At 31.5% G+C, this 71,425-nt stretch overlaps 8 protein-coding genes across 11 annotated transcripts; 5 read left to right on the top strand and 3 right to left on the bottom strand.

Annotated features, from left to right (window-relative positions):
• Nucleotides 1–3,103: 3,103 nt before the first annotated feature.
• LOC140177519 (uncharacterized) lies at nt 3,104–3,852 on the top strand. The gene is made up of 2 exons (XM_072210637.1): nt 3,104–3,297; nt 3,369–3,852. The coding sequence occupies exons 1-2, from the start codon at nt 3,104–3,106 to the stop codon at nt 3,850–3,852; spliced, it is 678 nt and encodes a 225-aa protein (XP_072066738.1).
• A 377-nt stretch (nt 3,853–4,229) lies between these two features.
• Nucleotides 4,230–4,748, top strand: LOC140177518 (uncharacterized). The gene has a single exon (XM_072210636.1). It carries the CDS (start codon nt 4,230–4,232, stop codon nt 4,746–4,748), a length of 519 nt encoding a protein of 172 aa, XP_072066737.1.
• An 8,529-nt stretch (nt 4,749–13,277) lies between these two features.
• Nucleotides 13,278–15,827, top strand: LOC112737852 (unknown seed protein USP). The gene is made up of 3 exons (XM_025787986.3): nt 13,278–13,491; nt 14,171–14,294; nt 14,990–15,827. The coding sequence occupies exons 1-3, from the start codon at nt 13,456–13,458 to the stop codon at nt 15,649–15,651; spliced, it is 822 nt and encodes a 273-aa protein (XP_025643771.1). The 5' UTR covers nt 13,278–13,455; the 3' UTR covers nt 15,652–15,827.
• Nucleotides 15,828–17,672: 1,845 nt separating this feature from the next.
• LOC112737851 (probable NAD(P)H dehydrogenase (quinone) FQR1-like 1) lies at nt 17,673–19,281 on the bottom strand. Its single transcript, XM_025787985.3, has 4 exons — nt 19,045–19,281; nt 18,722–18,815; nt 18,344–18,606; nt 17,673–18,073 (listed from the first exon to the last, which is right to left on the bottom strand). The coding sequence occupies exons 1-4, from the start codon at nt 19,065–19,067 to the stop codon at nt 17,842–17,844; spliced, it is 612 nt and encodes a 203-aa protein (XP_025643770.1). The 5' UTR covers nt 19,068–19,281; the 3' UTR covers nt 17,673–17,841.
• Nucleotides 19,282–22,568: 3,287 nt separating this feature from the next.
• Nucleotides 22,569–27,283, bottom strand: LOC112737850 (peptidyl-prolyl cis-trans isomerase FKBP65-like). Of its 2 annotated transcripts, none has more exons than XM_072213380.1 (6): nt 26,934–27,282; nt 26,199–26,449; nt 25,363–25,440; nt 24,998–25,174; nt 24,790–24,911; nt 22,569–22,939 (listed from the first exon to the last, which is right to left on the bottom strand). In XM_072213380.1, the coding sequence occupies exons 2-5, from the start codon at nt 26,274–26,276 to the stop codon at nt 24,891–24,893; spliced, it is 354 nt and encodes a 117-aa protein (XP_072069481.1). In that variant the 5' UTR covers nt 26,277–26,449; nt 26,934–27,282; the 3' UTR covers nt 22,569–22,939; nt 24,790–24,890. The 2 variants fall into 2 exon arrangements, with proteins under 2 accessions (XP_072069481.1, XP_072069482.1); XM_072213381.1 differs by lacking the exon at nt 22,569–22,939 and adding an exon at nt 24,558–24,673 and having other exon boundaries at nt 26,934–27,283.
• Nucleotides 27,284–41,517: 14,234 nt separating this feature from the next.
• Nucleotides 41,518–43,825, top strand: LOC112733208 (NAD(P)H dehydrogenase (quinone) FQR1-like). The gene is made up of 4 exons (XM_025782086.1): nt 41,518–41,603; nt 42,391–42,484; nt 43,245–43,510; nt 43,600–43,825. Exons 1-4 carry the CDS (start codon nt 41,518–41,520, stop codon nt 43,823–43,825), a joined length of 672 nt encoding a protein of 223 aa, XP_025637871.1.
• A 1,019-nt stretch (nt 43,826–44,844) lies between these two features.
• On the top strand, nt 44,845–46,894 carry LOC112737849 (NAD(P)H dehydrogenase (quinone) FQR1). Its single transcript, XM_025787984.3, has 4 exons — nt 44,845–45,034; nt 45,739–45,832; nt 45,965–46,227; nt 46,325–46,894. Exons 1-4 carry the CDS (start codon nt 45,012–45,014, stop codon nt 46,554–46,556), a joined length of 612 nt encoding a protein of 203 aa, XP_025643769.1. The 5' UTR covers nt 44,845–45,011; the 3' UTR covers nt 46,557–46,894.
• A 1,519-nt stretch (nt 46,895–48,413) lies between these two features.
• On the bottom strand, nt 48,414–53,677 carry LOC112737848 (transcription factor bHLH123). Of its 3 annotated transcripts, none has more exons than XM_025787983.3 (7): nt 53,134–53,677; nt 52,379–52,823; nt 51,102–51,215; nt 50,840–50,905; nt 50,179–50,244; nt 50,016–50,066; nt 48,414–49,733 (listed from the first exon to the last, which is right to left on the bottom strand). In XM_025787983.3, the coding sequence occupies exons 1-7, from the start codon at nt 53,469–53,471 to the stop codon at nt 49,584–49,586; spliced, it is 1,230 nt and encodes a 409-aa protein (XP_025643768.1). In that variant the 5' UTR covers nt 53,472–53,677; the 3' UTR covers nt 48,414–49,583. The 3 variants fall into 3 exon arrangements, with proteins under 3 accessions (XP_025643768.1, XP_025643766.1, XP_072067647.1); XM_025787981.3 differs by having other exon boundaries at nt 51,102–51,236; nt 53,134–53,654; XM_072211546.1 differs by having other exon boundaries at nt 51,102–51,233; nt 53,134–53,654.
• Between the last annotated feature and the right edge of the window lie 17,748 nt (nt 53,678–71,425).

Raw genomic sequence — 71,425 nt, 5'->3', positions numbered from 1 at the left:
GCATGGATGTGGTCTGAAGAAAGGCTTGCTGAATTCAAACAGTCGCCCCAACCAAAGTTTTCATTATGTTGTATGGAAGGAAAGATCGAGCTTCCTCTACTTTCTGTGCCTCCTGATGAGCTCATTCAACTTCATACTGGTGGAGATCAAAGAAGTATTCATTTCCTAAAAAGTATAAAGACATTCAATTTAATATTTTGTTTTACATCAATGGCCGGAAAAATTGACCGTGGGAGTGAACAATGGGACTGCTCCTCCAATTTTTAAGCTTAGGGGTCAAAACTACCATAGCATTGGTAGCTTACTTCCTCCGGATAGTCTGCGACCAACATTTGTCCAACTATATATCTATGACACAGAAAATGAGATTGATAATCGGATAGGCACACTTCGGTAATTTTCATGCAACCAGTCAAACATTTTAGTTATTTTTTATCTGTGAGAAAAAATAACATAAAATTTATTGTGTGTTTTTTTTTTTTTTGCAGTTCCAATAAAGCTATAAATGAGCAGGATAAGAAAATTGTGGCAATATTAAGAAAAATTCTAGAAAAATATAATAGTTTGGCAAAGAATTTTTGCTATGCAAGAGATAGGTACCAACAGAAAAATTTCACAAACATAAAACTTAAGTTGATTAGTAAAAGGACTACAGATGGCAGGACATACAACTTACCATCTGCATCTGAAGTGGCTGCATTGATTGTTGGCGATGTTAAACAACTAAGCAAAAATAGAGATATTATTATAGAGAGTCAAACTAAAAAACTCCAACAGATTGATATTTTTCACCCATCTTATTTAGCCTTGCAATATCCATTGTTGTTTCTATATGGGGAGAATGGATTTTGTTTGGGTATTGCAACATCAGATTCTATCTCCGCTAGGCCTACAAAGAAAAACAAAACAATCACTGTGTAACAATTCTTTGCTTTTCAACTACGTACAAAAAAGGACGGGTGAATCTCTGTTAATTATGATATCAAAGAGATTATTCCAACAGTTTCTGGTAGATGCCTACACAATGGTGAAATCAGAGAGGTTAAAATTCTTTAGGTATAAACAACCACAGTTGAAGGTTGATAAATACAAATGTCTACATGAAAGTCTTATAAACGGGGATGTAGATGCTGCAAGGCTTGGCAAAAGAATCATTCTTCCCAATAATTTTTTCCGGTGGACCTAGGTACATGATGAATAATTGTAAAGATACATTTGCAATTTGTAGATATACAGGATACCCGATCCTAACTATTTTATCACTATGACCTGTAACCCTGAATGGGATGAGATAAAAAGAGAAGTGACTCCCATTGGATTGAAGGTAGAAGACCGCCCTGATATATTGTGTCGAGTTTTCAAGATCAAACTTGATGGTTTGATTGATGACCTAAAAGAGGGAAAAATCTTTGGCAAAATTTTGGGATATAAGTCTGTGTTTATGCAACACCTTATTAAAATCTTATGTTGTAATGTTTTGCTCATTTGTCTTTTTCAATTTTCAGATGTTTACACTATAGAGTTTCAAAAGAGAGGGATTTCGCATGCACATATTCTTTTATTCATGAGTATCGAGTTCAAGGCACAAACACCAAATGACATAGACAAACATATAAGAGCTAAGATTCCTGATAAAAATGAAAGGCCAAATCTACATGGAGATGTTCAAAATTACATGGTACATGGTCTATGTGGTCCGTACAACAAGAATTCACCTTGCATGAAGAATGGATCCTGTTCAAAGTTTTATCCCAAAGAGTTTAGACATCGAACACTCATTGATGAAGCCGGATTTCCCAAATATAGGCGTACGGATAACGGCCGAACAGTGAAGAAAAGGGAATGTATACTAGACAATAAGTTCATTGTTGCTTATAATCCAGAATTGTTGCTCAAGTTTGGGTGTCATATAAATGTGGAATACACATGCCAAACAAGTTCTATTAAGTATCTGTTTAAGTATGTACATAAGGGCAATGACCACGTAAAAACTACCCTATACAACACTGGTGATCCGTCAGAAGCCACACAAGTGTTGACAAAATTAGGAATTACTATGATTGTAGGTACATTTCGGCATGTGAGGCAGTCTGGTTTATTTGGATACGAAATCCAAGAGAAAGAACCATTTGTGATTAGACTTCCATTCCATTTGGAAGATGAGCAACCTGTGGTTTATAGTAAAATTTCTAATGTGAATGATATCGTCGAAAGAGCAATATCTCAAGTCCATGTTTTTAGGATGGATGGCGGCGAACATGTCATATCCCTATGTTCGAAGTCTGACTTATGCTGAGTTTCCAACCAAGTTTGTTTGGAAGGACGATGCTTCAAAGTGGTTTCTTCGAAAGCAAGGCTTCACAATTGGAAGGTTGACTCATGTACCTGCAGGTAATGACGAGTTTATATTCAATTTCGATCTTATTTATTTGATGATTTAAATTTAAAATCTTAACAGCATGTACCCCATGTCCATTTTATTCGATTTATCTACACTAGAAAACAAATGTTCAAATAACTTTTAGCAGTTATAATCTGTAGATTACACAATTTTAGAATTGTTCTATATTTTTTAGAAAAATTAATCTTATGTGGATGTGTAGCTACATAATAATTGAAATCGCGTAGCCTAATCCATTTAGCAATTTAAAAGTTGGATTTTAACCAAGTTTTTTACAGCAAATACCGAAAAATATTACCAACGACTTCTCTTGAATACTCAAAGAGGATGTATGAATTTTTGAGATATAAGAACAGTAGGAAGAACAATTTATGCTACGTATAGAGATGCATGCTTCGTCCTTGGACTCTTGCAAGATGACAGAGAATTCATGGATGCAATTAAGGAAGCAAGCTCGTGGGCCTCAGGATCATATGTTAGAAGGTTATTTGTTATTCTATTAACATCCAACAATATCTCAGGACCAGAACATGTCTGAAATAGATGTTGGCATGAACTCTCAGATGATATTTTGTATCGACAGAGAACCGTGATGAACATAAGGGGTGAGTTTTTATAATTGCAATTATAAAAGTTCTTCATTATTGATCATTTTTAGTTTGATTGAATTTTTACAGTATCATATAATATGCAGAGTTAACCATGTCAGATGATGAGATTAATCAGTTGTGCTTAATGGATATAGACAAGATCTTACATTCTTATGGTAAAACCTTGAAAGACTATCCTCCTATGCCTTTAGCAATTGACGTTGATAGTTCATTGTTAACCGAAAGGGTTATCAGCGAAGAGCTAAACTTTAACAGGGATGATTTAAAGAAAAATGCCTCAAACATGTTAGCCATCACAATACCTGAGCAGAAATATGCATTCGATAAAATTGTTACAGTTGTGTATTGTGATGAAGGGATTTTTCCTTTGTGTATGGTTATGGGGGTACTGAAAAAATATTTCTCTGGAACCTTATGTCTGCTGAGATTCGCTCAAGGGGTGATATTGTGTTAAACATTGCTTCAAGTGGTATTGCATCTTTACTTCTTTCCAATGGAAGAATGGCACACTCAAGGTTCAAAATACCGCTGAATATAACTGAGGATTCTGTATGTAACATCAAACCTGGTTCCCCTCAAGCAATGCTGCTGTCGAAAGCCAAACTTATAATTTGGGATGAGGCTCCAATGGTTAGTAGGTACTACTATGAAGCGCTTGATAAATACTTAGGTGATATAATGAGATTTTCTCCAACATATAACAAAGATTTGCCCTTTGGAGGAAAAGTGGTTGTACTAGGTGGAGACTTTAGACACATTCTTCCTGTCATTTCACGAGAATCGAGACAAGATATCATTCATTCAACCGTGAATTCGTCTTACCTTTGGAAGTTCTGTTAGGTGCTCAAACTAACAAAAAACATGAGACTCTCTGTAGGGACGACTGCTTCAGATCAAGATGAGACAGAGCAATTTGGTGAGTGGTTATTGAAAATTTGTGATGGTCTAACATGTGACAATATGGATGGTGAATCTGAGATATGTCGTCAAGGAGATATTGTTATTCCTTTTTCGGACTAGGAATTTGATGAGTTGGTTCATTTTTCTTATCCAAATATTTTAGATAACATGTCCTCAAAGGATTTTTTCAAAGCAAGAACTATACTGGCTCCCACACTGGACATCATTGAAGAGGTCAACAACCATCTGATGACTATCATTCCTGGAGGGAAAAATTATATTTTAGTTCAGATTCGATTTGTATGGATAAAGGGAATATGGAGAGTCAACTAGATCTTTATGGTCCTAAATTACTGAATAGCATAAATTGCTCTGATTTGCCTCGACATAAATTAATACTCAAGGTTGGTGATCCGGTGATGTTACTGAGAAATATTGGTCTTTGTAATGGTACAAGGCTACAAGTTAGGAAGTTTGAAAATCATGTCATAGAATGTGAAGTCTTAACGGATAACAATGTTGGTCATATTGCTTTAACTCCAAGAATGAATATGGTACCGACAAATGAAACTGTCCCAGTTAGATTCCAACAAAGACAGTTTTCCATAATAGTATCATTTGCCATGACAATTAATAAGTCTCAGAGACAAACTTTATCTCATGTTAGATTGTACTTGCCCAAACCAGTTTTTACACATAGCCAACTATATGTGACACTTTCAAGAGTTAGGAGTAAGAGAAGTTTAAAAGTTTTACTTATGAATCACGTAGGAATGTCTGCAAATTCAACCATCAATGTTGTTTATAGAGAAGTATTTGAAAAAATAGAATTCTAATATAAATATTTTGATTTTATTTTAAATTCTGTATCAATGTATAATTATTTTACTTAAAAAAAGTGTAAAATAATTATTACTCACTATTTTTAAGTTAAACTTTGATTTTGATAATAATTTTATAAATTTCATAACAAAAATTATTTTGTGTTTTTTTTTTTTAAATATCCAAACATATAATATTTTTTTTACTTTTATAAATTTTTCCGTGTTGAGCACGGGTTCATACACTAGTAAGAAACAAAAATCGAAACATGTTTTAATTAAAATTGAAACTAAACAAGTTCAGAATTTTAGAAAATCCTAAATCCAAAACACGTTCAGTGTCCTAAGTTCAGAACTAAATAATCAACAATAAATTCAAACACCAATATAATTCTTATAACTAATAACACAAAATTAATTTCAACATTTAAAATTCGTTCCTAATATAACCCAAAACTAATTAAACTTACAAAGTTGATATAATTGGGTTCAAAAGAACCAACTTAATTAATCTTGTACTATTAAATAAATGCCTCGATCATTCAAAAATTCAAAAGTTTTAGTCAATTAAAAATAAATCAAATTCCAATATTAATGCATAACAATAATAATAATAATAATAATAATAATAATAATAATAATAATAATAATAATAATAATAATAATAATAACAACAAGCATTGATTTTTAAGAATTAGACGAAAAATTATATTAAAACCTTTGAGGTATATTGACGAACACTTGGCATGCACAAACATAAAATATGCAAAATCAAGATCAAATAGCAATTCACAGCTCTAATTTCAAATCAACAATCAACACCAACAACAAATAATTCAAAACCAATAACAACCAAGCATAATCCAAATAATCCGGCAATCAAATCTCAGTAAAACCAGTCGTAACATAGTGAATCAATATAATTCAGACAATTTCAAACAACTCTAGCAATAATATTCAGCAATTCAGTTCAATAATGCAAACACTTTTCAACAATTTAGAATCTAATAACCTAATCTAACCACCTAAAATCCACTAATAGAAAATTAATTCTAACTAACTAGAAATCAGATTAATGAAACTAAAATTAACTAAAATAGAAATTAAAAATAGAGTAGTAAGCTGGATTGCCAAAATAGAATGGAACGAAAAAGAAAAAATGAGTTGTAGCGGCATTATAATGTTGCCGATGCGAAAAGCGACAAACGAATGGTCGCCGGAGTTGGAAGCTAGTCGGAATAAGGAACAGAGGCTGTGTTGTTGCTCTGTTCTGTGAATGAGAATGAGAGACAGGGGCCGAGCTAGAGTGGGTTAGAGAGAGAAGGGAAGAAAGAGAAGATAGCTGCAACGACTTAGGGTGGCCGGCGGCGACAGGGAAGGAGGAGAAAGAGAGAATGGGTAGAGGGTTATAAAGAGAGACAAATTCGAATGAGGGGGGAAGAGAGTTCGTGCTTCAAATTTATGACACAGTTACTGTCGAAAAACTCCGACGGTAAACCATTGCGAGTCACCAAAACGCAGCGTTTCACTAAGTGGATTTGCTGTCAGATTTTTCTGATGATAAATCCAACCCTAAAAGACGCGCCAATTTATTTTTGTTTCTCTCTAATTATTACCAGTAAATTTACCGTCGGAAACATAAATTCGTCGGTAATTACTTAACCTTATGTATTCGACGCTGTTATCACCTATAAATCCACCGTTACTTTACGACGCTAATTAAATTCGAATACTCAACATTTTTCTTGTAGTAATCCCAACTATAGTAGTACATAGCCAACTAGTAGCCAAGTAATTTAAAAAGTGAAATTTAGGTTTTGTTCGGTTAAAGTATTTAAAAATTAGAAAAATTATTATAAAGGACCATTATGAAGATTTAATTATTAAAAAGAATTTTTAATATTAAAATTATTTAGCAGGACTAATTTTACAATATCTAAGAAAAGGACCAATTTTTTTTTTTATGAAGAGACAAATATATCTTTAGATTATTTTCTCATTTATTTCTTTTTTTTGTAAACATTTTTTTCTAATTATCTATCATACTCAAATCCTTATCCTTCATCTATAACTCATAGAGACATTTGTTGTTGCTCTTACTATTATCATATATAGAGTAGTCAACAATGAATTTCAAACAAATCATTCAAAACTTATGGAATTTGTCTCGAGAGATCTCTTTCTTCAATTATTCAAGGCTTAACCCTTGAATCAAATGCAATAATTGGTGCTGATCTAATTAGTCTCTGGCGTAAAATATTTGTATACTTTTGTGATAGACACCCAGCTCCTGGCAGGTAAGTTGATTTTCGAATGCTGCATTTGGTATACCTTGCAGAAACATTGCTATTGAGTAATATCAAAGAATTTGAATTCAATGTTTTTTTTATGCATGTTTAATTTTTTTATATGTTATTTATATAGTATATTTTTAGTATTCTTAGTACTCTTTTATAGTACGCCATAAATTTTTACTATTATTGTTGTTTATAGTTAATTTTTTTTGTTTAATTTATTTTACCTAATGGGATTAATAAATCATATTATAAAAAGATAATAATAAATATAATATACAAACAATTATAAAAATATATAATATCAAACAAAAAATTAATAAAAATATAAATAATAAATAATAAAAAAATTCATACAAAGAGAAATAATAAAAATTTCATAAATAATACAATAACATATATAAGGGATAAAGTTGGTAAAAGAAAAAATAAATGTTGAATATCAATGGCTAAAAAGCTGTTAGTGAAACGCAAAAGCTCAAAATGGTTGCTTCTTGTAAACGTGATTTTATATACAAAATCACTTCTGTGTTTATAAAGAGAAAAATTAGCCGAACAAAAAATTGAAACTTTCATGAAGTTAGAACATGCTTTTTCTCTTCTAATGTGTTTGCCAAACACACTTATACTTCTTAACACAGTTGGAGAAGGAAAAGTACGTTCCAACTTCTTGAAAGCTTCCATTTTTAGTTTGCCTAATTTTTTGCTTTATAAACGTAGAAATGATTTTGTACACATGTTATTGTATTATTTATAGAATTTTTATTATTTCTCTTTATATGAATTTTTTATTATTTATTATTTATATTTTTATTAATTTTTTGTTTAATATTATACATTTTTATAATTGTGATTTTTGTATATTATATTTATTATTATTTTTTTATAATATGATTTATTGATCTCATTATGTAAAGTAAATTAAACAAAAAAATTAACCATAAATAATAATACTAGTAAAAAATTATAGCATACTAAAAAAAATATCAAAAATACTAAAAATATGTTATATAAAGAACCTATAAAAAAAATATAAAAAAATTAAACATGCATTAAGAAATAACGTTGTCAGATTTTTTGTGATAGATGATACATTGTTTTTTATAAAGTGGTTATATATCATATAAATCATACTAGGGTGTTGAGATTATAGATTTGCACGTAAATCGTACTAGGGTGGTGAGAATTAGATAGTTACACATAAATCGTGCCAGAGATGTGAGTTTTAGGTGACAAATATGATGGGGTGCAGGGATGGTGGGCATGGTTTGGATTTTTATAAATCCAAACTGGATCCACTTCAGAACCAGTTTTATGGTTCATGAAACCAAACCAAAACTGGATTGAAATGAGAAATCGGTTCTAAACCGGTTTGAAAAATAAAAACCAATTTTAAACCGATTTTAGAATTTAAATTCGGTTTTATTTATAAACCGATTTTAAATTCGGTTTTACGTACAAACCGGTTTTAAATTCGGTTTTTTTAAAATCCAAATCTAAAATCCAGTTTTTTTTTTTAAATCCAAATTTAAAATTTAGTTTTTTTTTTTATAAAATCCAGTTTTAAAACCAGACTTTTTAACTAAAAATTTAATTTTAAAACCAATTTTTGAAAATCCAATTTTAAAACCAATTTCTTAAAAAAAATCTAATTTTAAAATTAGATATTTTAACAAAAAAATTATATTCTATTTTGTCCTTAATTAATTTAAAACAAAACACAAACGTATGTCCAAGTTCCTATAACATATATGTGACTGTATATAAGAGAGAAAGCTTTTGTTTGTAGTTCACTGTTTGGAAATTAAATAAATCTGCATAAAGTGGTGGGGATCTATGAATAATGAACATGATGCATTATGGGGGGCCGGCTAAGGTAGCAGAGTATGGTGAAAAAATAATATATAATTAATTTCATAGAGAGTTAAAACTACTAAAGGGGCTGTCCTACACATACATTATATTGTGTGATATTGTTCTTGGGAATCCACGGTGTGATAATATATAATGAGATAGATGAATTCTTATCCATGGATCCACATAAAATTTTTCAACCTACATTAACACTTTTAATCATGAAGCTGAGTAAAGAATCAAATATCCATAGCCGTCCACTCATCTTAATTTCTCTTTCGTTATTATGAGCCAGGTCCCACCGTAATAACTTTCAATTTTCAAATTCGGATCCTAATTTGGATTTGGATCCGGATCTAGATTTAAATCGGTTAATTGGTTTGGATTAAAAAACCAAACCATAAAATTGATGCAATGTAGTTTAGATTTTAAAAAAAAAAAAATTAATTTTTTTAAAATAGTTTGATTTGGATTGGGTTTAAAATCCAGAATTTGGATTTTTTTGCCCAGTCCTAATAAGATGTGCGATTTATGTATATGTTGTGAAGCACACGAACCTAGACGATTTATGTGTTTTTGTCCAATACATTTCAAGTATAAATCGTCTTAACGTAACATATTTCATGCATTATATAACACATATCACCTTGGGACGATTTATATATTATATGATTTAGGAGATTTACGTTTTTAAATTTCATTTAGGAGATTCAGGTAATTTCGACCTCCTATTATTTTATTTAAATAAAAAAACCTTAAAAACATATAAAGTTATACATCTAAAATGCCAAAAAATTGATTTTTTTTTTTTTCAAAAGACAAATTTTATTGGTGTAATAAAATAAAAGGCCCATTTTGGGCTTACAGCAACAGAGAAATGGGAATTCCCCAACTAAGTAAAAGTATTAGATGTTATCTCCTCATTAAGACATAGAACTTGAAAAAGGGTAAAGTGAAAAAGGAAGAGTTTTTGGAGAAGGAGTGTCGTTCTTGGAGTTTCATCAATGGAGGTGAGTCACTGCTTCCAAAGTTCCGGATCTTGCAATAGCTACTACTTCTTGAGGAGAAATGACTTTGGCTTCAAAAATTCTCAAGTTCCTCATCTTCCAAATCTGCCAGGTTAGTATTGCTGCCAAATGAGTTTCTTTTTGCATCTGCCTACGCTCTTTGAGTTGTTCTTGGAGCCATAACCACCATCTCCATGTTTCTGTTTCTTGGTTTGTCCAGGGAAGGTTTGCTATTTTCCAAGCATTCTCTGATTCCGGACACTGGGTGAGACAGTGGAGAATTGATTCTACTGTAGCATCACAACGATTACAGATTGGGTTCACCATTTGGATTCTAGAGTGCAATCTTTCTTTAACTGGTAAGCCTTCATGCATTACTTTCCATAGAAACATTTTAATTTTGGGCTGGCATTTTAACTTCCAAATTGAACTCCAGACTTCTCTTCTTCTACATTGTTCCGACAAAAATTCAACTGGTGCATGGTAGAACTGAAAGGCCAACGTATATCCAGAGGCAACCGAGTAGCATTCATTCTTCTCTTTACTCCAGGTAACGATATCTTCTGTTGTTCTGATGCCTGTGTTCATGATTGCCTGCGCTACTTTTTGTGTGAATGTTGAGGTGATTAGCTCTTGATTCCAATTTTGATCTGGTAGGAGTAGTTCAGAAACCCAAATCGGGTGATTGTGTGAATGGTTGATAATTTGAATTTCATTTGGTTGAATTTGCTTTATCCAGTTGTCCTCTAAGATTTTAACTGAATGTCCCCGTCCAATCTTCCAAAAAATGCCTTTCTCCAAAACTTTTCTACCTTCCAGAACACTTTTCCAGCCCCAAGATGGATTATTACCTGTTTCTGCACGTAGAAAGGTTGAAAATTTAAAATATCTGCTTTGATAGACCTTGTAAATTAGAGAGTGAGGTCGAGAGATCAGCCTCCATCCCTGTTTTCCTAACATTGTCAAGTTAAAAGCCCTGAGATCCTTAAAATTCAGACCACCTTGGTTCTTTGGTCTACAAGCAATCCGCCAATTAATCCACTGCATCTTCCTCTCTGCGTTCTTTTGGCCCCAGAAAAACTGCATTATTGACTTTTGGATGTCCTCTAATAGTGTCTCGGGGAGTTTAAAGCAGCTCAGTGTGTATAGAGGCACTGCAGTTGCCACTGCTTTTATTAAAACCTCTCTGCCACTAGCCGACAGCAAAGCTCGCTTCCAATGCTGTAGTTTTTGCAAAACCTTGTCTTTGACGAAGTTAAATGTCTCTTTTTTTGATCTATTGACTACTGCTGGAAGGCCTAAATACTTGTTCTGGCAGCCAACATGTGGTATAGACAACAGGGCAGCTAGCTGATCACGGACTGATAGGGGAGTGTTCTTGCTAAAGAAAACAGAAGACTTATCTAAATTTATCACCTGACCACTCACTTCTTCATAGTCTCTAAACAACTTTAGTAAACTTTCGCAATCTTTCATTGTCGCCTTACTGAACAAAATAGAATCATCTGCAAAGAATAAATGACTGACCTTAGGGCATCTGGGGTTCAGTCTCAAACCAGAAAATTCTAGCCTCCGTTCTCCTCTGTGGAGCAGACGGGAAAAACCCTCTGCACAGAACAAAAATAGATAGGGAGAGAGAGGATCACCCTGACGTAATCCTCTACATGGTTTAAAAAAACCATGAGGTTGACCTTCCACAGTAACAGAGTAAGAAACCGTTGTCACACACTCTTTGATCCAGTCCATCCACTTTTTGCAAAATCCCATCTTGCTCATAATCTCCCACACAAAAGTCCACTCAACCCTGTCATAAGCCTTGCTCATATCAAGTTTTAGAGCCAATTCATAGTCTCCATAACTCTTATTCTTCAGAAAATGCATAAACTCATGCGCAATTAAAATATTATCGCTAATCAATCTTCCTCTAATAAAAGCGCTCTGAGTATCACTTATCACCTGATTCAGTACCAAAATCTTAGAAATGATTTTATAGAAAACACTACTAAGGCTGATTGGTCTAATGTGCTTCATAGTGTTAGCATTTTTAATTTTCGGAATAAGGCAGATATTTGTATGATTGAAAGCTTTCAACAATTTACCTCCTGAAAAGAAACTCTTGACTGCACTAATTACATCCTTCTGAATTAGCTCCCAATAAAATTGAAAAAACTTTCCTGTAAACCCATCATCTCCCGGAGCTGAAAATGGATTAATAGAAAACACTGCTGCTTTAATTTCACTGTCTGTTACTGTTCTAGTGAGCATTCGGTTTGTGCGAGCATCTACCTTCGTAGGAATTTCTTCTAAAACTTCCGTAGGTTCCCTTGGGTTGTCAGAAGTAAATAGATTAACAAAATATTCCTGAACTACAGCCGCAATACCTTGTTGATCAGAGGCCACATTACCACTGTCATCTACGAGTTCTTGGATTTTATTCCTCCGGCACCTTGACTGAAATTTAGAGTGAAAGAACTTTGTGTTTTTGTCACCCCAATTTAGCCATTGCACCCGAGATTTTTCCTTCCAAAATCGTTCCTCCTGCTCCAAGTTCTCTGCTAACTCAGCCTCCAATATCCTTATTACTGTGCCATCTGCAGCTGCTCCTTTTTCTTTTTCTTCTTCCAATTTCCCCTGCACTCTTCGGATCTGCTGTTTTGAATTTGAATCTGCTGATTTTTGCCATTCAAACAGTTTATGCCTGCAATGTTTTAGTTTTGTAGCCAATTTGAACATGGGTGAGCCCACTACTTCCAAGTCCCAAGCATGTTTAACAATATTTGATACCTCTTCTTTATCGCACCAACGCTCTTGGAACCTGAATCTTCTTCTTGACCTTCTTTCTTCCTTTTCTGAATTAAGGAGCAAGGGGCAGTGATCAGATCCTGTACCATCCAAATGAGACACGAAACCGTTTAGATATTCTGCTCTCCATTCCGTCGACACAAGTGATTTTGGACGTGTGACTTTTAATTTTTGAATTATATAAAATTATAAATTCAAAATCTTAAATGTGTTGTTTTTGGATTTTGAATTTATAATTTTATATAATTTTTATACAATATAATTAACTTAGTCCTATGAAGCATAGATACTTCACCGAGTTATCATATTCATGTATCGGACACATTTTGAACACGACACTCATTGACATTCGTCTGATATGTGTATTTTTGGTGGCCAACCGTGTCTTAATAAAAATGACATTTTTGAACACATTTAAATATCATCATGTATCAGTGTGTCCAATTTTATTCTTAATCTGTATTTTTAAAATAAATTTAAAAATAATATATATTATTATTTATTAAAATAAAAAATTATTTTATATTATATATATATATATATATATATATATATATATATATATATATATATATATATATATATATATACTAGGTCTTATAAAAATTTAAAATTCATATGTCACTCCACGTCTTGTGTTAACCGTGTCCAAATATGTACTGTACACCTCTAATAATGAACTGGTATCACTATAAATAAGTGAGTTCATTGCAAGCATCGATCATTCCCACATCCATTCTCTTGCTTATTATATTATATATAAAAATGGAGTTCCGATGTGCTGTTGCTATGCTTTTCTGTGTAAGTTTTCGTATTCTTTTGCCTTTTAATTTGGCTTATATATTCGCCAAAAAGAGTATAATAGTCCTTCATTCACTCGTATTTTACCCTCACTGCGGGAAAGTATCTATATTTCACTTTCTATGATCTCTTACCACAACTTTAGACCAACTTTCTTCATCCAAAACATTTATTTAATTTGGCTTTCACTGTTAACAATATTATAGTCAAGATTAAATAAAATCAAGTAAAATATTAAGGCAGTGATGAGTTAACAAGAACTGTAGCAGGCTGATTCCTTAAATAAGGAGTATATATGTATGCGTATATATAAGTAATAATTGGCTTTTCCAAAAATACAGTTTAAGAGAGTTACGTTTATATGCACATGCTATCTTGCATGTAATGATGGTGATTACAGGAGCTATATAATTTTAGCAACATTTAAAAAGTGTTATTAAAATAAATAATATTTTTAACTAAAAGATAAAAATAAGAAAGTTATCAAAATGTAAACAATATAACTTTAATTTTAAAAATAATTTTTAAATATTACTTAAGTTGTTTAACCATCATAGGCATTATAGTTATAGCCACCGTATAATTATATATGGTTTGAGTTTCGTTGATTTACGTAAAGTAAAATAATTATATAATAGAATTATGATATCTTATGTTTGGAAGACATGGTACGGTGCAGCTTGCTTTTGCAATAGGAAGCCATGGGCGTGAATTGATACCTGACGAAGATTACTGGCAAGCAGTTTGGCCAAACACTCCGATTCCTAACACTCTCAAGGAGCTTTTAAAGCCTGGAGCCCAAGGTCCATATAACTCCTTAATTATACAGTCACATATTAGAGTTGGATATGGATTATGGTTATGAGAACCAATCTTAATCCACTGATTCAATTCGATTAATTAAAAATTGTTTGTCAAATTAGTCGGATTCAAGATAAAAGAATAAACTAATTGATGAAACAGGTATGATTTTTTAATTGTTAACCTACTAAAATAATACATTATAAATTATTTTATTATATTTAATTTAAATATAGTTAAATTTTAATTAAATCTTAAACCTTTAATTATATCGATTCGGTGATACCACAGGTGTGGTTTTTAGAACTTGGTATAGATCTAACAAATTTCCACCTATTCTGCTCCACATGGACATTCGGTAACCAAAGAAAATTAGCCAAAAACAGCCATAACTTTCCTTATTTAGCATTTATTAATTGTTACGACAATTAATGAATGCTAAATAAGACAAGTTTTGGCTGTATTTTTTGTCTCCATAGCATTACCCATATAATACACCCATCTGCAGAGCAATAATTGCAATTCTTTTATAAAAAACATTAAAAAAAATGTTATAATTATTATTATTATTATTATTATTATTATTATTATTATTATTATTGTAACCGCAAGCGTAATTTAAGAGTTTGATCTTATGAATGATTAATAGGGTAGAATTATCCTAAAATAAGAGTTTTTTGCTTGATACTGCGTGCAGATTCTGAAATAAATGATGTTCCGATGAAAGTGGACGACACACAGTACCCAAAAACCTTCTTCTTCGAACATGAGCTATTTCCTGGGAAAAAGATGAACATGCAGTTCAGCAAAATCCCCTTTGCTCAACCATACGGAGTATATACATGGGGCAATGTAATTAAAGACCTCGAAAAAGAGTCCTTCACCTTTGAGGATGCTTGCATAAGAGAAGCCGGCAAGGGCGAGGACAAGTACTGCGCAAAATCCTTATCAACTTTGATCGGTTTCGCCGTTTCCAAGTTGGGAAAGAACATTCAACCGTTTTCAAGTTCTTTCTTGGACAAGCAGAGTGACTACACCATAGAAGGAGTGCACAATCTTGGAGACAGGGCTGTTATGTGTCACAGGCTCAATTTTCAAAGCACCGTGTTTTATTGTCACGAAATCCATGGAACCACGGCATACATGGTTCCAATGGTGGCAGCCGACGGCACCAGAACTCGGGCGTTAGCGGTTTGCCACCACGACACTTCCGGCATGAATGCGGAGGTTCTTTATCAAATGCTCAAAATCAAGCCTGGAACAGAGACTGCTTGCCACTTCCTTGGAAACAAGGCAGTTATGTGGGTTCCCAACATGGCTGTCAATAGTGTCTACAATAATGCCAATGTGGCAAGTTAATTAACTATGCCTTTGTTGAAGCCTTTTGGGTTGTACTATAATTAAATAATAAACCCATGTAATGTTGAACTGTCTACTTGTACTGTTGAAGCTCTAAACTACATGTGCGCCAATGATTATGATGTAATGGAATTGTGCAGTATATATGATTATATGCTGCTCAATTTTAATGTCTATCTTCTTGTTTGATATGAACTTTCAATATCATATCTACATGGTAAGTAGTCGACATCCAGAAACAACTCTTTTTATTGATTTTTAACTTTTATTAAATGTTCACAATGGATAAAAACCTGGTTTAATAGTTTGATCTACAAGAAAAAAAAATATTCTATAAAAGTTATAAAAGTTAGAAGCAAAAATAGTGCACCAAGTTTAACAAGACCCTGGTTGTTAAAAATTCCTTTGTTATGGTTGGATTCTTTCACCAGATCTGATGGCTCAAGTCTTGTTGGTAATTTGTAAAAGAGAAAGTATAAGAATCAACTCTACTGTGAGTCAATTTGAACAATTTTTTTAAAAATTAAGATTTAAAAAAAAAATAGGATTAGAATATGGGGATGCTCCCATAAAAATTCACTTTGATGAACGGTTGCGGCGGAGGGTATAGCGGCAGTGTGATAAACGGTTGATGACGAAGTACCACGACATAATGAGAGAGGATAAGATGGAGCTTCACGTTAATGAAGTGGTTACAAATTAAAAATTCTATTTTTAAAAATTCAAAATTTTATTTTGAAAAGTTATTCAAATAAATTAGTTAGTATTCTAGTTGGTCATCTAAGGAAATTGTTTATAAAAAATAAATTTTGACTAATTATTAATTGTGAAAAAATTAAGAACAAAAATAGAATTGAATCTTATTTCAAATATTAAGTGTAAATTTAAATTAAAATAAATATTAAAAATAATTTTAAAAAATTTCAAAAATATCAAAAACGAAAAACATACTTAACTCATTAAAATAAAAAGGACTAGCATTAAAACGAGTTAACCACAAATCATATTAAGTACTATTGTTTAAAATGTATTACTACTCTACCTATGATAGCCTGAACGAAAATTCTTCAAAATTTGACGTAGATGATCATAAATGAAATTTATATTGATATTACGGGCAAGAGCTATGGAAGATGTTCAACAAAATAAGGATATTGCCTTGTATTTTTGAGACAGAAAAACGTGTCAGAAAGGAAGAGAAAATGACTAAACGAGAACTGGAGAGAAAGAAAAGAGTGCTATGTTACTATTACAAATGTTGGTCAGCACCAATCACACTAACCTAATTTCATATTCAACCGCTCGTTTTTGTGGTTAGCCCAACTTTTAAAAAACACCAGTTTCTTAGTCCAATTTCAATGCTTATGTTTTTTTTTATCTTCATGGGCTCTTGAAAAATTTTGTATCCTTTTAATATTTCACATTATCTATCGCATCTTGTTTCGATATACGAAGGCAGAGAGGGTTAATACCCAAAAAAAAGGCAGAGGTTAATGTATAGGACTGGAAACTGTTCAATTCAGTACATGAAACTGTTCAATTCATCTAAAAAAACGCCGAAAATTTTATTGCTCATTCAATCTGAGATTTTCTTATTTTATTTCACAATACACGTATAAATACTAGACTTGATTAACGTCTGAACAAAATTATACAAACATAAGGGATTAAGGGCTACAAATCAAAGCCCAAACATGTTTTTTATCAGTCTATTTTCCATTTGTTCCAATACATAAAGGCTTTTAGATATTCACCGTTCCTTCAACAAGGGACTTAAAAATTGAATTGTATTTAATAAATAAATTTTATTAATTTATGTGTATAAATTTTAAAAAATGTGATATAAATTATATTGATTCATATGTATCAATTTTAATAAATATAGGTATAAATTAATTTTTTTGTATAAATTTTTTGTAAATATAAGTGTAAATTATTGTTAATTAAGTATAAATAAAAAATAATAATATTTGTTGGTCATTTAATATTATTCCATTTACTTATTCAGCTAATCAAATCAATAAACAAAATATTGATTGTATAAATAGAAAAACACACGAGTGAGTACAAAGCGCTTTCTTTATAATAAGAAGCAATTATTTCTATGTAATAATACAAACTCAATACATTACATGACAAATAACTACTAGTGGACTCATCAGGATTCAATATCCTAATTTATGGATAGCTTCATTCTTTCTTAAGCTTCTTAGTGATGGTGGCAATATACTTACCTTGGTGAAATGCTTGCTCCAACTCAAGTTTAGTTGGTTGTCTTGATCCATCACCACCAGCATAAGTTCCGGCACCGTACGGATTGCCACCCTTCACTTCATTCATCTCGAACATGCCGCTGCCGAATGTATATCCGATTGGGACAAATAGCATTCCGTGGTGAACCAACTGAGTGATAGCAGTGAGCCTATCATTGATTCCACAATTATTATTATTGGTACTTCATTCATGAGTCCTATTAATTACGAATTGATTGATAATAATTTCAAAAATACTATGTGTACATCAAAATCATTTATCAAATTAGTCATTATATATTTGTATATAAATATATATATTTAATTTATTTTTGATATATATATATATATATATATATATATATATATATAGTAGATTTAGTAGCTGATTTTTGATACACAAGTAACATGGTTGTAATAGTTGAAAATAAAATTCTTACGCTGTTGTCTCCTGTCCGCCACCTTGAGAACCGGTGCTATAGAAGATTCCGGCTGGCCTGCCAGCGAGCTTTTGTGTCTGCCATAGGCTTCCAGTTGCATCTAGAAAAGATTTGAACTGAGCAGCCATCATTCCAAATCTTGTTGGGAAGCCGAAGACGAAACCGTCACCCTCCGGCAGTTCTTTCGGGTTAATGAGCGGTACATCACTCTTTGGTGGTGCTCCCATTTTGCCAAGCACCTCTTCCGGCAAAGTCTCCGGTACCTGTTCATTAAAACAAATGAATGTCAAACACTCTTCCATTACTAGTAATGAGGTAATGCTACTGAGAATGAATTAACTTGAATATATAATATAGAATACTTAATCAAGAACATGCCTGCCATAGAGTGGCCTCAACACCGTCTACAGAATCAGCACCTTTCTTTATTTCTTCCGCTAGTCTCTCTACATGTCCGTATAGCGAGTAATACCTGCCAATGAAATCATATGAAAAATTATTTATAATATAACAAAATGAATATTGTATTTCATCAAAGAAGATAATAATAACAATAATACAAAACTGATCCAGTAGAGAAGCTAATCTAGAAAGAGGGACATAGCCCAAACATGATTAGAATTTTACAAAGCAAGTGAATTATTATAACATATGGTAGATAAACTTTGGCAATGACATTATATGTATTGAAGAGTGCTTACACAATATAAACTTTTACAGCCATGAGGTCGTTGATCTTCAAAGGAAGTATCTGTGTCTCTGTCTCTCTCTGTTTTTCTATTTATGTATAGAAGAATGAGTTGTTGATGAATGAATGAAAGATGGGGAAGCGAAAGCCATATATATAGTTGCGTATGGGAGAGGATTATTTGATATTGATATGGTAGTTGACTAATGTATATAATTTTAAATTCCTCTAACTTCCTGATTGACGACCCTTTTTGTTTCCTTCCTTTATTTTATATTTCATGACTCCGAAAAACCACTGCTGCAAAATAAAATTGATGATGATAAGATGGTGTCACGCTTACATCGCACTATCTAGCCTTGAACTATTTCAAAATGCAGTAGAAGTTGACAATTTTATTAGAGAAAAAATTGAATGTTTTTAAATCTATCTATTTATTGTGCGAGTTTAAGAGCAATGTGTAATTACTAATTTTGATGCACTATCATTTACCGGTTATTCAATTATATTTATGTATTAAATAATTTTTTAGATAATAAGTAAAATAATAATTAGGTCTTTAAAGATTTTGTCTTTGAATTAATTAATTTTTTTAAAAAAAATATCAATCGCATTTTCCAGAATAATAGACATTGAACTCGTTACATTCTTTCGGTCGGCTTATGTAATGAAACGGAACGAAATTGTTTAGGTGTCCTGTCATATGTATTGACGTGGTCGTTGCTGCCACATCTGTTGGATACCATCGTTTTCAAATATTTTTTTCCTCATTTTGTTTTCAAAGCAATAACAGGTCTTTAAAAATTTTGCTTTTGAACTAATTAATTTTTTTAAGAAAAATATCAATTGCATTTTTTAGAATAATAGACATTGAACTCGTTACATCCTTCCGTCGGCTTATGTAATGAAACAGAACGAAGTTGTTTAGGTGTCCTGTCACGTATATTGACGTGGCCGTTGCTATCACATCTGTTGGATAACATCGTTTTCAAATATTTTCCCCCTCATTTTGTTTTCAAAGCAATGACGTTGTTTGATCCCAATACTACTAATTTAGAAGTTGGTTTGCACTTTATTTTTTGAGACTCAGAAATCAATGCTTTAAGGTAGTGTTTGAAAGTGAGACTGAGAAACAGAGATTGAAATAAATCTCAGTATTGTGTTTGGTGTAAAGTGGAAGACAAAGATTAAAATAAGAATGAAATTCTAATTTAATTTGCACAAAGGGTAAAGTTAGAATTAATTAATTGAAATAAGGGTATTTTAGGTATTAAATGTTATTTAAATTTCAGTCTCCGTCTCCAAAAATTTCAGTCTCCTATATCCCTACTTTTTGAAGGTACTGAAATACTAAAATTTGGGGATAAAGACTGAAATTTTAGTACCAGTCTCTAGATCAACAAACATAATATTTAGTCCTAGTCTTCTAGTCTCCATCTCAATACCTCAAAACAAATGCTATCTAAGAGATCATAAAATGAAAAATAAGAAATGTTTTTGAAGTTCTATATCTATTTTGAACATCTTATTTAAAAATTAAATATTTTTAAATATATTTATTTATTTATATGTGTTTAAAAATAGAATTTAATTTTAATATACTGTAATTAGTTTTATAGATCATTTAATCATATTTAGGTTTTAAATGACTTTTAGATAATCAGTTTAAAAATTAATTATATTTGTTGATAATGAGTTTAGGTAAAACTCTTTTAATATTACCGGTATATAAAAATTAAATTATTAAAACTAATTATAATCATTCACTTTGATCTTTTAATATATTTTTTATTTTTGTTATAAATCAAGTAGAATGATTTTAGTTACTATTAGACAATGCATTAAACGTATTTTAGAAATGTATAAAATTTGTTTGGTTCGTAGGTCTTTTTGATGTGTTTTTATTTGTAAACTAGAAAATTATCAAGTAACATTAGAAGGGTAGCTTTTCCTAAGATATATTTGCATATAAAGACAAAGATAAGGTGTTTTTATAATTGGTTCTCATTGTCTTGTATTATTTCGGCAAATGTGGAAAAACGTAACGAAGAGACGTGCTGCCAAACATGACTCTTGAATTGTTGACCAAGATACTCTGGCTAACAGCAATCTAAAATAAAGATGATGGGTTTGTTAATTTGTTGCGATTATTTTATATAGTAAAAAATTATGTCGCACAGATTCGGATACGACATGATCAGAAATATAGAGATACAAATTTTAAATTTTTATAACATACGAATATATATTATAAAATATTTTTTAGACATTTATAATAATATTTTAATATTTTATTAATATTAAAATATAAATTAGTTTTTTAAATTTTATTAATATTTTTTTAATTATATAAAATATTTAAAGTATTTTTTATTTTAATAAATAATAATATATACTATTTTTAAAATATATGTTAAAAATAAAACTGAACATACTGAGATAGTATTTAAATATGTCTAAACGTGTTCAAAAAATTTTTTTTTATTTTTTATTAAGATACAGTTAAATACAAAAAAATAAATGTATTAAACTCATGTTAATAAATATCGTATTAAAAATATGTCTAACAGTTAACCTCAAGCTTCATAAGTAAAAAAATTAAAAATTAATCTTCATCAAAACTTAGTGTATGCAATATATTGTGAAATTTTGGTTTAATCCCTAAGAATTATCTAAACTAGTATTGTTAAAAATTTTATATTTTAGTTTAGGTATCAACAAAGTATTACAATATGCATATTTCTTTATATCGCTATGTTAACCTTTCATATTTTGACAATAGAGTAAAGTATCGTTTCCAACGTTTGGGATAAATTTTATTTGTGTTCCTAACGTTTAAATCGTCTTATTTGTATCCTTAACGTTTGTAAAAGTGATTCAATGTTATCCTGCCATCAATTACACGTCATGAGCGTTTTAGTTTGAGTTTTAAAAATCTCTTCTTGAAGTTAGAATATAAATGTTTGGGATAAAATCGATTATCTACTCTGAAAAATAGCTCATCAAATGTTGAAACTAATTCCTACAACATTTACATAATTCACTTTTCTAGGGATATAATTGAATCTAAACACAAATAGTGTGTATAATATAAAATCAAACACATCCAAGTGAGACCTAATTGAGAATGAATACATACAAGTGAGAATAATTGAAAAATATAATCTGATTTGTTAGTATAATTGATAGTAGGATAACATTGAATTACTTTTATAAACGTTAAGGATACAAATAAGACGATTTAAACATTAGAGACATAAATAGAACTTATCCCAAATGTTGGAGACAAAAACGATACTTTACTCTTGACAATATTTCTTTCTATCCTTACGATAGCAATTTTAACTTCTTTAAATACTATGCATAATCATTTTTTGACAAAGAAAATGATTATTACTAAATCACTCAATATTTTATATTTATTTTTTTTAAAGTGACGATAATAAAATTTCAATTTAAGAAGGTGGATATACTACTCAAATATTTCATGCAAAAATATTATGTACATAATAAAAATCAGTTATATATATATATATATTATTGTTTAACTTAACTTTAATATATATTTTATATTTTATAATTTTTATTTACATCTAATATTATCATATCTCATGCATGATGTATACTAGTTTTTTTTTATTTTTTTTTTTGTTTTCATATGCAATAATAGTTATAGATTAAGATGCATTTGATACAACCAATAATCTCGTCTATATTATGATTATTATTTTCAATTATTATTATTCGGATCCATTCAGCAATTAGCACCAACATGATGGCCGTTCATCGTGTCTGACTTTTGATTTTGTACTCTTTAGAATATAATATTGGGATCAAGACGGCTACACGTGGGAAAAGCCCAACATGTCCAAAGGAGCGAGGGGCTGCTTAGATTTTTGGTTTGCCTCCTAACCAATAAACCAATGAACATAAGATATTAGTTAACTAACACCAATAGAAAAGAGGCAATAATTTAGGAATTCTTTTGAATACCCCCGAAAAGTGTATGTTTCTTCTTCCCCCTACTTTTTAACCACAAAGAACCTGATTTTGGGGGGGGGGGGGGGGTAATTACGATACAAAATCCGAAAATAATGATGAAAATGAATATAGGGCCGTGAATTTTCATTTCTGCCTAAATTTGAGAATTGTAACTATAAATATGAATGTCTATTCTTCTAATTAAATTATGTTGGACGATCCAAAAATTTAATAGTGAACAGTGCAAAAAATTTTAAAGTTGGACTCATATTTATAAAATTATGAAAAGAGAATATTTTTATATGTATAAATAAAGAAGGTGTGGCCTGTAAATGATGACATACAACAGAAATAATAAAATCACTTCTCTCCTTCTTTATATATTCCTCTCTTTTTGTCTTTTACTAAATTATTACATATATTTTTAAATATATGAATCATCTCTATTATATTGAGTAATTATAGTGGTGAATATTAATACTAAAGTTATCTATTTATATTTCTTTATTTTATATCTTTTTTCTCTTCCTTATTTATTTTACAACACGTTATCAGTACGAGACTCTGATTAAATTTTAGGAAGACTCAGGTAATAAATTTTCATTATGTCGAAACTCTCTCATCTTGAATTTAATGTTCTTGATATATCCGGAAACAACTATTTATCATAGATACTAGACGATGAAATCCATCTTGATTCAATGGATCTTAGAGATACCATTAAAGCTGAAAATAATACATCTCAGAAGGATAGAACCAAAGTCATGATCTTCCTTCGTCGTCATCTTGACGAAGGATTGAAAAATTAATATCTCACATTAGAAGATCCTGTAGATCTGTGGAAAGACCTTGAAGAAAGGTATAATAATCAAAAGACGGTGATCTTTCCTCAAGTTTGATATGAATGGACGCACTTGCATCTAAAGGATTTTAAATCCATAAATGAATATAATTCAGCAATGTTTCGAATCACCTCACGAATAAAATTATATGGAAAAAGATAACTGATAATGACATGTTAGAGAAAACTTTCTCCACCTTCCATGCTCACTATAAGAGACACGCTGAATAACGGCGGTTTTTTTAGGGATTTGCGGCGGTTTTTAACGGCCGCAAAACGAAATTCCAGCGGTTCCACAAGCATCGCCTGTAAGGGGGTGGAGATTTGATTTTGCGTCGGTTTTGAGAAACCGCTGGCATAACCGCAGCAAATCAGGTTGGTGATTTTGCGGCGGTTGCAAAACCGCCGCTATTTTGGTTAGTTGATTTAAAAAAATCTGCAGCGGTTTTACAACCGCCGCAATTTTATGTGGGTCTTTTAAAAAAATTGCGACGGTTTTGAACCGCCGCAATTTCATGCATGAGCTTAAAAAAAAAAACTGACCAACTACAATAGTTTATACCATATTTTTTTACTATAACCTATTTTCTTTACATCATATTTATTAAACTTTAAATATTAACATAGAAAAACACTAAATAAACAATATCATGATTAACAAAGCGTAAGGTTAATCAATTTGAGAAGTGAAATAGCACAAAGAATTTTTAAGTAGAAAATCATTGTTAACAGATGAGCATCAGCCAATTGCATGAGATGTTTTTGCAAGCAAGTAATTAAAAAGAACATGTTGAGCCTTATCTTGCAACTGTACTGCACTCTACAGTGAAGGATACAGAGAACTATATATTAAAACCCCAAAAAATTATTCATGTGATTCTAAATTTTCTCACATCACAATAAATTTTGCTAAGATTTTTGCAGGGAGTACAATACCTTTTCATATATCTTTGATGCTCTTTCATATTTGCCAGCCTTGAACAATGTATTCCCTTCTTCCTTCTTCTTTCCAGCTGCCTCTATATTCTCTGGTGTATTCAGATCCCACATTCCTTTTCCTGCATTCCATTTTTATTAAATTAGTGTTATTTTTAATATTGTCAGAACCATAAAACATTAGGAACATAAGACAATTCTCTCTCACCTTTACAAAGGAAACCAGCTCAACTTCATAGTACACGTTGGAGTTGGGAAGAACGGTGGCCAATTCCTGAGTTGACCCAGATGAGCCAAAAGCATACTCAGGATGTATGGTCACCAATGCAACTTCCCCTTTCTTCATGTTCATCACAGCTTTATCAAGTCCATCAATTACTTGCTCCTCGTCAATTTTGAAATATTTTATGCCATTAATTTGGATGACTAAGCATTTTTTATAAAGAAACATGATGCTCAAATACTAAAGCAGTTTGTAATAAGAAGTGTGGAATTGAAAGTTGAGCAATCGAGATATTTATATATATAAGTCAATAATTTCAACTATATCCTTGGTAAATAGAATGAAGATACCTGAATAATAGTGGACTCAAAAATTTCTAACATTGCTTTATGCTTAGAAGACTCATCTGCTGCCAATGTTGTAGGTTCCTTAATACCATCGATGAAGCAAAGCAATTATTGGGTACAAAAAAATTAGCAAAATAAGAAGGTATAATTAAATTGTTGGAGCTCTAATATTGTTAGGTAGTGTGCAATAAACAACCAACCAAGCAGCTATACGGAACAATTCTCAACCTTGAAATGGAAAAAATAATTAAATTTTAGCTTTACACAGAGAAGGTCCATCTAGTACAAATGTATCACTTCGTTGAGGCATTTTATCAAACAACATAAGGACATGAGCCACAATGGGGCTCCCCATGTCACAATTCACAAACGCAAGAAGACACTAAAAAAAAAAAGAGAAATTATATACGAACTTAATGTTCCGATCCATCAGACCAACCCAAACACACAATAGTGGTACCTTCAAATCCTTTAACTCTATACAGCAACAATTAACTTGAATTATAGAATATATAAACAAAATCTATATCAAATTAACCTGAGCATAATCTAAATCAAGAAGATATAGAAAATTTTGATGAAAATAGAGAACAAATATGGATGAAAGAATGAATATATCAACACAAGAATAAAAAGTGACTGTTAAATGATTTAATAACAAGATGTACATAAATAAACACTTGCAATGATTTCAGCAATTGCCCATCTTATAAACAAATTATGCCAATACCTTTGATAACTTCAGCTAACAACAGCAGATTAGATGAGATATAACAATTATACCAAATATAAAAGAACTCTTACTTGATTGCTTGAGGTAGCATTAAATCTATCATTACCAGCAATTGCATGAAGGAGAATCCCAGCATTAACGATTGATGAATCAAAGCAACCAATAGTATCAAGTGAAGACGCATACGCCATAAATTGGCTTCAAACCTACAACACCGCAAAAGGATGCTGGCTGTCTCACGCTTTCACCAGTATCACTTTCCAGTGATACCACACACTGCTTGGCAGAAACTGCAGCTGCCGATCCTCCTGATGATCCTCCTGGCACCCTAGAAAGATCCCATGGATTGGCTGTGACCTATTGAATGAACATACACATCAACTGATTAAACTAATCTCAGTTATAAATTGGCCATAGCAAGAACACTAGAATCCAGACCTCATAAAGCTTAGCCAAATTTATAACACATCCATGAGTACCAGCAATGCAACCATGGTTTTAGAACCATGTAGCAGGTGCATAGTATATAAAGATCTATCAATTCGAAAACCTCAACAATAAAATTGAGCTTAATTTCTATCTGCAGTGAAGTTTACACTCACTATCTCAAAATGAATCTAAAAAGAAAATTGTTTTTAGAAAAAGTTACACAGTTCATTTCACCCAAATTAGAACATGGAAAGAACAGACATAGACTTCAATCCACACAATTAAAACAAAATGCAATGCAATACAATACAATATAATTAAGTATGCTTAGCACAAAATTAACTATAAGCTAGTTTTAGAAATAACAGAATCGCAAATACTTGAAATTAAACATTAAAGAAAATTGAAGAACCTGAAATGCAGAACCTTCAGTGGTGCTACCCATTAAGTAGCCTTGTAATAAAATGAGGACCTAATAGAAACAAGAATGTGCCTAGAGTAAATTATCAAAATAAGATCACAAGTGGGAGGGTGAGAACGAGTACTTCATGGCATGGGAGACAATTTAATGGCAAATAATGTTTCATGGTTGCAAGCCATTCACAGCAACAGCAGCTAATACAAGGAGTATCATTTATAAGGTGAAATTAATTAAGATAGGGGACAACCGTATTCACTTTTTTTATTCTAAGTAAACTAATAATATGAAACAGGTTTATCACCCAAGTACATGATACTAAAGGGGTTATTAAGATGTTTTGGTGGCTATAATAATTATATAGGTATTTATTTAAGAAAATCTATTAGGAAGAATTTACTTTTCTCAGACTCAAAGGATTATATTTTCAAATCTTGATTAAGAGAATTGATAATAAAGAAAATCTTGTTTAATCTTGATTACAGCTATCATTGACTTCAAACTGAAGTAATTAAACTTGTTGCTTTCCATCTACAAAACTTATTTAGCACTTAGATTACTAATTTTATATTATTAACAAAATTAGCTGCTTCTTTTTTAATCAACGAAAGCAATGTGAAATATTCAAATGAATATAATTTGGTCATTTGTGCATTTACAAATTTTATTTAAAAACAAAAAACAAATAACAGAGCCAAATTAAAAGGCATGCCTTTTGGAGAAACTCAAAGCCATCATTATGTGGCTGGTACAATACACCAAATGCCAAGAATGTCACACGGTGGGCCACAAATTAGAGAATGTAAATAACATTCTTAATGAATCAATTTATAATATTGAATCAATCTAAGATCTTAGTAAAAGAAAAATAGTTTTAGGTAACATATATTAAGCCAACAAGTGGTATGTATGTTTTTAATAGTTAAAATAAATAGCACATAAAGAATTTGTATTTTTATTTATTTCCCTCTCAGAATCATAGTTTGAACTGCCACGACAATTTTATTTCATGTCTATAGTGAATATCTATCATTCAACTATCATAGAGCATCATTATGAAAATAGTTAAATAGTAGGACATTCAAGTGCATGCTTTTTTCTAAAACCAATATAAAATTTCTTGATCTTAATGCAGAAAATTAAAATCATAATGGTGTTTTAATTTGAGAAAAAAGACACACGCACGCACTTAGCTTCTACCGTTCAATAAATCATGAAACACTTTGAGATCAAAGTAATGATACATAACTTTGAAGAAATAAAATTGGAAGAATAATGTCAATATTGTCTTCTAGTGTAGAAAGCTAGATTGCTTAGTACTTTCTGCATATCTATATTTATGTATTGGTGGTGAAATTCGAAGAAACATAATAATGATGGGGTGTTCTTCGATTACACAGCACATAAAAAAATAAGTTTTGAAAAATTAGCATCTAACTTTGTTTTGTTTTTACCTTATTCTGTCATTTGGTCCAACCTTTCATTCTAAAGCACCAAACTTTTTTTTTAATGTGAGTATTAAGGATGTGTTACACTTACACAGATGCTAATTAATTACTCATTTGACACAAGACATATATCTGCATGATCCTATTTATACCTTGTTGTTACATATTATAAATCACCACTCTCTCAAGACTATTGAACTCAGTAAATAAAACAGAAGGAAAACAAACACATGCTATTATGAAAGATTAATTAACACTTTAAACAAAGCTATTTCCATTTCCATTTTACACCTTGTGGACCAATTTTACAACCATATTCACTTTTTTTATTCCAAGTAAACTAATCATATGAAACAGGTTCATCATCCAAGTACACTATACTAAAGGTAATCATATTACAATGAGTATATATATATAAACGTAGCTTCAATGCAGTATATTGATCTGTGGTTTAATCACTAAAAATAAATATAGAAGTCAGAGACATGATGCGGGGAGGAGCACATCTCAAATCACTTTATTTCAATCGAAATTACAACCTCCACAGAAAAAAAAAATACTAAACTAAGGTAGTTACTGTCAATTAAAATTTCAAAATAAATTAACACTACTTATAACATGAAGATAAATGTATGTGCAAGGGGTAAGTCACTAGCATGAAGTTTTCACACATCACCATTCAACACCAGATCAACCCCTTCTTTCCGTTTATCCCTGTATTCCCAAGTCTCTGTTCTTTCAGAGATTGCTTCGTTGCTGATTGTTTGAGATTCCATAGATTCCGCACTCACCATAACTGCCGGATACATTAAAGGATTATCCGTTCGCGTTTTCAAAAAACCCTCATGCCACTCATCCAAATCCTCAACAGCAAATACCTTTCTATCCTTGTCATGTTCTACCTCCCGTAGCCCATGTGACATCATTACCACCGCATCCCATCCCACCTCCAACAGTTCCCTCTGAATTTCTAGTTCTTCACTTCTGTGGTGTTCCAAGACAACTCTCTCTTTCTCGTTCACCTCAATATTCTTTTCTTTGATTTTTTCTTATTTTCCATCAAGAGACTCCCTGACATCTTCATCGTGTGTAGTGATTTTTTCCCTGACATCAATCCTCCTCCTGTACTTAGCCTCACCCACAAAGATCTCTTTGCTCCTTAATCACATTCCATTCATCTCCCTGATGGCCTTTAATGTACCTCCTTTTGTAGTATACCTGATAAAAGCAAACAGATGGATCCGGCCATACTTTTCCTTACATGCCAAATAGATGTCATTTATCCTTCCTGTTCACTTGAACATATGAAACAATTCATTCTTCGAAACATTGCCAGGTAAATTATCCACAAAAATTGTGAATGATTCACTTTCCAATCGGAGATACGCTTCCCAATTCCAAATCCATGGATCTTTTCCAACATGAGGCTATCTAACTTTATCCCACCTTACATTAGACATAGTTAGATTATAGAGTACCAGGAGTACTTACTCTCATACTTTTATTGAAGCACCATTTTGCCAGTCTTTTTCTCTAATTGTGTCGCAGACGGGGTTGTGCGGCGTGGATGTAGGATCTGGAAGAGATTTTATATAGATAAGTCACATCCATTACGTACCCCAATTATCGTAAGGTCTTTGGATGTGAAAAATGATCAATTCCATCCTAAAGAAGAAAATGAAGATATCCTTGGTTTTGAAGTACCATATCTTAGTGTTATTAGAGCGCTAATGTATCTTGCTAATAATACACGACCTGATATATTATTTGCTGTGAATTTATTAGCGAGGTATAGTTCCTCTCCAACCAGAAGACATTGGAATGGAATCAAACAAATATTTTGATATCTTCATGGAACGGTTGATACGGGATTATTTTATCCATATGGATCCAAGTCACAAGTAGTTGGCTATGCAGATGTAGGATACTTGTCTGACCCACACAAAAGGAAAAGTTCAAATAGGATATCTGTTCACATATGGTGGTACAGTTATATCATGGAGGTCCACGAAACAGACGATAGCAGCAACCTCCTCTAGTCATGCTGAAATACTAGCGATACATGAAACTAGTCGCGAGTGTTTTTGGCTCAGGAGTTTGATCCAATATATTCTATCATCATGTGGACTAGTTGATCATAAGATAGCTCCAACTGTCTTATTTGAAGATAATACAGCATGCATTGCTCAACTTAAGGGTGGATACATCAAAGGTGATAGAACAAAGCATATTTCTCCCAAATTCTTCTTCACTCATGATATTCAAAATCAAGGGATAATTGATGTCCAACAGATTCGCTCAAGTGATAATTTGGTAGACTTGTTTACAAAGTCACTTCCAAAATCCTCCTTTAAAAAATTAGTACATCAGATTGGGATGCGCCGATTTCGATATATTAAATGATGTTGACAAGAGGGAAAGACTGTACTCTTTTTTTCCTTAGTCATGTTTTTTCCCATTGGGTTTTTCTTGATAAGGTTTTTAACGAGGTAGTCCCCATCACAAAGGATATTGTACTCTTTTCCCTTCACTAAAGTTTTTTCCCATTGGGTTTTTCTTTAGTAAGGTTTTAATGAGGTATAATCCTAAATGGACATTCAAGGAGGAGTGTTATGATAAATATGAATATCCATTCCTCCAATCAAACCATGTTGGGCGGTCCAAAAACTTAATAGTGGATGGTGCAAGAAGTTCCAAGGTTGGACTCACATTTATGAAGCTATGAAAAGAGAATATTTCTACATGTATATTGAGTAATTATATTGGTGAATATTAATATTAAAGTTATCTATTTATGTTTCTTTATTTTATATCTATTTCCTCTTTCTTATTTATTTTACAACAAGAATGTGATATTACTACTATTTGGGTTAATACTCAAAATGGCCCCTGAAATTTGACTCCCGACGTAATTTAGCCCTCAAACTTTCAATTGACTCAAATTGTACCCTGAAATTTGATCCCAACGCAATTTGACCCTTCTGTCATTTTCCGTCACCGGAAAGCTAACTTGGTGAATTTCAGAGGCCATATGATCAACAATTTTTTTCAGTTTTACCCTTCTTTTATACCCACTACCACTATTATCATCACACTACTCTCTCTCTCTCCTCTCAGCCATTGAAGCAACCATCACTGGCCAAACAAGCCATTGGAACTAAGAGTCATCACTACATCAAAAGAAGAATCCAAAAAAAAAAGTTTTAAGCTTTATTTTCCCAATTTTCACCCTAATTTGTTCGGATAACAAAATTAAGTTTAATTTTTCTTTTTTATTATTTTTTGATTCTAGAACAAAGAATGAATGGGTTGAAAGAAAAATTATTGAGGAAGCTGAAATCAATCAAGCCAATTGGGTCTCAGGTAAGATCAAATCCTTCAAGTGAAAGTATTCGTACATTGATTTTTTCCAAAAGATTCCAACTTTTAACCTAAGTTCCCTCTTTGTTTTTCGAAAAAATGTTCCCAAAAAAATAGTTGTTGTCCACCCTTTCCAGAGAACTTTGCTACAATGAATTTTTATGGTGGCTAATCCAATTAAAAAGAATCAGAATCCCATGACACCAAAAAAAAGAGGGTTAAGTCTCAAGAGTCTAATTTCAGAAAGTGGGTTTAAGTCTCACCGATGCTCTGCGCACATGGTGTTGCTGTAGGCCAAGTTGAAAGCTTTTCACACTTGTTCACCCAGTACTATGCGGATCAGGGTCACCCAAAATTTCCTACCACAAGCAGCAGAAGATTCAGAAGAGGAGCAGAGGCAGACGGCCAACCCGAGCACCGCAATGGCGAAGAAGATTTAGAATACGCTGAGCCAAAGTAGAGGCAGATGCCGACCCACAACTGTGATGGCGACGATGACTCAAAGGCAGAAGCAAAGGATGGTGAAGGCTAATGGAACAAAAAAGCACAAGAAGAGGCAGATCCAGAGGACATGCTAGAGCTATCTGAGGCTTGCTCCTGCTCCCCACTTCACCCGAAACATAATGATTTGGAAGAAATGCGGGTTGCTAGGTTTTTTTTTCAAATTATTGGGGGCTAAATTGATGCATACAAAAATTTTGTCACATCAGACCACCGTTGAGGCTGCCAAGTGTTAATTACACATGCCACGTCAGTTTTTCGGTGACGGAAATAGACGGAAGGGCCAATTTGAGCTACAGTCTTAAAATTTTAAGGTGCAATTTGAATCAATTGATAATTTGAGGGTTAAATTAAGTCGGGAGTCAAATTTTAGGGATCATTTTGAGTATTAACTCTTTGTTTTGGTATAACAGTAAATTAATATGTATTGGTACGGAAAAAAATGAACACACAAAAATTGGCATGTGAATAATAATATTTTTATAAGCATTTATTATTTGTTTATTTTCGAAAAATATATTATACCAAAAAAGATTGAAATATTATTTTGATTAATTTTATAAAATGACTATAGTATCATATTTAATTTTCTCACAAAATATTCTTTTAGTTCATTTAAAAAAATAAAATTGTCGTTTTAGTTCATTTATAAAGGACAAAAATATAATTTGGAGTTAATTTTGTTTAATAATATTTCAAATAATAAAATTTGATTTTAAAATAACAAAAATACACTTTTAGTTAATTCTTATTCTAAAATACCCCATTAAGAATTAATTTAAAAAGAAACTACATAGCCTTTTAAGGATTAAATTTAAAAACGCTAAATTCAGAATTAATTTTGTTTACTTGTATATAAATAAAACTTGAAAATTTGATTTTTTAAAAAAAAAAACTAATACAACTTTTTTGTTAATTTTAAAAGGTCCAAAATACCCTTTTCAGCATTAAGGTTCATTGATTATATTAGAAACTAAATATACATTAAATTTTTATTATAAAAGGACTAAAATGACCATTTTGTTAATAAAAAAAAAACCAAAAATCCCTTTTATAGTTATTTTAAAAACACTAAAATACTCCTTTAGAATTAAGGTGTTTGATTTGTACTACAAATTAAAGATTGAATTTAGTTTTGAAAAGACTAAATTACCCTTCCTTGTTTAATTGTATTAGATAGTAGAAATTTAAATTTTATTTTAAAATGACTATTAACAATTTGGTCAATTTTCAAAGACTAAAATATTCTTTTCGTCAAAATTCATTTTAGAAAATTAAAATATTGTTGCAAACTTTGTTTAAATGAATTAGAAATTATAAATTTGAATTTTGATTTTAAAATACTAAAATATCCTTCCATCAAATTTTACAATACTGAAATATCCCGTTTAGGATTATTTTTAAAGACTAAAAATTCCTTTTTAGATTAATGTTATTTTTAGAAAGTAAAAGTCAGAATTTCATTTAAAAGACTAAAGCACTCTTTTGGTTAATTTTAAATAGACTAAAATACTCCTTTTAAACTCAAGGTTGTTTAGTTTATTTAGAGACTATAAATTTGAACTTAAATTTAAAATGATTAAAATACTCTCTTTGTATTAAATTTAAAAAGAGTATAATACCCTTTTAGGATTAAGGTCGTTTAATTGTGTTAAAAATTAGAAAGACTTATTAAGTTTTTTCTCCTATATACTCAAGAGAACAATTTGGACATTCAAATTTCAAACCCAAAAGAAAAAAATATAAAATTTATAATGCCTAACGATGTTATCACTAAAGCATGCACAAAGAAGATCAAGAAGAATTTTAAAAACTTTGCAATACTCATACAAAAATATTAATTGCTAGCCCAAAAAAAAAAGATTAAGTCCATTGGGCTAAATTTAGAGAACAAGAAACTCAAGAATTCATCTCAAGTTCATGGGGCTAAATTGAGATGCAAGTTCAAAATTAAAATTAAAATTAAATTTGATTTTGATTCTTATTTTTGTTCAAATTTCAAGTAGAATAGTTTAGATTTAATTTTATTTGCTTTTGGCCTTGTCAAAATATTTTATTTGGTTTTTATTTTTTTAGCATGTATATTTTTAGGAGTTTAAAATTTAAATAAAATTAAATCTAATTTAAACAAATTAGCATATCTCTAGAAGAATTTACAATATTGATGCTCTTGAATGAAGTTTTGGTCCGTTTTTTCATTATCACAATAATGAATAATCACATGTGAAATTCTTTTCATAAGAGTTTTTGAAAAGAACCTTCACATGCCTTTTTTGAGATAACTCATAAATGAGTTTCATATCAGCATGACTAAACTTCTTGTGTCACAATTATTTGTTGTCAACAATTGAGGAGAGACATCTTACATTTTGATATAATAGGTTCTCGAGGTACAATACATAAGTAGCGTCCACTTTTTTAGCAGTGAGAATAGTAGACTCATTTGCTTTGTTAATAACTTCTCACTGATCAGTATCAAATACTACTTTGTAACCTTGATCACAGAATTGAATGATACTGAGCAGATTGTGAGTCAAACCATCTACTGAAAGAATTTGAGATAAGGTGAGAACCACCCAAATTAGCTTGGGTCCCAATTGGCTAGTTTTTTAAATTGTTATTAGGGTTTTTGATAACCTATCTTTTCAAGATTCTTAGGATTTCTCTTTTAAGGTTTCTTAAATAGCTTCTTCTTGATTTTATAGCCATTTTGTTTCTTGAACTAGGAACATTGATCTGTGTCATGTCCAAGTTTATAGCATATTTGGCAAACTTTCTCATCATTACTTTCAAATATCGTAGACCAAACTTTTAAAGATATAGTCTTTTACTACCAAGTATTAGATCCATATTCTTGAGGCATTTAACCATTTTTCTATGTTAGCAGTGAGAACTTTATTAACTCTCACCAGCTCATAAATCTCTTTTCTTTTAGTCATACTATCTTTATGTGATAACTTCTGAGATTGTTTCTCGTGAGATTTTTTCTTCTGAGTTTTCATTTTAAGAATTCATGTCTTCTGAGGTTCAACTCCGCCTATGTTACACTTGTGGTACATAGCCGGTCCCAAGTCCGGATAAAGGAGGAGGGTTGTGTTAGGTCTTCGACAACCAACATAAAAATATAGTCGAACTCCCATGACATGAATCGAAGACATTATTGCGCTAAAGCTAGGTCGTTGCCCGGAAGCAACGCGCTGTATGACTCGAGTACGGTGTCAAATGAGCAAGAGCCGCTGCATCGGTGCCCGGATGTAGTGTTAAATGAGTAAGGGTTTCACATTTTCGTGAACGGACGAGTATAAATAAGCTAGTTCACAAAGTAAAAGGTAAAGGTCGGAGCGACAGAAGGTTGAGATTTGGGACATGGAATATAGGCACCCTAACAGGAAAGTCCATGGAGGTGGTGGACACCATGACAAGGAGGAAGATTAACATTATGTGCCTACAAGAAACAAAATGGGTTGGTGCGAAGGCTAGGGAGTTGGATACTTCTGGTTTCTAACTTTGGTATATAGGAAAGGTGAAGAATAGGAATGGGGTTGGAATAATTGTGGATAAGTAGTGGAAGAAGGACGTAGTGGATGTTAAAAGGGTAGGAGATCGGATCATCTCTATCAAACTTGTGGTGGAGGGAGGTGCTTTCCATGTGATTAGCGCCTATGCACCGCAAGTGGGTTCGGACGAACAACACAAGATAAGATTTTGGGAGGATCTAGAGAGTTTGGTTCAAAACATACCTTTGGGAGATAAGATTTTCTTAGGAGGAGATTTAAATGGCCATGTTGGGAGAGAAGTGACTGGATATGGGAATATTCACGGAGGCCATGGTTTCGGGGTGATCAATGTCGAAGGTAAAACTATTTTGGACTTTTCCTCAACCTTTGATCTTCTCATCACAAATACATGTTTTAAAAAAAGAGACGAACATCTTATAACCTATAAGAGTGGCATGACAAGCTCTCAAATTGACTTCTTCTTATTGAGGAGAGTCGACCAGAAATTTTGCATTAATTGTAAAATTATCCCGGGAGAGAGTTTGACAACACAACATAGGGTGCTCGTCATGGGTTTTCGCGTTGAGCAAAAGTTGAGAAAAATACATCATACGAAGAACCCAAGGACGAGGTGGTGGCGGATGAAAGGTGAGGAACAAAGAAGCTTCCTAAGACGGGTAGGAGAAGAGGCAAAGTGGGATGAGAATGGAAGCGCGGAAGAGATGTGGAGGGAGATGACAGAAGTTATTAGAAGAACAGCAAAAGAAAGCTTTGGTGAATCTAAAGGAATATGACCAAGAGACAAGGAGTCCTGGTGGTGGAATGCGAGTGTATAAGATAAGATAAAGATAAAAATGGAGTGCTTTAAAAAGTGGTCTCTATGCTGCAACGCAGATAATTGGAAAAAATATAAAGCGGCTAAGAAATAGACAAAAGTGGCTGTAAGTGAAGCAAGAACAGGAGCATATGAGGGTCTCTACCAGTCTTTGGGCACGAAAGAAGGAGAAAAAGGTATATATAGAATCGCAAAGAACCGTGAAAGAAGAACGAGAGATTTGGATCAGGTTAAGTGCATAAAGGATAAGAATGGAGAGGTATTGGCTCAAGAGGAGAAGATTAATGAAAGGTGGAAAAGCTACTTCTACGAGTTATTTAATGAGGGACAGAAGACTCTTCCGAGCCTTGGTCGGTTATGCACAAGGGAAGAAGATCAAAACTTTGACTACTATCGGAGGATCCGAGACTTCGAGGTAAAAGAGATTTTAAAGCAGATGAAAAATGGCAGGACAGTAGGACCTGATAATATCCCGATTGAGGTCTGGAAGGGTTTTGAAGAAAAAGGCATCAACTGGTTAACCAAGCTTTTTAATGAGATTTTAAGGTCAAAGAAGATGCCTGATGAGTGAAGAAAGAGCACCTTGATACCTATCTACAAGAATAAGAGGGATATACAAAGTTGCGGAAACTATAGAGGGATCAAACTTATGAGTCATACCATGAAGTTATGGAAAAGGGTGATAGAACGGAAGTTGAGAAAAGAGACACAAGTAACAGAGAACCAATTTGGATTTATGCCAGGCAGATCTACCACTGAAGCGGTATACCTTTTAAGAAGGATGGTGGAGAGGTATCGTAGTAATAAAAGGGATCTACATATGGTGTTTATTGATTTGGAAAAAGCGTATAGAATACCAAGGGAGGTCTTATGGAAGGTTTTAGAAAAGAGAAGAGTAAGGATCGCATATATTCGTGCAATTAAAGACATGTATAATGGGGCCACAACTAGTGTGAAGACTCAAGGTGGTGTGACAGAGGAATTTTCTATTGGTATAGGATTACACCAGGAATCATCCTTAAGTCCATACCTTTTCACATTAGTCTTGGAAGTACTCACAGAGCACCTCCAAGAGCCTGTGCCATGGTGCATGCTTTTTGTCGATGATATCGTCCTTATGGGAGAGTCAAGGGAAGACCTAAATAAGAAGTTGGAGTTATGGAGAGAAGCTCTAGAAGTGTATGGTCTGCGCATAAGCCGTAGCAAGATGGAATATATAGAATGTAAGTTCAGTCTGAGAAGGGAAAACCCTAATATAGAGGTGAAGATAGGAGAAAACAGCCTACGAAAAGTTAAAAATTTTAAGTATCTTGGGTGCATCATACAGGACAATGGAGAGATTGAACAGGATGTAAATCATAGGATCCAAGCAGGTTGGTCAAAATGGCAGCGTGCATCTGGTTTTATATACGACAAAAAAGTGCCTTTAAAACTTAAAGGTAAATTCTATCGCACCGCTATAAGACCGACTATGCTTTATGGTACGGAGTGTTGGACGGCTAAAGGGGAGCACGAACATAAGCTGAGTGTGGCAGAGATGAAGATGTTGAGATGGATGAGAGGTCATACGCGATTGGATAAAATAAGGAACGAAGATATAAGGGAGAGAGTTGGAGTAGCACCCATTGTGAAAAAGATGGTTGAATCGCATCTCAGGTGGTTTGGACATGTGAGAAGAAGACCGATAGAACATCTAGTCAGGAGGGTGGATGAGATGGAAGATGGATAAGGGGCGAAAGGCAGAGGAAGACCTAAGAAGACCATCCATGAGGTGATCAAACGAGATCTACATGTAAACGGTCTCTCTGTAGACATGATACATGACAGAGCACAATGGCATCGTTTGATTCATGTAGCCGACCCCACTTAGTGGGACAAGACTTTGTTATTGTTGTTGTTATTGTTGTATATCTTCTGAGGTTCAGAAGTATATATCTAACTTTAAATGTACTCGTTGGTAGCTATAAGTTCTAGATGTCCTTTTCTAAGAACAATTATCTCATAAATTAGTTATGTGTTTTTCTCTTTCAAAAAATCATTTATTTTTTGTAGATCCTCAGATTTAGTTGATCTTAGAAGATTCAATTTTCTAAGTCGTTTGAGCTTAAAGTATGCCTTAGATATCTCTTGAAAGTTTTCCAAGAGTTCCTCATATAAAATATGTAGTTTAGAAAATGAAAGCTCAATATCAAAGATTATTACCACTTGTTCTGACTCACAGTCAGCCCTAAAGCGCATGATGACAATATTGTGCAGATCTCTGTCATTCTCAGCATCATCTTCTAAGTCTACTTTCATTTTTAAAACTCTTTTTCTCTGTTTAGGAGACTCAGACACCTTTGGACACTCTGGCTTGATATGACCTTTTTCACCATAGTTGTAGCAAATAACACCATCATCTATATACTGTTAGGAAATTATTATTTCCTAATTTTATTGAGAGGACTATTGAGAGAAGTCCTTCAAGGTGATTTGATATAGGATCTGCCGTGGATCTTTGCTTCTACAACCGTTAAGATGCTCAAAGTCTTTCCCATTTTGGTTGTAGCGGAAATATATGTCATTTGTTTAGATTGCAACCTCATTTTAAATTTGTTTAAAAAGGATTCAGAGATGCAAATATTTGAAAGATATCTTTTTAAGGTCTATGGCTGACTATAGACAGCTTTTTAAAACGATTTATAACAATCTCATATGCTTTTAGAAAAGGTTAAACTTTGAATAAACTACTTAGTAAAAGATAAATAGAGTTCAAAGTGAGAAGCACAAGTGATATACTATATTATTTCAGCTCAAAATGCCTATGTCCAGTCCTCAAATGACTTGCTATTAGAATAAGTGTATAAAGATATTATTTGCAAAAAACCTTTTCAGGCTACAACTTTGACTCAGATTCCACCACAGTATAACTTAATAACCTTTGATATTATTATTTGAAGTCTTATTAAGACTATAATTGACTTTATCAGATATTCCAGCGACCAAGAACTTCAGATATTCAGCAGATCATCTCAAGTAAGACTCAAATTGAATACCTTACTAAGTTAAGAACGTTAAATAATATTGTTGCTCAAGCCTTCTCCATCTAAAAAAAGGGACTTAATTGGATACCCAATTAACCAAGAGTCTTAGATATTTTCCTGCCTTTCTCAAGTAAGACTCATACCAAACCGCAGCTTGACCTAAGAATGTTAGATATTCTATCTTTAATACTTCTCAAGACTAGAATCATTGAATGATTGAGGGTGTCAACACTAAAGACTCACTAGGTGAACCAGTAAAAAGACATTTTCAACTTCTACAACTGATTTGATGAATCCTTTATAGATTCTTTGAGACTATATTATGCAAACATGTCTCATATTCACAAAAATGTAATATGGTCTACAGATGTGAGTGAAACTCTATTCAAATTATAATTTGAAGAACAAAAATTTCTTCTAAAATGGAAGAACAAGAAGAAAATAAACTAAGAACAAAATATATGAAAATGTTTGCTGCACTTCTTTTTCGGATATATTCTTCTTGTTTTTCTAGAGTATGGATCGACTTTATATAGCTAGGGAGCATTGAAGATTAGTTGAAAACTCTTCTTCTGTCTCTGTCTCCATATTCCTTAAAGTAGTGTAGAAATCAAATCATTTTTAGCTTATTTTATTACCTTTTCCTAAGAATCATAGTTTCGTACTGTACTGTATTTTAATCATGAGAGAGTTTTTCCAAAGGGCTTAACCTCTTGGGTATGCTTTAAATTTGAACATTAGAAGCTTTGGTTCTTTTCTGAGGTAATGGTTTTGTCGCTTTCATTAATTTTGCAAGTGGAAGTGAGATGATCAACAATCTGAGATGCATAGTCTTGCTTTTTAAGGTAGTCAGCCCACTCAACTTATTTTTCGAGGTTGTTTCTCATTTTTTTTTGACTTATTCATATTTCTCATTGACACACTTGAGCAAATATTAGTACATTAATAAAATTATTAAATTATATTTAGATTTATTAATCATCAAAATTCTTTGTAAAATTTCATGGAGCTAACAGTTACAAGACTAACGTGTATGTTACACATTAAATCTATTATTTTGCATGTACACACGAGGAAAAAGACCACCTTTAAAAGTGAAGTCACCTAAGTGTATATTATTTGAATTTAATTTCTAGATTAAGAACTCTTTTATCAATTCATCTATTTGTTATGATTTATTATTTTCTATATAAAGGATATTTTCTATTTTTTTATATTATGTCTTGTAGGATATAGATATCTTCTAGTTGGTAAGCACAAGACAGTTGAAGAGGGAGAGAATTGAGTATATAAAAACAACGATAATTTTTCAAAATTGCATAAGCATGCTTGAATTAAATGAAAAAATGAATTAGTACTTGTACTTTTTCAAGAGGTTCCAAGCATAGTTGTCAAAACCGAACCGATAATCGAACCGATCAAGTCACTGGGTCACTGAGTTATTGGTTCAACCGGTGGGTCACTGGTTGAACCGGTTGACTCGATACTATGCAAATAAAAAATAAAAATAGTCAAAAACCTAAAATTAAATTTTGAAATACATATTTTTACTAACATTTTAAAAACAATTAAGTCGAATTCTATAAATAACTAATACAAAAATAGACATATAATTAGTTCATACTACTATATAATATCTTAATTAGACACAATAAGAATAACAATCTATAAATTATATCCAAAGAATAATTTCAAAGTCTAAATATTTTTATATAATTAAATAATTATATAAATTTATTTTTTTCTCAGAATAAATAAATTTTATTTTATTTTTATATTCATTATTATTTTTATTTTAAAATTAATTAATTTGTACTTCAATAAAAAAATAATTAATTTAAAAAATATTGAGTTAAAAGACCCAAATTTGACTCTTACTCCCCGCAATATATTTTTCCAAATTTCACAACCTACATGCTGAAGTCATCGGCACGCAGGTTGACCGTTGACTGCGTTGTTGACTGGATCGGTTCGGTTTTGATCTGTGTTGGTTTTGACCAGTTTAAGCCAATTTGATCGGTTCATTTTTTTAAACGGTCAATATATCAAACCGAACTGGTACAAGATTCGGTTTATCGGTTTTTTAGTCGAACCGGCCGATCCGGTCCGATTTTTACAACTATGGTTCCAAGACAACTTCAAGCATTTATAAAGAGTTATACTTTATGCACCACTTTGTTTAAACAAATTAAAAGCGAATGGTAACGCTCTACTACTTTAGTTGAAAAATATTTTTAGACAACTTAACTGCAATCAAACAATCTCGTATTGTTTTCCGCCAACAAAAAAAAAAAAAAAGAAAAAAGAAAATAAAAGAAAAAGTTAAGCATTAGAAAGACAATTTCACTTATTTTCACGTTCAAATGTTACACAATATGTAATAAAAGGCTAACGACACTTCCCGCCATCTTCACAATCATTAACTTGAAGGGTTTTCGTTTTCATTTAGCCTACGAAAGAAAGAAAGGAGAAGCACAGAGAACTTGAAAGATCATCAATTCATCATCCATCAATAATGGCTGTCAAAATTTACATCGTGTATGAACTTTTTTATTCCTTTTTGTTTGTCTTCTGCGTTACGTTATCTGTATCATTGTTAACCCTGTTTCTTGCACACTCTTACTTTCTTCTGTCATGCATTGTGCCTCATCAAATGGATTGGTTCTAATTTCGATCTTCTTTGAGCTTCTTGAGTGCTAATTGAATTCGGATTTTCATTTCGTTCTTTAATGGATTTCTTAGTATGCTTTTATTGTGCTATATGTATTATTTAATTTTTTTTTGCAGGTACTACGCGCGGAGTTCGTGCATATACAGACTAGCCGAAAAAATAAGAACAGGTGCTGAATCTGTAGAAGGTGTTAAAGCCACACTGTGGAAGGTATGTGTATTCATATATGTTTTCATGTGCCACATTGTCCATAAAATTTGAGAAGAGAAGAAAAGGGAACTAATTTTTAGATCATCAACATCAGCCAATCTTTTCTTTAAATTTAAAATTTTTATCTTTTTTTGAGAATTTAAAATTAAAGATTTATGATTTAGAGTTTTAAGATAAATAAAATAATTTTTAAAAAATTAGTTAATACTGACTGAAAAAAGTTGGCTCTTTGTCATTAGTAAATTAGCAATAGTAATTCTGCTTTATATAGCCAATAATTATTGCAGTGTTATCATTATTGTTCATGCCATGATTGTTAACCTGTATTGGATTCATACTTTGTTTTTGTAAAGTTCACTTCATTCTTGCATTGTTAACAAAGTCACTTCTTGTGGCTCCAGTATTTCGTTAAACAAAAATACTATGCACATATTAAAAATCAGCCACTAAATTTGTTATTTATGTATAAATACATGTGTTTAGTTTATTTTCAATATATATTTTATACCTAGGTCTAATTTGGTGACCAATTTTTTTGTGTACACATTTTGTAATCATCTATACAACTCTGCCACACCAACATACAAAAGGAAATAAGTAAGCAAAATGCTTCTCTTCTTGAAATCTAACAATGCTCTGTGACCAAGTTCTCTTCAGCAGGGGGAAACTAATTGCCTTTTGATTTTTCCAATAATTTCTAAATGTTGATTTCAATGAGAAAATAAACTACATAGTTAATTGCTGAATGAGGTATGAGCAGGTACCTGACAAACAGATGATAGATTGGCCAAAAGGTTCATTCAAGACTGAGATGGACATAGACATACCAGTGATTAAGCCTGATGAGCTCCCTAAAGCCGACGGATTCATCTTCGGTTTCCCATCAAGATTCGGAATGATGGCGCCTCAGTTTAAGGCTTTTCTAGACGCAACCGGATGCCTTTGGAAAACACAGGAGCTTGCAGGCAAACCAGCTGGAATCTTCTGCAGCACGCACCACCAAGGATGTGGCCAAGAGACTTCAGCGTACCAAGCGAAAACTCTTACCTAGAAATAATGCTGTTTCTTTAGCAAATTTGAATGTGGCTGATGCATTTCACTACTTCTTTTGACAGGCTTAGTGCTATCACTCAACTTGTTCATCATGGAATGTTGTTTGTTCCTATTGGATACAATTTTAGGCCTGGAATGTTTGAGATGAAACAAGTGAAAGGCGGAACACCCTATGGCGCGGCCAGTTATAGTTTTGAAGAGCCAACTTTCCTAGAGTTGGAGCAAGCATTCCACCAGGGGAATTATATTGCAACCATCACAAAGAAGCTTAAGGGATATGCAATATAAACACAGTGGATACAAAATTTGTTAGATTGACATTGTTATTGGGTTCTATTACTGTTTCTATGGTAATATAGGTTTAAAAGAACTAGTGCCATGTTTTTACTTCTATTGTTCTGTTACATTGTAAAGGAGTAAATTTATTTTTGACATCAATTTCATACTTATGTTATAATCGTTAGTAATTTCTGCTGGTAATTAAATATCTTAAAGGGTATGGCTCTTATTCTGAATCAAATAGTGGTCCTTTATCATTAGATACTTCCTCTTTCTCATGTTTCCAATCATTCAATTTTAATGTAACAAAACTTAACTGATTCTGTTCTCCTCATCTTTACTGTTGCTTATTGGGAACTTATGAATCATGAATAGGTTTGGTTCTCTTTATAAAAGGCAGCTTGAATCTGCATAAATTGTTGGAATAGGTCTTCCGAATTCGGCGTCCTGTTTGGAGGATTTTGGTTGAATTGTTGTGCAAGAATTCTCTGATTACTCCATAAAAATATTAGACAGAAAAGAGAAAACCCAAAATAAATAAATAAGAACACTCTACTACTGAACTAACTCCTACCAAACTCTCTAACCATGAAATACACATGCAACTTCATGATAAATATCATTACTGCTGATAAATTCTGATGGTTTACACACCTTGCCTTGCTGTCATAGAATCTGAATTCTTGTTGCATTCCATATCTAATTCTCCGCTAAATCTGGGGATGGATCAATACTACCCAGTCTACACTTACAATTGGGATTGTTCTTACCACAAAAGCCACAACTCACCATACACAGCATTTTTTTATGTACATATAAGGTTTAAACAGTAATTAAATATTTATCAATGTCAAACTATCATATTAATTTGTGTTTGAAGTATCCCTGAAGTAAGGAAACAAAAATTAATTAGTCAAATAAAAATTATTTATAAACTTTTTTTTAACTAATAATTAGCCAATAAGACAGTAATTGAAAAAGGACTAAAAGTTTGAGTTGATATTATAGAGATAAAAAGAAAAATTTTAAAAGAAAAAGATTAACAAATTATTAGTTAACGAAAATTGGTTCCTAACTATAAGAGCTTAATAAATATCTCCCGTGCAGTTGCCACTACTATTCTTCAACCATCAACGACGAAGAAACACATAACAACACACAATCATCAACTGAAAGAGAACATTAAAGATCATCAATGGCAGTCAAAGTTTACATTGTGTATGCCACTTATTTTTCTTCTTTGTTTCGTAATATCATGTTAATTAATAATTAGTGATTAGTCTTTCTTCTTTTTCAAATTTATCGTTCTCTCATGCATGGTCTTTCATTATGGAAAATTCAGAACTGATCTTCTTTCACTTATTCAAACGGGTTCTTCTTTGTTTGTGATATTGATTTGTAAAAAGAAAATGGATCTTTCTAAATTTTCTTGGGCTATAATTATCTTCTAGTGAGAGCGCAGTTTTTATGATTGTTTTGACTTGAATTGGAAGCATGATCAAGATATTTAGAGATGAAGATTTTTTGTGCTTGTTTGTGTTAGATTACTACTTTTGCCATTAGAATAGATGCTTTTACATCTGAAATTGATATATAAAAATTTCAAGAATTAAGTATTTTCCATTAAAGGGGTTGATGTCATTTTGTGATCTGTGATCATGCAACTTTCATCTTCTTTTCAGCTATCTTATATTGCCAAACTTGATTCTGCACTGTTTATAAGAAAGTGAAGTCAGTTTTGATCTCATACTTTAAGACAAGATTGATGAAATGGAACTTTCTTTTTCAATACAAGATTAATTTACAATGAGAGTGATAAAATCTAGACCTTGGTGCCTTCAGTTTTGCATTTTCCCCTTTCTTTTTTAGTTTTACAGCTTTATTTACAAAAAAGAACAACATTATTTCTTTTATTTTGACAGTTACTACTCAATGTATGGGCATGTGGAGCAACTAGCAAGACAAATAAAGAGAGGTGCAGAATCTGTACAAGGTGTTGAGGCCAAACTATGGCAGGCATGTATTAATTAATTAACTAATATTTTTGACTTACCAAATAAATATATGATATCATTCCTAAGCATATGGATTTCCATTTCCAGTATATCCAAAATATCCATTTGAAAAAAATCATATTAATATGAGCAGGTACCTGAGACACTACCAAATGGAGTGCTTCATAAGCTGAATGCACCACCAAAGAGTGATGTACCAATCATTGAACCTGATATGCTCAATGGAGCTGATGGCCTTATCTTCGGCTTCCCCACGCGGTTCGGAATGATGGCTGCCCAGTTCATGGATTTTCTTGACAAAACCGGACCTCTTTGGTTGCAACAAGACCTTGTAGGCAAGCCTGCTGGACTCTTCTACAGCACCGGTTCGCAAGGTGGTGGACAAGAAACAACACCGTAAGAAAACAAGCTTCTATATCTTAACTCTGTTCCTTATTAGACATCACTATGTACTTGTTAGTTGCTGATCAAAGTTGTCATGATTTATGTATAGCCTTACTGCTATAACAATGCTGGCACATCATGGAATGATATATGTTCCAATCGGATACACGTTCGGCCATTGCATGTTCGAGATGGAAGAAGTGAAAGGTGGAAGCCCTTATGGAGCAGGGACTTATGCTGGGGATGGAACAAGACAGGTTTCTGAGATTGAATTGCTGCAAGCATTCCACCAGGGGAATATTCTTGCCACCATCACCAAGAAGCTCAAGGATGCTGCATAAAGCATATAATGTTTTTGCCAATTTTTTCTTTTCAAGGTGACATTGATTTGTATGGAGTTCTATTCTAGTACTTCTTGTCTTCTTTTGCATTCTGTGTTTATCAAGCCACACAAATAGATTAAAGTTTTATTTGAGTCCCTAGCATTCAAATATTAACTTTAGTCTCTCAAGTTGAAAAGTATAAGTCATATTAGTGGTTTTGCCTCAGAAAGCACACTATTAAAATGTATACCAGAGTTGGGAATTTCTTTGATGAAGAGTTGAATTGGGTGAAAAGAAATTTTTTTTTCACCAAATTTATAAAAAAAAGTGATAAGATGCAAATAATTTGTATTGAATTTTATTTGTCTGCTATAGAGTGTAGTTGTTAGTGGTACATTCACTGAAATGAAGAAAGTTTGTTTTAATTAATTATTTCTTCTTAGGCATAGAAGATACTTGTTGGTTGTTACCTTCTTTTGTATCTTACTCTTAACATGTATCTTAGTCAAAAAAGTTGTCGTATCTGATTTAGGTGATATATCAAATACATAGTTATGGATATTTTTAAATACACTTAGTCATAATATATCGAATATATACTGTATGCCAATGTATGTATGTAAAATATAAAAGTTTGAACTACAATTTATCAAAATAAGATACATGCATTCTAACTTAAAACAAATCGAAGAAACTAGGAAAACGAATGACACACAAACAGTCCCAAAGAGAAGTATAATTATTTCATCCTCACCATCCACATAGCACCACATATTAAAAAAAAAACAGCCCAAAAAAAATTTACAATTTTGGTCTCTAAAGTTTAGGTCAAAAATTTTTTTCGTTTTTAAAATTTTTTCCATACAAAATCGTCCCTAAAATTTAACTTGATTTTAAAATTGTATTTTTTATTTAAATCTTAAAATTTTGGATCAAATTACTCCTAACAAAAAATTATAAAAAAAGAAAAAAAATAAGAGAAAGAGAGTGTTTGAAATTGAGAGAGAAAAAGAGAACCACGGAGAAGTAGGAGAAGGAGGGAAGGGAAGAAGAAGAAAGGAGAAGGGAAGAAGGGGGAAGAGGAAGGTGGTGACGATGCTAGCGAGGGAGAACGAACGTCGCATGCCGCGTCGCCGTTTCTGCTCCTCCTCCTTGCTCGCTGGCTGCTCGCCGCTGCTTTGCACTACTGGCCGCTGCTCCTCGCATGCTCGTTCTGTAGGGTTCTGATTCTATTTTTTGTTTATTTTCTTGATTCTTTGATATTTAAAATATAGAGTTTATTACATTGTTGATTCTTCTGTATTTGATTCTTTGATATTTGTTGATTTGTTAATTATTGTTGATTTTTCTGCTTCTATTTCTTTTATTTATTACATTATTATTTATGTTTCTGATTTCATTGTCATTGTTGCTGATGCTGTGATGAAGAAAAAGAAAAAGAAGAAACGAAACTAAGTATTTTGGTGAAGAAGAGTTGTTGGAGAAAGATATTTTAGTCCGAAAAACGATTTTAAAAGCTGAATTTTAGGAATAATTTTATATGCAAAAAAAATTTTGACCTATACTTTAAGGAAAAGTATAAGTAACCAATAAGATTTTTGAATAATGTGAATTAATAGGGTTAAAAGAGTAAATTTAATTAGTAGCATTAAATTAGGACATAGTGTATTTTTATTTGATTGATAATTGTTCATATTATTCAAAATTTTCATTGTTCCCTAGCACTTGAAACTGGTACCAATATCGATTCTTAATTGAGAATAATATTATATATGATCCAGCTTTTAGATTAGGACTAAAATGACAATTAGATAAAGAATATTTTTTTAAAAAAGATGTCAAACCATAAAAAACAAAATCTAGATCATATTCATATAGAAATAAGAAATTTGCATATATTTCACAAGATATACACGGACTACGAAATTTTCCTCCAAACAATATAAATAAAAAGAGATAGAGAGTAGAGAATGGAGGGTGAGAATGATCTGGGCCACTTTCTCACTTCCACTTAGATATTTCAAAGAAATATAAACAAATGAAAAGTGAAATTTCCAATCAACCAACATATCCCCTACTAGCTCACTCACTCCCGTATTCTATATTCTCAATTATTATTCCTCCAAATTAGTACATTTCTTTTCCTTGAACTAATTAACGGTAGTGCCAGCTCTATTCACAGCATAACAAGATTTTTTTTTTCCTTTTTCTTTTTCTTTGAAGAGAAACAAAGTTCAATTTTTCTTCCTATTACTAACATCAATTTTCAATAATTTCCTCAAAAGTTTAGACAAACAAAACTCTATAATCAGCAAACTCTCTGAATCCTAATTAACCCCCACCCTTTTGAGCATAATTCATCAATTATTACGAAAGCTTATATTAGTAATGCTCTTGAATATGGTCCCAAAATTGTACCAGAACCTCACTATTAGCCTTATCCCCACACTTTTTAAGGACCATTTTCTTTTTCTTTCTCTTTCAACGGACTTTCCCACTTCCCAACTTTCTCCCATTCTTTCTTTTATGTTTTCTTTGTTCCTTCTTCCTTTCCTTTTCATTTTTTTTCAACCCAACTTGGCCATGTTTTGATAAAGATTTGTCCTAGTTGCTGTGACTCAATATTCCACTAGTTAATATTAAAGTAATGTTATTTTAAATTTAAAATGGTTGGACAACTTATTATAAGAGGGTTTGACTAAAAAATAAATGTGAGACCAACAAAATTCTGTGTCTTTGTTATTAGAATTAAAAATTTTACTAATAAATATTCGAAGAACGCTTATTAAAATTTCAAAAGTACAAATATTTTCATAGAGAAAATAAAATTCAATATCATTGAAATCTTCAAATTTTTTTTTTCTGTAAAAACGTAACCTTCCATCTATATATTCTTAACTTAGTGAAACATTAGAATCTAAAGTTGTCCAACAATTTTGAATTATAAAATTAGGGACGATTTTGTATGTAAAAAAAGGTTGGAAACAAAAAAATTTTTGACTTATACTTTAGTAACCAAAATCGTATTTCATCCTAATATTAATATTATCTATAAGTTCCTCCAAATGTTGGCGTCCAAAAATCAACTGTGGGTTCATGAGTCACTGGAAATGTACTTGAAATTGGCACCAGACACAGCCCTCGGCTTCTTAGATCCTGTTTTGGTCCATCAGCTTCCTTTGATTTACCAGAATTCTGCATTAATAGAAAAAGATGAGTGCATGCCGTGAATTACAGCTTCATTATGCACCACATACAATAATGATAATTTAATACGTGCTTGAGAAATATTTTTTCAATGAATAATTTGGTATTCAATACAATATAAGTGCATATTGAAAGTGCATATTTCTCATTTAAAATGGTCTCTCAAAATTCAATACAATATAAAATTAAAGCACAAAATACAAGTAATATTATTATGTAGATATCGCATTCTTGAAATCAAAATACGTATTGCGTACGTACGTACACTACCTGGTGATGCTGTGTTTGAGCTCCACTCTTCATATATGGGGTGCTTAAAACCTGCATATTTAAAAAAGAGAAAATAAATAAGATGAACTTTTATTAGTATATATTATTAGGCTCATGAATTTAGAAAATATTAATTAATAATGAGAAAATAAGATGAACTTACAGTCACTTGCTCATGGAGGAATTTGATGTATTCAGTGGCCTCAGAGAGCACCGATGCCGTATCAGTCTGACACAACATAGCACACTTATTATAAAATTAAAAGATAATAACAGTAATTAAATTAAAATAAATTAATAATAATATTCTTTCTCAAATGTTTTCTAATTATCCTTCTAATTAATAAGAAAACTGTTCAAAATATTCAATAACTTGAAAATATAGGAAGTATTTAACATGTATTTATTTAAAAATCAAAATATATTAATTAGAAAATAATTTAAAAATATAAAATTCAAATAACAAATATTTTAAATTTAATTTTGATAGACCAAAAATCTATATCATTTTATGCAATAATTCAATCATGTCCATTCATTTAGATGATTATTCATAATTATTAAAAATAATTATTTAATGTGATAAAGTCTAGATGATTTTATGCCGTGAATATATCAAAATTAAGTTTATGTTTTATTACATTATGCACCAAAGAAAAGGAAGATATAAATAGTTTAATTTGTTAACAAAAATCAATAAACACAGCACAACACAATATTCCCGTAATCACACATAGAGTGTTATCATCATTCCCTTTTTGTTTTTATTAATTAAAGGAAGAAACTAGATAGATCCCTGTCTATATATCGGAATAAAAACTCACCTTTCCGAAAGGCGAAACCAATTGCTGTAGGGCAGTGATTCTGTCTCCCATCTTCTCTTTTCTCACCTATATATCAACATTTATTTGGAAGAGCCTCCCATATCATATCCATATTTAATTTATGGACTAAAAAGAAAAAAACAAAGATATATATAAAACTAAAAGTACATAAAAATCAAAAGGAATAATGAAAGATATACAATTAAAGTGTAAAGCTTGCATTGCCTCTTCTTGTTTAAAAGGTTAGTTACATTTATTGTACCTTAAAAGCTGGCAAAGGTGATGGAGGTGTTTCGTTTCTAGGCCTTTTTGATGATTGCTCATTCTCACTTTTCTTCAACATGCTACCTCCTGAGTCCCTTACTTCAGATATATTCTGCAAAACAACCATATTCTTCTAACTCATAAAATTAATTATACAATAACGTTAAAAGAGACAATAATATTCATAATTTTATATATATGATATCCATCATTACATACTTGTTATTCAATTATTTCAGTGATAATTAAAAAGTTACAAAATAAAATAACTTTAAATTATTTTAAACCGAATTTTTATTTCTTTTAATTTTTTTTAATTACATAACCCAAATCTCAATGCACTTCAAGTCTTCGATGCTTCTTTCACCCTAATTAATTCGGGGAATGTTTTGGTTTAAGTATTGGACTATTGGTATAGCCACTTATTAAGCGTATTTTATTTTTACTATTTATATATATCAATGTTAAACACACAATAAAAAAATTAATTAAATGAAATATTTTCTGAGTAAGTTTGTTATTATTAGTAAGTGAAGTTAACAAGAACAATTTTATAATTAGATTTTGATTTTGAATTCTTTAATTATTGTGAAAATGATTGAAATGATACATATTATAAGTTTAAGACTTAAGCTTATAAAAAAATTAAAAAGTAATAAAAAATAAAAGAGTAGTGTTAGGAAGCCAATGGCCTAAGCTTACAATGTGTACAATGGGCTAAATCTTTGGTTTATGAACAAAATGAACATCACCTATACTATCCAGAATAAACAAAATGAATATCACCTATACTATCCAGAATAACCATCCAGATACCAAGGATAATAAACATCTCATGTTATAAAAAACTAATTTTGAGTTCACCAAAGTTTGAACTCTTGTTCTTCCGAATCTGGAATTCTAATACCATGTCCTAAAACCCCTCATCCAAAAAACACAATGTAACACTAATAATCATATCTCTAATACTTTCTAAACCTTCATTGTACACATTGTACGCTTAAGTCATTGGCTCCCTATACTTTCTCAAAATAAAATAGTATGTAGCACAAAAATTCATATAACGAACATCAAATATAATTTAAGAATATATAATATAATATATGTTCAATCAACAAAAGATTGCATAAAGGAAGAGAATAATGTCACTCTAGAACTAATCATGCCATTTTAATATAAGAAAATTTTGTTACGAATATACTTTTATTAAAAGTAATACATCTCAATTAAAATGATTAATTTGACAAAATCCAGTCCCTCCTCTATGCAACATACCTTTGATTGTTGATCGAAGCTTGGCGCCGAAAATGGTTGGTGCAATGAAGGGAAGAAGATGGATCGAGCATCTTTAATGGAAACCGGCGCAGGCTCCGAAGCGTTCCAGAAGGGGGCGTTATTAGTGAAATGCAATTGGTTGTTATTATTGTTGCTGTTCAAACACGTTGAGTATGGAAAATTACTGATAGGTCCTTGGTGTGCTTGATTATTGCTTTCAGGTCCTAATAGTCCTTGTAGCATTGAAGTGTTACAATATAAAGGCGCTGAAGAAGAAGAATCCATCTGAAAATTAGAGGATAATAGTTGTTGGCTTGTGATGTTGCTGTCTCCGGAACAGGAACTGTATTGAGGACTGAACTGTGTTTGATCCAACGAGAAACCTCTATTTGACAATCCCATTCCTGTTTCTTGCTGCAACATCTCGGATGTCTTTTCTGCTCTCCTGCAAAATCAGAATCAAATACTAGAAACATGAAAGTAACAATTTGGAATCTTAAAAGGAGAAGTGAGAGAGTAGTGAATAACTTTAAGCAGAGTCTATTTTTACTCTTTTTGGTCATTCCTTTATGATATCTTTTGTTAAATATCTTAGATGAATAAAATATAAAATATATAGACAAATACTTAATGATTGATTTTTGGCATGCACATAGCATTTTTCATCTTTCGAGGCTGATCTTAGCTTGTGAATGCACACTTAACGTCTTTGTGTTGACAGTCTTGACACAGACGACTCCATGGTATCCACTTACATGAAAGATGCTTGATTCCAATCCATGGATGAGTGAGAAGAAAGCCCCAAACCCATCATCATATGCAAGTTGGGGTCGTTGCTCAAATTTGGGGAATCCAAGTTTTGTTGTTGTTGAAGCCTCTCATGGAACACCACAGAGGACCTACCTGATGAGGCGCCTGCAGAAGAAGAAGAAGACATGGAATTTTCCATGGTGGAAGATCTTATTGGTAGCTTCATTTCATCATCACCAACGCCATGCCAAGGTCCAGATTGCGATTCCCGGCTTTCAAACCTCACAACGTTTCTTGATGAATCCCACCAATTTGCACTTGCTCGAAATTGATCATCTGCCATGGTTGATGTATAATCTATGATGGCCTATATCCATGTTAAGAAATAGTAGTTAACTAAAGGTTATGATGTTGTTTGTCTTGATCATGATTCACCCTTCAGTGCTATATACATACGTGTATGTGATGTGTGAAAGAATGTGAGATTATTAATACAAATGAATGCCAAACGTTGCGGTTCTAGTTAGTATTTATATTGGGGAGTTGGATAGAAAATTTTTGCGACTCAATTTCCTTTTAAATAGAATAAACATCTAATTCGGGCTTTATTTATTTTTACGAAGAATAAGAAGATCTTTGTTTAAAAAAATAAAATAATTTGATTTTTAATCTTTTTATTTTGGAATAATATGATTTTTTTATTAAATATTTTGTTAAATAATAATTGTAATTACTCTTGTGGGAGGGAATATATTTGCATTTTGTGAGGACTTTAAATTTTTACAAATTTTTTTTACAATATAATCAACTATGATCACTTCTATTATTATCTTTTTCATCTTTATTATTATCACTTTTATCTCTACTATGTTTATTGTGTAACTATATTTTATCATCGTTATTATCTCGTCTATCGTCATTATTACTTATATTAATATTATTAATATTAATGTTCCCTTATTCCGTTTCTTGTTTGATGCTATTTTTTTTTAAAAGGTATTTATACTACAATTATTTTTCTTTCTTACGACATCATTTTCAGCAATGGTCTTTTCCACTTAACTATCACATGTGAAAAAAAATTTAAAAATAAAATTATTAATAATTTGTAGAAATTCAAAATTTTTCATAAATTATAAATAAAATTTTTACAAAACTAATTTTTGTTATTATTTAACAGATTTTTTAATATAAAAATTATATCATCCCAAAATAAAAAGATTGAAGATCTAAGTGTTCCTCTTTTTTTAGACGAAATTTATTTTATCTTTCGTAAAAATAAATAAGTTCGAATTCGGTGTTTACTCTTTTAAATATAAAAGACTGAAATTTGTTATAACGATAAAAAGACGTGAAATTTTTTACTAATTTTATTATTACTTATTAATATGAAATAAGAGAGGCAGAAATAATTAGTCAAATAAAAATAATTAAATTTTTGATTTTTTTTATATTAATCTTTAGTATTTAAGAATTTTAAATTTAAGTCTTTAATTAATTTTTATGTGAATCTAAATGTTTAGTTTTTTTAAGAGAATCTTAAGTGTTTAGCTATTTTTATATTATGAAATGCAATTTTTGAATTTTTTTTTAATGGAAAAGTTTTCTTTTGTTCTCATGTAGAGAATAAATGCAAATCTTATCAAAGTAACTTGTAACAATTATTTTAATTTTATCAAAGAATTTTGTGACAGTCATGTTAAAAATTTGGGAGGATTATCCTGATCTTATCAAAATAATTTATGTGTCAATACCAAAATTTATCACTCATCTCATTATTCTTGAGTGTGGCATCTAGTTATATCCTTCTCATAATAAAAAAAATCTAAAAAAAAAAAAAATACCGTTTCGTTTGTTGTGATACTCATTAGTTGGTATTAAAAGTTTAAAACCACAAGCTCTTGATATTATTTGGTATTCAAGAGCATAAAATATACACATAAAAAACTAATCTAAATCGCATGTGATTTGAGGACGAATTATATTCAAAAAGGGAAATATATATGAGCATAAAAGGGGTAGAAATAACTGGTCAAATAAGAATAATTAAGAATTTTGGTTATCTATTTTTATGATAATCTTTAATTAACGTTTAAGAGTTTCTAAGTCATTCTAACTATTAGTGGGTCTTCGATTATATTTTCAATATTTAGTGGGACTTTAATGTTTAGTGGATTAGATAAAAGTTCTATTTAGTTTTTTCAATATAATTTTAAATGTTTAGTGATTATTTTCAAGAAGAATACTAGATGGTCATTAGAATTTATTATTTTTTGTTATTAATTAGTCATCAATATATTTAAAAGTGTAAAATAAAATATTTTATTAAATTATTAAATTAAAAAAATTAAACTAAAAAAATTGAGTTGATAACTAAATAATGACAAAAATTAATAAATTTTGATAATTTTTTAATATTTTTCTATTTTCAATATAGTAGAATAATAAACGTAATGGAACAATAAAAACTTAGTGAATTGCTTATTAGTAAGCTTGTCATCTACTTAACATTATATATGAAACTCTATGAAATATGTAAGATTATGATTATCATATTATGAAATATAATTTTTGAGTTTTCTTCTCAATGGAAGAGTTTTCTTTTGTTCTCGTGTAGAGAATAAATTATAATCTAATCAGATAATTTATAGCGATTATTTATTTCGATCTTACCAAAAAATTTTGTATGCAATCAAAACTAAACTTATTGCTCACTTTTTTTTTTCTATTCTTAGATATCACGTCTATATCTTTTTTACAAACAATAATTCAAAACAAAATTTGGTCTGCCTAAGATACTCATCACTTACAAGTAAAAAAAATCAAAGTAAAAGAATTATATTTTTTTATATAAAAATCAAAACAAGTTAAAAAGTTAAAAATTTAAAATATAAAATTGTAATATAATTTAAACTTGTCACGACGATAAATAAAATTCAGGCGGTTCATGTTATTTTGGTTGAGTATTACGAATGTAATTCTCATTTGAAGTATATAAAAAAGAGGAAGTATAGAGAGCCAATGAAATATCTGTACAATGTGTACAATGGAAGTTTAGGGATGTCCGATTCAATATTAGAGATATAACCATTAGTGTTACCGTTTCCTATCAGCTTAAGCTTTTGGAATGAGAAGTTTCATAACATGGTATTAGAGCTCTAGATCCGAAAGGTCAAGAATTCGATCCTTGATAGATTCACAATTAAAAAGAAACTTTGAAGAGTAAGAGACGACAAGATAGGAATATGGTTCACAATTTGACAATTAACGGGATGATTAGACCGTGAAATTAATTAACTTCAATTTTTGAGATCGAATTTTTGTTACAGTAATATTAGGATGACAAAAAAAAAGTCAAAATATGCTAAATAAGGTAAATTATGACTGTTGTTGGCTAATTTTCTTTGGCTACTAAATATTTTTCTTTTGCTGTTTATTATTCTATCCATGTTATTACTCATTAAAGAATTTATTATCTTTTTCATCTCAACTTTAGCCTAAAATACTTCGCATTTTGTTTTGCCAAAAGAAGCTATTCACAGTTTGCTTTACCATTTCTAAAGCGAAAAAGAACCATTTTTGTCTTTATTTATTTACGAAAGATAAGACGATTTTTGTCTAAAAAATAGAACAATTTGATTCTTAATCTTTTTATTTGGAGACAATATGTTATTTTGTTAAAAATTCTGTTAAATAATAATATATAAACAGTAATTATTTTTGTGGAAAGGAATTTATTTGTATTTTGTGAGAGTTTTAAATCTTTACAAAAAAAATTTTTTAACAATATAACCAATTATAATCACTATTATTACTATCTTTTTTATCTTTATCATTATCACTTCTACCTTTATTATTTTTTTTGTGTAAGCATACTTTATTATTTTCGTTATCTTGTCTACTGTCATCATCACTTATAACAATATCATTAACATTAATATTCTCTTATTCCATTTCTTATTTGATTTTAATTTTTTTCCTTTAAAATGTATTTATATTGCAATTACTTTTCTTTCTTGCAACATCATTTTTAGCAATGGTTATTCTCTACTTTAAAAAATTTTTTTAAAAATAAACTTATTTATAGTTTATGAGGGTTTAAAACCTCACAAATTACAAACAAAATTTCCATAAATCTAATTTGTTATTATTTAACAGATTTTTTAATATAAAATTGTATTGTCTCAAAATAAAAAAGGTTGAGAGACAGAAATTACTTTATCTTCTATAAAAATGAATAAATATCGAATTTGGTGTTTATTTTAAGTATAGAAGACTTTGAAATTTGTTATAATAAAAAAATGTGAAATTTTTAGCTAATTTTATTATCACTTATTGATATGAAATAAGAGAGGCAGAAATAATTAGTCAAACCAAAATAATTAAGTTTTTGTTTTTTTTTTTTATATTAGTCTTTAGTATTTAAGAATTTTAAATTTATGAGTCTTTAATTAGTTTTTATGTGAATTTAAATGTTTAGTTTTTCTAAGAGAATCTTAAGCGTTTAGTTATTTTCATATTATGAAATGCAACTTTTGAGTTTTTTTAATGGGAGAGCTTTATATCTTTTGTTCGCATTTAGAGAACAAATGCGAATCTTATCAAAATAACTTGTAACGATTATTTTGATCTTATCAAAAAATTTTGTGGCAATTATATTAAAAATTTGGGAGAATTATCTTAATCTGATCAAAACAATTTGTGTCAATACCAAAATTTATCACTCATCTCGTTATTCTTGAGTGTGTCATCTAAGTATAACCTTCTCACAATAAAAAAGATCTAAAAAAAAATACCGTTTTGTTCGTTGCGATACTCATTAATTGGTATCAAAGCCACAAGCTCTTGATATTATTTGATATTCAAGAGCATAAAATATCACATATCAAAAATTAATTTAGGACGCATGTGATTTGAGGACGAATTATTCAAGAAGGGAAATATAATATATGAACATAAGAGGGATAGAATAACTGGTCAAAAATGAAAATAATTAAGACTTTTGATTATCTATTTTCATGATAATTTTTAACTTCTAAGAGTTATAAGTCATTCTAACCTATGATGTACGGACACTGACACTGACACGGACACGGGACACGACACGACACGGTACACGCCGACACGCGAATTTTAAAATTTTACATGATACGGGGAGACGCATATATATAAAATATAAAGTATTTTTTAGATAAATTGTAATGATATTTTGATATTTTATTGATATTAAAATATAAATTAAAATTTTTAATTATTTTTAATGTCTTATTTTAATTATATCAAGTATTTAAAATATTTTTTTAATAAATAATAATATATACTATATCTAAATTTATTTTAAGAATATATGTTAAGAATAAAATTGAACACGCGGACACGTGATGGTATTTATGTGTGTCCAGGCGTGTCCGAAGAAAAATTTTTTATTTTTTTATTAAGACACGGTTAGACACAGCAGACACGCGTATCGGATGAATGTCGGTGAGTGTCGTGTCCGAAATGTGTCCGACACACAGACACAATACCTTAGGAAAGTGTCTGTGCTTCATGGATTCTAACTATTAGTGAATCTTTGATTATTTTTTCATATTTAACGGGGCTTTAATGCTTAGGGATTAGATAAAAGTTTTATTTAGTTTTTCTAATAGAATTTTAAATGTTTAGTGATTATTTTGAAGAAGAATATTAGATTTCAAAATTTATTATTTTTTGTTATTAATTAATCATCAACATTTAAAAGTATAAAATAAAATATTTTATTAAATTATTATATTAAAAAAATTAAATTAAAAAAATTAAGTTAATAACTAAATAATAACAAAAAATAATAAATTTTAATAATTCTTAATATTTTTCTATTTTTAATATAGCAGAGCAATAAATGTAATGGAACAATAAATACTTAGTGAATTGCTTATTAGTAAGTTTGTCATCCACTTAATACTATATAATAAAATTCTATTAAATATGTAAGATTAATATTATCATATTATGAAATATAATTTTTGAGTTCTCTTTTTAATGAAAGAATTTTTTTCCCGTGTAAAAAATAAATTATGATCTTATCAGATAATTTGTAGCAATCATTTGTTTTGATCACCTTTTCTGCTATTCTTAGATATCACATCTATATTCTATTTTACAAACAACAATTCAAAACAAAATTTTAAGATACTCATCCCTTACAAGTAAAAAAATCAAAGTAAAAGAATTTCTATTTTTTATATAAAATAAAAAAAATAAGTTAAAAAATTTAAAATTTAAAATATAAAATCGTAATATAATTTAAACTCATCACGACGATAAATAAAATTTAGACGGTTCATGTTATTTTGGTTGTGTATTACAAATGTAATTTTTATTTGAAATATACAAAAGTTTAAATTTTTTGCCAATTTTTTAACCTATCCAAGAATCTAACTATAAATTAAAAAGAAACTTGAAGAGTATGTAAGAGACGACGAAATAGGAATATAATTCACAACTTGACAATTGAGGGCATGATTAGACCGTGGAATTAATTAAATTTCGATTTTTGAGATCGGATTTTTGTTGTTTATTATTTTATCCATGTTATTATTCATTAAAGAATTTATTATCTTTTTTATCTCGGCTTTAACCTAAAATGCTTTGTATTTTGTTTTGCCAAAAGAAGCTATTCACAGTTTGTTTCACCATTTTTAAAGCGAAAAAAAAATTGATGAAAGAAAAATCAAAGCTGGAAAAGTTATGTCAATCATGTTTATTTGTATTATTGATTTTAAGTATATAAAAATATATGTAACATCGATAATTTTGCTGCATTATTTTTAGAGGGGGATATATAATTTTGTTTCGTGGATTAAATCTGAAAATGTAATTAGAATTTTCTTTTTCTTTTCTTTTTTTTTTTGTGACAAGAGACACTAACATTCGTTTCAGTTAGAGTACGGTATAGTAGATTTTTTTTACGAGACGTATAGTCGGTGTTTTTTTTCCTTTTTTGGGATCTCGACTTAAGCTTAGGGAAATTGACAGCTTAACGTAATTTATTACATGGACAAACACAAATTAGAATTTACATGCGTAAATGTTACTAAAACACATGAATTGAATATGAACAAATTAATACTCATGGTGTCTGAGGTATAACTCATCCGATCCAGAATTAAATATTTCTGTTTGGACTGGACGAGATATACGACAGACTTTCAAAAATAATAGTGATGAGCACTTGCAAAGACACTCCAATATTTAAGTAAAAAAAAATGAGATAAGTATAATGCAATACAGAGTGAATAGCATACTTTTTTTTTTTGTTTAGGTTTTCTTATTTAAAGTGGTTGTGCTATACGCAGTTATTCGTATTTGCATAACTAGAATATTGGCCAGATTCTGTGGTAACTGCTCCTAAGTGGTATTTGACCCTATACGGATAAGTCCGTTAGAAGAAAAGATTCACTATTTTTAACTTGGCACATGTTTTCTTAGTTTTGTTCAGATTCTGATTTATAGGTAAAATTGGGCCGAATTATATCTAACGGATCACAGCCCTCAAACTTGACCTGTAAAATTTTTCAATTAGATAAGTTGAGCTTCTGACCTATAACTCAGAATCTGATAGTAGCAGCCCCCAATCTCAACTTGTTGGATTGAAAAAATAGAAAAGTAGGTTTACAAAAAATTATTTTTAACAATAGTGGTTGGCCAAAAAATAGGTTGGGGTGAAACGTGAGAATTTTATTTTCCATTTATTGGGCTGAGTTACGTGGTAAGTTTAAACACAAAAGTTTAAAAAGAATATGCAAAGTTTTAAAATAAATAATTTAAAACCTTGGAACTGACAATAAGAGTGAGTGAAATAATTGAAAAGACATGTGTAATGAATACTCCTGGATAAACTTAGACAATTACCAATGCTGTAATGACCAGTTATATAGTTGATTGTCACGATTGACGGCTCTGATTGAGTGGGATATAGAAAGTTTCTTTTGGGTTCGTTGATTTGATAAGTGAATAGGTTTGATTTTGTAATCATGGTGTAAAAGTGTGGAGTTACGGTCTGTTTTTCGTGTTTTTGCTATCTATTGAAGTGTTCAAGAATCTTTAAAGATGAGTAAAAAATGTTAGTGTACTTCTATTCTATTGTTACTAGTTTTTAAAAAATAGGGGAAGAAAAAGAGGTAGTGAAAGGGAAGGGGGAATAGAAAATAAAAGAAAAGTCAAAAAGCAAAGGGAAAGGGAAAAAGAAAAAAGATACGAGTGAAGAATGGGATAAGATTATTAAGGAAAAATTTGTTTGGGACCCAAATGATCCGTTTTCATGGGTTGTGAAATCTGTCAAGGGATGGGTATCTATTTTTTATGATGAATGTAGTGTATCCCAATCAGGTTATTCTTCTTGTTGGTTTAGGAAAAGTGAAGCTGTGAAAATTGAGTTCTTATCATGTACTACTACTGACCGTGTATACTATAAGGGTGATAGATTCGAATTTTTCTTTATATATAGATGTGTATTTGTCAAACTTGATGCTAAGTTTTCATTTTCAGAATTTGATCATAGTGTATTGATGTAGTTAAAATGTGCACCCTCACAAGTGCATTTTAATTCTTGGACATTTGTGAGGGGTTTCGAAATATTGATAGAATATCTGGAGGTAGAACCTTCGTTGGAAGTATTTTTTTGCCTTATTTCAGACTACGGGTGTGAAGAGAGGGTGTTGGTTAAATTTGGCTAGTGCACTGAATCGAGTTATATTTAGCTTGTATAAGTCGTCGTTTAAAGGTTTTAAGTCGATATATATTAAGGTAAAGTCATGTGAAAATGAGTTTCTGTTCTATGCGAATGAGTATTTGAAGGAGAAGTTTCCATTACATTGACATCCAGCCCCCGAGACAATTTTGGGTATGGAAAGGATGCAGTATGTGAATGGGATGGTTATTGAGTTCTGGTAAATAATATCTCAAAACAATTAGGTTATTGGTTATTTCAGAATTACTTGAATGGAAATCTGATAAAAATTGCATTATTGATATTTAGGTAACTTTTATAGACTAGAATATTTGTTTCGGAACAAACTCGTTGGCTTTGTTTGATGGTGTTCGTTTGTAATATTTGTAAGTGAAAAGGCCCCAAAGGTGACAGGTGACTTCTAGTAGCTTGCGTACTTTCTTTAAGGCGAAGAATGTTGATAAGGAGGGGTCGACGAATGAAGTGAAAGATGAAGGAGGAGATGAGGTGAATTACGCGTTTCCTCGGAAGAGGATTTGGTATAAAAGAAAAAGGGCGAACGCCGAGAAGGAGGATTTAGTAGATTTGATTGAAACTAAATTTATTGAGAAGGAGCTTGATCTACGAGAGGTGGAGAAGTTTATTGATAATCAGAGAGTACTTCACAGGTATAAGGAGAACAAGGAACTTACTTCTATGTGAAGTGGGCATTTTTCCTTCATGTTGGTGCCAGATGAGTATGGACAGTGTTCCACCGATGTAAAGCTTGTCCATGATGTTAGTGATGTCTGTATTGCTCAATATTTACAAGTAAATAGAAATTTGTATAGGCTTTTGTGTTTCTATTGGTTTTTGTTTGTTTTGTTTTCATTATATATTTATTGCTCTTAGCTCGGCATATGCATCATTGGTTACATTGTGTGTTCGGCTAGATTGAAGTGATGCTTCAATTAGTATCATGACAACACAACCATATACTAGCTTAAAAGGGGTCCTCTTTGGTTGATGATTGTTCTGTTGTATTATAGCCCCATAGAATTTCTGGAATGAGCTTGGCCCATTGTCCCTTAGAGTCGTCCAATTTCTTTTAAAGTACCTGCAATATAACCTTGTTGACAGTCTCGGCTAGGCCATTAGTTTGAGAGTGTTCTACAGATGAAAATTGATGAATGATTCTAAAATTTTATTAAAAATTTGTGAATTTTTTGTCTATGAATTGTCTGCCGTTATTAGTTATAATAGAGTGAAGTATACCAAATCTGCATATGATAATCTTCCAAGCAAAAGATATCATTTTTTTTAAAATTGATTTTGGCCAAAGGTATAACCTCTATCTATTTTGTGAAGAAGTCCATAGCAACAATTAAAAATTTAACCTGACTTGGTGCTTGGGGAAAAGGTCCGAGGATATCGAGCTCTCACTTACTAAAAGGCTAGCTCACCTCTGATGTACGTAATTGTTTGATCGGGTTATGAATGATCAGGGCATGACGCTGGCAGTGGTCGTAGTACTTGACTTTGTGTATGCAATCTCTTTGTCATGTAGGTTAATAATATCCTACTCTTAGTATTTTAGATGCTAGATTTCTGCTCCCTATATGTGTGCCGCATACCCCTTTATGGACTTCATCCATGGCGAGGTTAGCGTCGTCGTTGTTTAGGCACTTTAGTAAGGGTCTTGAAATTCTTGCTTGTATAACTCGGCTCCTATCATTGTGAAGAATTTTGATTGCCTCGAGTTTTCTTTTGCCATGGATATTCTCGGGTATTATTCCTGTTTGTAGATATTGTATAAATGGTTTACGCGAATCTTCGTCCCGTGAGATACTAAAAACATTTGTTAATGTGATACTGGGTTCATCTAGTGTTAGTTGTGATAAGCTCGGATGATGGGTTAGGCTTCTAATAGTTGCCAATTTTAATAAGATATCATCTCGATAATTTTGCTCCCAAAATATGTGGGATATTTTGAATTTTGTAAAATAAGAGATAAGATATAAAATATAAAATCGTAATATAATTTAAACTCATCATGACGATAAATTCAGCCGGATCATGTTATTTTGGTTGAGTATTACGAATGTAATTTTCATTTTAAGTATAAAAAAGTTTAAAATTTTTGCCAATTTTTAACCTATTCAAGAATCTAACTATAAATTAAAAAGAAACTTTGAAGAGTAAGAGACGATGAAACAGGAACATGGTTCACAATTTGACAATTGAGGACATGATTAGACCGTGAAATTAATTAAACTTTGATTTTTGAGATCAAATTTTTGTTGTTTATTATTCTATCCATGTTATTACTCATTAAAGAATTTATTATTTTTTTCATCTCGGCTTTAACCTAAAATGCTTTGCATTTTGTTTCGCCAAAAGAAGCTATTCACAGTTTATTTTACCATTTTCAAAGTTAAAAAGAAAATTGATGAAAGAAAAATCAAAGCTGAAAAAGTTGTGTCAATTATATTTATTTGTATTATTGATTGTAAGTATATAAAAATATATGTAACATCGATAATTTTGCTGTATTATTTTTAGAAGAGGATATATAATTTTATTTCGTGGATTAAGTCTGAAATTATTATTAGAGTTTTCTCTTTTTTCTATCTTTTTTTTTTGGCGACGAGAGACACTAACATTCGTTTCAGTTAGAGTACGGTATAATAGATTTTTTTTCTTTACGAGACGTATGGTTGGTGTTGTTTTTTTTATTTTTTGGGATCTCGACTTAAGCTTAGGAAAAAGGACGGGTTAACGTAATTTATTACCTGGACAAACACAAATTAGAATTTATATGCGTAAATGTTACTAAAATGCATGAATTGAATATGAACAAATTAATACTCATGGTGTCTGAGGTATAACTCATCCGATCCAGAATTAAATATTTCTATTTGGGTTGGACAAGATATACGTTAGACTTTCAAAAACGATAGTGATGAGCACTTGCAAAGACACTCCAACGTTTAGGTAAAAAAATGAAATAAGTATAATGTAATTCAGAGTGAATAGCGTACTTTTTTTTGTTTAGATTTTCTTATTTCAGGTGGTTGTGCTATAGGCTGTTATTCGTATTTGCATAACCATTGAGAATATTGGCCATATTTTGTGGTAATTGCTCCTAAGTGATATTTGACCTTATACGGATAAGTACGTTAGAAGAAAAGATTCACTCTTTTTAAATTGACATATGTTTATTTAGTTTTGTTCAGATTCCAGTTTATAGGTATAATTGAGTCGAATTATATCTAACGGCCGGATCACATCCCTCAAACTTGACCTGTGAAATTTTTCAATTAGACAAGTTGAGCTTCCGACCTATAACTCAGAATCTGAATAGTACCAACCCCCAGGCTCAACTTGTTGGATTGAAAAAATAGAAAGGTAGGTTTATAAAAAATTATTTTTAGCAATAGTGGTTGGACAAAAAATAAGTTGGGGTAAAAAATGAGAATTTTATTTTTCATCTATTGGGCTGAGTTATGTAGTGAGTTTAAACTCAAAAGTTTAAAAAGAATATATAAAGTTTTAAAATAAATAATTTAAAACCTTGGAACTAACAATAAGAGTGAGTGAAATAATTGAAAAGACGTGTGTAATGAATGCTCCTGGATAAACTTATACAGGTGCCAATGTTGTAATGACCAGTTATATGGTTGAATGCCACGATTGATAGCTCTAATTGAGTGGGATATAGAAAGTTTCTTTTGGGATCCTTGATTTGATAAGTGAATAGGTTTGATTTTGTAATCGTAGTGTAAAAGTGTGGAGTTATGGTCTATTCTTCATATTTTTGTTATCTATTGAAGTGCTTAAGAGTCTTTGAAGATTTGTAAGAAAGGTTAGTGTATTTCTATTCTATTGTTACTAATTTTTTAAAAAAATAGGGAAAGAAAAAGAGGTAGTGAAAGGGAAGAGGGATTAGAAAATAAAAGGAAAGTCAAAAAGAAAAAAAATACGAGTGAGGAAGGGGATAAGATTATTAAGAAATAATTTGTTTGGGACCCGAATAACCCGTTTTCATGGATTGCGAAATCTGTCAAGGGATGGGCATCTATTTTTTATGATGAATGCAGTGTATCCCAATTAGGTGATTCTTCTTGTTGGATTTGGGAAAGTGAAGCTGTGAAAATTGAGTTCTTATCTTACGCTACTACTGACCGTGTATACTATAGGGGTGATAGATTTGAATTTTTCTTTATATATAGATGTGTGTTTGTCAAAATTTGATGTTAGATTTTCATTTTCAGAGTTTGAGCATGGTGTATTGATGCAGTTAAAACGTGCACCGTCACAAGCGCATTTTAATTCTTGGACATTTGTGAGGGGTTTCAAAATTTGATGGAATATCTGGAGGTAAAACCTTTGTTGGAAGTGTTTTTTGCTTTATTTCAAGCTACGGGTGTGAAGAGAGGGTGTTGATTGAATTTGGCTAGTGCACTGAATCGAGCTATACTTAGCTTGTATAAGTTGTCGTTTAAAGGTTTTAGGTCGATGTATGTTAAGGTAAAGTCATGTGAAAATGAGTTTGCATTCTATGTGGATGAGTATTTGAAGGAGAAGTTTCCGTTGTATTGACATCCTGCCCGGAGACAAATTTTGGATATGGAAAGGATGCAGTATGTGAATGGGATAGTTATTGAGGTCTTGGTAAATAATATCTCAACAAGTAGGTTATTGGTTATTTCAGAATTACTTGAATGGAAATCTGATAAAGATGGCATTATTGAATATTTAGGTAACTTTTATAGACTAGAATATTTGTTTTGAAATAAATTTGTTGGCTTTGTTTGATGGTGTTTGTTTGTAATGTTTGTAGGTAAAAATACCCCAAAGGTAAAAATTATCTGAGGTAGGAAACATGGTAGTGCTGATAAACAGCTAGTGAGTTGTTGGACTATTTTGATGGATTTAGGGCTCTGGATTTACAGTATGTCTTGGCATTTTTCTAGATTAGCTTCTATACCTCGGCAAGTTAACTTGAAACCTAAAAATTTGTTGCCATGTACTCCGAAAGCACGTTTTTCTGAGTTCAACTTCATGTTGTATAGTTTCAATTATTAGAATATTCCTTGTAGAATGTTTGTATGCTTGCTTCCGGATGTGATTTTTGCTAACATATCGTCTATATATACCCCTATATTTCATCCAATTTGGTTAGCAAAAAATTTTATCCATTAGCCTTTGGTAGGTTGGACCTGCATTTTTGAACCTGAATGGCATAACCTTATAATAAAAGTTACCATGGTTAATAATAAAGGCGGTCTTATCTTGGTCAGCCGAATACGTAAATATTTGGTTATAGCCGGAATAAGTACCCATAAAACTTAAATTTTGAAAACCAAATGAGCTGTCAACTAATTTGTCAATACAAGGTAGAGGATATGCATCTTTTGGACATGCTTTGTTGAGGTCGGTGTAATCTACACACATCCTCCACTTATCGTTGTATTTTTTGACCATGGCCACATTTTGCTAACCAGCTTGTGAATTTGATTTTCTTTATGAATCCATCATTGAGTAGTTTATAGGTCTCTTCTAACGATGCTTCCCTTTTGTCTATGTCAAGGTGGCGTTTCTTCTGGGCTATAGGTCGGATTGCTGGGTTGATAGCAAGTTTGTGGCAGATGACGTTTGGGTTAATGCCTAGCATGTCTGCTGGGGTCTAGGTGAATAAGTCGATATTTTGTTGTAGTAGTGTGATAAGTTGTTCCTTCTCTGGTCTTTGCAATGCATCTCTGATATAGGTAAGCTTGTCTTCGTTGTCTGTCAATTTTATTTTTATTAAGGTGTCTGTAGGCATAGATCGGCCTTGTAGGTTTGTCCGAGGGTCCAAATCTGCTAAGGTAGGTAGACTTTCCGAGTTATAAACTACTTGTATGTACTGCTGGTCAACTTGCCTTAAAGAATTTGCCTTAAGGCTCTTGTTATAGCATTGTTGGTGCGGAATTTATAACCCATAAACTAATCGGCAAGTGCACCGGGTCGTTCCAAGTAGTACCTCAAGTGAATGAGAGTCGATCCCACGAGAATTGATAGACTAAGCAACAATGGTTAAGTGATTTACTTAGTTAGACAAACAGAAAAGAGTGTTGAGAGTTCAATTGCATCAAACAGTAATTTAAAGAATCAAAAAACAAGCAGTAAATTGAGGTGAAGTATATATGGAGAAAACAGTTAAGGTTTCAGAGATATCTATCTTCCAGATTGACTTTTCTTAGTACCTATTTTAATCATGCAAGATTCGATTCATGGCAAACTATACGTGACTAAACCTTAATTCCTTAGACTTTTTTATTCTCCTCTAACCTTCAACTGCCAATTCCTTGGTCACTTAATTCCAATTAGAGGGTGAAGTTCAATTCTAGTTTATATGCCACAGAAACCCTAATTACCCAAATATAAGAGGATTATATGTCACGTATCCTATTAAGTCCAGATAATTAGTAGTTTAGGAGAAATTATTTTCAAGCTGTTGTTCAAGTAAAGAGCTTTTCCAAATTATACAAGAACTCAATTAGAACAAGGGTCATACTTCCGTTCCACCCAGATTCATAAGATAAAGAACAAAACTAATTTTTGAAATAGAAATCAATACATGAATTAAAATAGAAAAGTAATAGTATCAATCCATACAATAGACAGAGCTCCTAACCTTAACAGTGGATGTTTAGTTGCTCATGGTTCAGAGAGAGAACTAGGATTCAGAAAAACTGTAAAGTGTGGAATGAGGTAAGAGAGAAGAGAGCCCGAAGGGCTTATTCTTTTCTCTTTTATATCTAATCCTAATTAATGTAAAATATATTTTCTAAAACTAAATAATATGTTTTCCTATTTTTAAATAAAATAATGTTTAATAAAAAATCACTAGAGATCTTCGTGCAAGCCTTGATGGATGAAAGGGGGACCATTTTGCTTCTTATTGTTGGCGCCTAACTTGGAGGTGGTCGAATTGCCTTGATTGTTGTGGTTGATGTTGGCGCCTAACTTGGTTGAGAGTGGTGCCTAACTTCATGCTGGCCGAACCAGTTAGTGTGTGATCATTGCATCTGGCGCCTAACTTGAGAAACCTCAAGTTAGGCGCCACCTTGGCCGAACTATTTTGAGGCTTTTCTTTGTCCTGGTGCCTAACTTGGGATTTGCCAAGTTAGGCGCCACTCAAACAACTTGCAATTTGATGGATTTTGTTTATCTTGGCGCCTAATTTGGAGAATTCCAAGTTAGGTGCCACCCTTGCTGAGTTGCTGGAGAAGAAGTATGAACTATTATATATCGTTGGAAAGCTTTGGAAGTTAGCTTTACAACGCCACTAAAATCACATCAATTGGACTTCTCTAGCTTGAGTTATTCAGGTTAGAGTGCAGAGATGTTAGGGTTGACAGCATCATTCGCTTTCTTCTCTTTTTCTACAGAAACTCCATCAAATCCATCCAAATGCTACCTGAAATAAACAGAATTGCACACGACTCAAAGTAGCATCCATAGTTACTAAAATATAATTAATTCTTGATTAAACTTAACAATTTGAATGCAAATTTACTAGGAAAATATAGGAAAGATGCTCACGCATCAATTGTCTGGCCTCCTTCTGGTCAGCATGAATGGTGACGATTCTATTATCTTGTGAAGAAAACTTAACACACAAATATAAAGTGGAAATAATAGCATCAAAAGTATTTAAAGAGGTTTTGACCACAATGATATTGTACAGGCTTTTGCAGTCCACAACCAAATATTGAATATCTAGAGTTTTATAATTAGGGTAATTGCCTAGTGTTGTATGTAATCATTTATAACCTCGGATTAGAACGCGCTCTCTTGAGAAACCTAACAGTTCTCTAGTAGACAGCTATAGGGCTTTGTCACTTAGCTTCATTTTTTGGGTATGTAGAATAAAATAATACATTTGCTTGCTGCCTGGGTCCATAAGGACTTTTGTCTCCAATGGCTTGCCAACTTAAAGTGAGACAACTACAGAGTCGTCTAGATTTTTGTCTATCGTTTACAATCTAAAGAACTGAATGTGATGTCTGGGACATTTACGTTGGTGGTAGAAGTCGGCTCATAGCCAGTAACTGACATCATGGCCTTATAGGACCTCTTTCTGGCCGAGTTGCTACATCCTCCACCTGCGAAGCCACCAGAAATACAGTTAATAATTTTGTGAGGTTGGTTAGGGTTGTCGTCTACCTTTTTTCCTTTGTCTCTGTGACTGTCAGTTGTTTTGGAGTTTTGGCCGAGGTTTTATGCATTTCGTTGTTGTCCTCGACTGTCAATGTATTTCTCTAGCAAGCCTTGGCGAGCTAACTTTTCAAGGAGGTTTTTTGCTATAACACAATCGTCTGTAGTGTGTCCATATTTTTTTATGAAAGGTACAATATTTAGATTTATCCACATATCCTTGGTCTTGGTATCTCCCTGCTTTGTTTGGTGGTTTGATCAATTCGAAACGTAGGATATCTTTGAAGATGTCCTCTCTTTTGGTATTGAAAAGGGTGTACGTGTTAAATTTTGGTGTGAGTTTGAAGCGTTTTTGGCCTATCTTATTGCTCGGGTATTTGTTCTATTTTGTCCTTTCGGTGAAAAGTATTCCCCAGGACGACAGTAGTTGGTACCATCACGATTATCTCTCACCACAGCTATCTTCTTGGCACAGTCCTCTACAACCCTCGCCTTGTTTACTAGCTCGGAGAACCTTCTTATCTCCAAAGGAGCCACTACAATCATGATGTCATCCTTGAGGTCTCCTTGGTATTTGATGCATTTTCATTCTTCGTAAGACTTGGGAACACCCTGACAAATCCTCAAAAATCTGCAGAGTTCCTCGAACTTGCTTGTATACTCAGCCACAGACATAGAACCTTGCTTCAGCTACATAAGCTCCAACTCTCTAGCCTCCCTTACTAATTCCGAAAAATACTTCTTATAAAAGGCCATCTAAAATACCTCCCAAGGGATATCCGCATTTGGAAGTTGTAGCAGTTGGCACTCTCCTTGCCACCAGTGATGGGCCTCTCCCTTCAAATGATAAGTCGCGAATTCCACAAACTGAGTAGCTGGGACATGCTGAGCCTGTAGAGAACGTTCCATGGCTCAGAACCAGTTATCAGCTTCAGTAGGATTTGTTGTGCCTCTGAAAGTCGGCGGGTTAACTTTGAAAAAAGCAACTAGAGTCATTGGAGCACTTGGCCAAGTTGTTCTCGACCTTTCTCCATTTTCATTTCTCTTTCCATGTCCCATTCTCTCTATGGCATGAGTAGTTGCAACAGCGTTTGCTTGCATCACAGTGGCTACGTTAGTCATTGCTATCATAAACTCAGCATGGTTGTCAACTGACGGATTACCTTCACTCACTCCCCGTGTACGCGGTCGACCTTGTCTGTGAGGTGCCATTTGGAATTTTTGTCCACACCAAACAATCGATATTAAGGTGATCAATATCAATATCTCAAACTCAATGCTTTAATTATTCCAAAATTACTCACAAACAAGCATGCTATGCATATCAAGCAGATAACCTAAGTAGCATGAAAGAAAAATGACCCAGAGTTTGCAATGAAGCACAATTGGTCCATCCCTCATGC

The sequence above is a fragment of the Arachis hypogaea genome, chromosome 13 (assembly GCF_003086295.3).
Source record: "Arachis hypogaea cultivar Tifrunner chromosome 13, arahy.Tifrunner.gnm2.J5K5, whole genome shotgun sequence".
NCBI classification, from domain to species: domain Eukaryota; kingdom Viridiplantae; phylum Streptophyta; class Magnoliopsida; order Fabales; family Fabaceae; genus Arachis; species Arachis hypogaea.
This window is presented reverse-complemented; position numbering and strand designations above follow the sequence as displayed.

Coding starts and splice junctions, on each gene's coding strand:
- LOC140177518 (XM_072210636.1), top strand. CDS start 4,230: ATGGAGAGTCAACTAGATCTTTATGGTCCTAAATTACTGAATAGCATA.
- LOC112733208 (XM_025782086.1), top strand. CDS start 41,518: ATGCTGAAGTCATCGGCACGCAGGTTGACCGTTGACTGCGTTGTTGAC. Junction 41,604..42,390: donor ATCTGTGTTGGTTTTGACCA/GTTTAAGCCAAT, acceptor TTTTTTTTGCAG/GTACTACGCGCGGAGTTCGT. Junction 43,511..43,599: donor TGTGGCCAAGAGACTTCAGC/GTACCAAGCGAA, acceptor TTCTTTTGACAG/GCTTAGTGCTATCACTCAAC.
- LOC140177519 (XM_072210637.1), top strand. CDS start 3,104: ATGTCAGATGATGAGATTAATCAGTTGTGCTTAATGGATATAGACAAG. Junction 3,298..3,368: donor AAGAAAAATGCCTCAAACAT/GTTAGCCATCAC, acceptor ATTGTGATGAAG/GGATTTTTCCTTTGTGTATG.
- LOC112737851 (XM_025787985.3), bottom strand. CDS start 19,067: ATGGCTGTAAAAGTTTATATTGT. Junction 18,607..18,721: donor TTGAGGCCACTCTATGGCAG/GCATGTTCTTGA, acceptor TTTAATGAACAG/GTACCGGAGACTTTGCCGGA. Junction 18,074..18,343: donor GGCGGACAGGAGACAACAGC/GTAAGAATTTTA, acceptor AATCAATGATAG/GCTCACTGCTATCACTCAGT.
- LOC112737852 (XM_025787986.3), top strand. CDS start 13,456: ATGGAGTTCCGATGTGCTGTTGCTATGCTTTTCTGT. Junction 13,492..14,170: donor CTGTTGCTATGCTTTTCTGT/GTAAGTTTTCGT, acceptor GGTACGGTGCAG/CTTGCTTTTGCAATAGGAAG. Junction 14,295..14,989: donor TTTAAAGCCTGGAGCCCAAG/GTCCATATAACT, acceptor TACTGCGTGCAG/ATTCTGAAATAAATGATGTT.
- LOC112737850 (XM_072213381.1), bottom strand. CDS start 26,276: ATGCGTCTTCACTTGATACTATTGGTTGCTTTGATTCATCAATCGTTA. Junction 25,175..25,362: donor TTGAGTCCACTATTATTCAG/GTATCTTCATTC, acceptor AAAATTGACGAG/GAGCAAGTAATTGATGGACT. Junction 24,912..24,997: donor AGCTGGTTTCCTTTGTAAAG/GTGAGAGAGAAT, acceptor AATGGAATGCAG/GAAAAGGAATGTGGGATCTG.
- LOC112737849 (XM_025787984.3), top strand. CDS start 45,012: ATGGCAGTCAAAGTTTACATTGT. Junction 45,833..45,964: donor TTGAGGCCAAACTATGGCAG/GCATGTATTAAT, acceptor TAATATGAGCAG/GTACCTGAGACACTACCAAA. Junction 46,228..46,324: donor GGTGGACAAGAAACAACACC/GTAAGAAAACAA, acceptor ATTTATGTATAG/CCTTACTGCTATAACAATGC.
- LOC112737848 (XM_025787981.3), bottom strand. CDS start 53,471: ATGGCAGATGATCAATTTCGAGCAAGTGCAAATTGGTGGGATTCATCA. Junction 51,237..52,378: donor GCTTCGATCAACAATCAAAG/GTATGTTGCATA, acceptor TTTATGAGTTAG/AAGAATATGGTTGTTTTGCA. Junction 50,245..50,839: donor TGGTTTCGCCTTTCGGAAAG/GTGAGTTTTTAT, acceptor ATGTTGTGTCAG/ACTGATACGGCATCGGTGCT.